At 53.3% G+C, this 62,013-nt stretch overlaps 2 protein-coding genes across 3 annotated transcripts; one reads left to right on the top strand and one right to left on the bottom strand.

Moving 5' to 3' along the window:
- Nucleotides 1-9,839: 9,839 nt before the first annotated feature.
- On the top strand, nucleotides 9,840-30,645 carry LOC149427442 (dysbindin domain-containing protein 1-like). Of its 2 annotated transcripts, none has more exons than XM_089668033.1 (4): nucleotides 9,840-9,977; nucleotides 22,894-23,055; nucleotides 23,574-23,717; nucleotides 29,466-30,645. In XM_089668033.1, the coding sequence occupies exons 1-4, from the start codon at nucleotides 9,863-9,865 to the stop codon at nucleotides 29,621-29,623; spliced, it is 579 nt and encodes a 192-aa protein (XP_089524159.1). In that variant the 5' UTR covers nucleotides 9,840-9,862; the 3' UTR covers nucleotides 29,624-30,645. The 2 variants fall into 2 exon arrangements, with proteins under 2 accessions (XP_089524159.1, XP_089524160.1); XM_089668034.1 differs by lacking the exon at nucleotides 9,840-9,977 and adding an exon at nucleotides 10,473-10,599.
- Nucleotides 30,646-50,297: 19,652 nt separating this feature from the next.
- Nucleotides 50,298-60,687, bottom strand: LOC149427441 (mitochondrial inner membrane m-AAA protease component AFG3L1-like; the record flags this gene model as incomplete). Its single annotated transcript, XM_089668035.1, has 4 exons — nucleotides 50,298-53,183; nucleotides 53,647-53,841; nucleotides 55,534-55,734; nucleotides 60,572-60,687. Coding segments are annotated over 4 exons (716 nt in total), but the record flags the coding sequence as incomplete, so codon positions are not given.
- Between the last annotated feature and the right edge of the window lie 1,326 nt (nucleotides 60,688-62,013).

Genomic DNA, 62,013 nt, shown 5'->3' with positions numbered 1-62,013 from the left:
GGCCTGATGTGAATGTACAATATATATGTACAGCGCGGAGTACATTGATGGCGATATATAAGTACCTGAAATAAATAAATAATGAAAACACAAATAAATAGAAGTACACCTAAAAAACCCCACAATCATAAACAGAAATATAAAAAAAACAAAGATAATAATAAACATGACCCCCCCCCCCCCCCCATACGGCCCCCCCCCCCCCCCCCCGGGTGAGCCTGCAGTCTATCGCTCCCTCTGCAGTCATACAGAGACCAGGTCCAGTTATGGGTGGAATCCGCTCCTGAAACCACCAGCAGGGTTTGGATTACCAGCAAACACAAACGTCTAGACAAACCCCATACAAACACAGCAGACATACAAACTCCATGTTATACATTGTAACCCTTTGGGGAGACTGTTGGAGGTTGGGATGCCAACTCATCCCTGTAAATCCCGAAGAAATATTCATTAGGCTGCTGAGGGTAATCTATTTCAGATACAGCGGGTGGGGGTGGGGGGGTGTCATTAATACGTGTTCAGGGTGAGGGACCCCTGTCATTAATACGTGTTCAGGGTGAGGGACCCGTGTCATTAATACGTGTTCAGGGTGAGGGACCCGTGTCATTAATACGTGTTCAGGGTGAGGGACCCGTGTCATTAATACGTGTTCAGGGTGAGGGACCCCTGTCATTAATACGTGTTCAGGGTGAGGGACCCGTGTCATTAATACGTGTTCAGGGTGAGGGACCCGTGTCATTAATACGTGTTCAGGGTGAGGGACCCGTGTCATTAATACGTGTTCAGGGTGAGGGACCCGTGTCATTATCACCTCCCCCAGCCCCGGGACCCGTGTCATTAATACGTGTTCAGGGTGAGGGACCCGTGTCATTAATACGTGTTCAGGGTGAGGGACCCGTGTCATTAATACGTGTTCAGGGTGAGGGACCCGTGTCATTATCACCTCCCCCAGCCCCGGGACCCGTGTCATTAATACGTGTTCAGGGTGAGGGACCCGTGTCATTAATACGTGTTCAGGGTGAGGGACCCGTGTCATTAATACGTGTTCAGGGTGAGGGACCCGTGTCATTAATACGTGTTCAGGGTGAGGGACCCCTGTCATTAATACGTGTTCAGGGTGAGGGACCCGTGTCATTAATACGTGTTCAGGGTGAGGGACCCGTGTCATTAATACGTGTTCAGGGTGAGGGACCCGTGTCATTAATACGTGTTCAGGGTGAGGGACCCGTGTCATTAATACGTGTTCAGGGTGAGGGACCCGTGTCATTAATACGTGTTCAGGGTGAGGGACTCGTGTCATTAATACGTGTTCAGGGTGAGGTGGATCCTCTGGACATGCCGCCGTTTACTAATTGGGTAAGACGTGGGTTGGTATCCTGATCCGGGTAACAATGTAACACCCCATTCCGGGTGAGCCCGGCCATCATGCACTGTGCAGGCCGGAGGGAGGAGCTCCCGATTCTTTTTTCTTGTAGAATATTTATCATCATAATTTGTAATGTAATTGTATAATAATAATTGTTGTCCATTTCATTCATAAAGATCGATCAGTCATCAATAACGATCGGCGTGTATCAAATATCCGCATAACAATGTAACATTTCTCCTGAACGATTTGTTATTATCGTACATTCGTGGCGTATTATCGTACATTCGTGGCGTATTATCGTACATTCGTGGCGTATTATCGTACATTCGCGGCGTATTATCGTACATTCGCGGCGTATTATCGTACATTCGCGGTGTATTATCGTACATTCGCGGCGTATTATCGTACATTCACTGCGTATTATCGTACATTCACTGCGTATTATCGTACATTCGTGGCGTATTATCGTACATTCGCGGCGTATTATCGTACATTCGCGGCGTATTATCGTACATTCGCTGCGTATTATCGTACATTCGTGGCGTATTATCGTACATTCGCGGCGTATTATCGTACATTCGCTGTGTATTATCGTACATTCGCGGCGTATTATCGTACATTCGTGGAGTATTATCGTACATTCGTGGCGTATTATCGTACATTCGCGGCGTATTATCGTACATTTGCGGCGTATTATCGTACATTTGCGGCGTATTATCGTACATTCGCGGCGTATTATCGTACATTCGTGGCGTATTATCGTACATTCGCGGCGTATTATCGTACATTCGTGGCGTATTATCGTACATTCGCGGAGTATTATTGTACATTCGCGGCGTATTATTGTACATTCGTGGCGTATTATCGTACATTCGCGGCGTATTATCGTACATTCGTGGCGTATTATCGTACATTCGTGGCGTATTATTGTACATTCGTGGCGTATTATCGTACATTCGTGGCGTATTATTGTACATTCGTGGCGTATTATTGTACATTCGCGGCGTACTTCTCACCGGACAGTTCAGAAATAAAAATCATATAAAAATATCACCAGCGATAACGACGTGAACTGCAGGAAAACAAACGACTTCTGACTGCACAGAGAGACTGCGGCACATTTCACATAAAGTTCCTGAACCCCCAACATGACATCCATCTGTAGAGGCAGCAAAGCATGCTGGGTATACTCACTGTGGGACCTAAGGGGTTAATCCTCTACATTGTGTAAAAAGGCTGTTTGATCCTGTCTACTCTGATTCTACCCTTCTTCTACTGTCCCCAATCCATGTGCTGATAGCATTGATCCTTGGGGGCAAGCTGCACATGCTCAGTTTGGTGTGTATTGCTAGAGAAGTTTTTTTTTCTTTGGAAAGGTGCATGTGATCAGCACTGTCCAGACAGAGAGTCAGGGGTCATGTAGCCTCATAGGACAATGAATGAAAACTCCTCCTACAAACTTTAACCAGTGCTCTGCTGGACACTGATAGAAGTCACAAGACTGCTATATACTGCTGATGAGAAAAGGGATTTAGCAGTTTATATTTACTAAAATAATTGCATTTCCATGTTCTGTGTACTGTGGGAGAGCGGATACAGTGAATGCGGGGTCCGGGGAGAGCGGATATAGTGAATGCGGGGTCCGGGGAGAGCGGATATAGTGAATGCGGGGTCCGGGGAGAGCGGATATAGTGAATGCGGGGTCCGGGGAGAGTGGATATAGTGAATGCGGGGTCCGGGGAGAGCGGATATAGTGAATGCGGGGTCCGGGGAGAGAGGATGTAGTGGATGCGGGGTCCGGGGAGAGCGGATGTAGTGGATGCGGGGTCCGGGGAGAGCGGATATAGTGAATGCGGGGTCCGGGGAGAGCGGATATAGTGAATGCGGGGTCCGGGGAGAGAGGATGTAGTGGATGCGGGGTCCGGGGAGAGCGGATGTAGTGGATGCGGGGTCCGGGGAGAGCGGATATAGTGAATGCGGGGTCCGGGGAGAGCGGATATAGTGAATGCGGGGTCCGGGGAGAGCGGATATAGGGAATGCGGGGTCCGGGGAGAGCGCATATAGTGAATGCGGGGTCTGGGGAGAGCGGATATAGTGAATGCGGGGTCCGGGGAGAGCGGATATAGGGAATGCGGGGTCCGGGGAGAGCGGATACAGGGAATGCGGGGTCTGGGGAGAGCGGATACAGTGAATGCGGGGTCCGGGGAGAGGGGACATAGTGAATGCGGGGTCCGGGGAGAGCGGATATAGTGAATGCGGGGTCCGGGGAGAGCGGATATAGTGAATGCGGGGTCCGGGGAGAGCGGATATAGGGAATGCGGGGTCCGGGGAGAGCGGATACAGGGAATGCGGGGTCTGGGGAGAGCGGATACAGTGAATGCGGGGTCCGGGGAGAGCGGATACAGCGAATGCGGGGTCCGGGGAGAGCGGATATAGTGAATGCGGGGTCCGGGGAGAGCGGATACAGTGAATGCGGGGTCCGGGGAGAGCGGGTATAGTGAATGCGGGGTCCGGGGAGAGCGGATATAGTGAATGCGGGGTCCGGGGAGAGCGGATATACTGAATGCGGGGTCCGGGGAGAGCGGATATAGTGAATGCGGGGTCCGGGGAGAGCGGATATAGTGAATGCGGGGTCCGGGGAGAGCGGATATAGTGAATGCGGGGTCCGGGGAGAGCGGATATAGTGAATGCGGGGTCCGGGGAGAGCGGATATAGTGAATGCGGGGTCCGGGGAGAGCGGATATAGTGAATGCGGGGTCCAGGGAGAGCGGATATAGTGAATGCGGGGTCCGGGGAGAGGGGATATAGTGAATGCGGGGTCCGGGGAGAGCGAATATAGTGAATGCGGGGTCCGGGGAGAGCGGATACAGTGAATGCGGGGTCCGGGGAGAGCGGATACAGTGAATGCGGGGTCCGGGGAGAGGGGATACAGTGAATGCGGGGTCCGGGGAGAGCGGATATAGTGAATGCGGGGTCCGGGGAGAGCGGATATAGTGAATGCGGGGTCCGGGGAGAGCGGATACAGTGAATGCGGGGTCCGGGGAGAGCGGATACAGTGAATGCGGGGTCCGGGGAGAGCGGATATAGTGAATGCGGGGTCCGGGGAGAGCGGATATAGTGAATGCGGGGTCCGGGGAGAGCGGATATAGTGAATGCGGGGTCCGGGGAGAGCGGATGTAGTGAATGCGGGGTCCGGGGAGAGAGGATGTAGTGGATGCGGGGTCCGGGGAGAGCAGATATAGTGAATGCGGGGTCCGGGGGGAGCGGATATAGTGAATGCGGGGTCCGGGGGGAGTGGATATAGTGAATGCGGGGTCCGGGGAGAGCGGATATAGTGAATGCGGGGTCCGGGGGGAGCGGATATAGTGAATGCGGGGTCCGGGGAGAGCGGATATAGTGAATGCGGGGTCCGGGGAGAGCGGATATAGGGAATGCGGGGTCCGGGGAGAGCGCATATAGTGAATGCGGGGTCTGGGGAGAGCGGATATAGTGAATGCGGGGTCCGGGGAGAGTGGATATAGGGAATGCGGGGTCCGGGGAGAGCGGATACAGGGAATGCGGGGTCCGGGGAGAGCGGATACAGGGAATGCGGGGTCTGGGGAGAGCGGATACAGTGAATGCGGGGTCCGGGGAGAGCGGATACAGCGAATGCGGGGTCCGGGGAGAGCGGATATAGTGAATGCGGGGTCCGGGGAGAGCGGATACAGTGAATGCGGGGTCCGGGGAGAGCGGGTATAGTGAATGCGGGGTCCGGGGAGAGCGGATATAGTGAATGCGGGGTCCGGGGAGAGCGGATATACTGAATGCGGGGTCCGGGGAGAGCGGATATAGTGAATGCGGGGTCCGGGGAGAGCGGATATAGTGAATGCGGGGTCCGGGGAGAGCGGATATAGGGAATGCGGGGTCCGGGGAGAGCGCATATAGTGAATGCGGGGTCCGGGGAGAGCGGATATAGGGAATGCGGGGTCCGGGGAGAGCGGATACAGGGAATGCGGGGTCCGGGGAGAGCGGATATAGTGAATGCGGGGTCCGGGGAGAGCGGATATAGGGAATGCGGGGTCCGGGGAGAGCGGATACAGGGAATGCGGGGTCCGGGGAGAGCGGATACAGGGAATGCGGGGTCTGGGGAGAGCGGATACAGTGAATGCGGGGTCCGGGGAGAGCGGATACAGCGAATGCGGGGTCCGGGGAGAGCGGATATAGTGAATGCGGGGTCCGGGGAGAGCGGATACAGTGAATGCGGGGTCCGGGGAGAGCGGGTATAGTGAATGCGGGGTCCGGGGAGAGCGGATATAGTGAATGCGGGGTCCGGGGAGAGCGGATATACTGAATGCGGGGTCCGGGGAGAGCGGATATAGTGAATGCGGGGTCCGGGGAGAGCGGATATAGTGAATGCGGGGTCCGGGGAGAGCGGATATAGTGAATGCGGGGTCCGGGGAGAGCGGATATAGTGAATGCGGGGTCCGGGGAGAGCGGATATAGTGAATGCGGGGTCCGGGGAGAGCGGATATAGTGAATGCGGGGTCCGGGGAGAGGGGATATAGTGAATGCGGGGTCCGGGGAGAGCGGATATAGTGAATGCGGGGTCCGGGGAGAGCGGATACAGTGAATGCGGGGTCCGGGGAGAGCGGATACAGTGAATGCGGGGTCCGGGGAGAGGGGATACAGTGAATGCGGGGTCCGGGGAGAGCGGATATAGTGAATGCGGGGTCCGGGGAGAGCGGATATAGTGAATGCGGGGTCCGGGGAGAGCGGATACAGTGAATGCGGGGTCCGGGGAGAGCGGATACAGTGAATGCGCGGTCCGGGGAGAGCGGATGTAGGGAATGCGGGGTCCGGGGAGAGCGGATATAGTGAATGCGGGGTCCGGGGAGAGCGGATATACTGAGTGCGGGGTCCGGGGAGAGCGGATACAGTGAGTGCGGGGTCCGGGGACAGCGGATACAGTGAATGCGGGGTCCGGGGAGAGCGGATACAGTGAGTGCGGGGTCCGGGGACAGCGGATATAGTGAATGCGGGGTCCGGGGAGAGAGGATACAGTGAATGCGGGGTCCGGGGAGAGCGGATACAGTGAATGTGGGGTCCGGGGAGAGCGGATACAGTGAGTGCGGGGTCCGGGGAGAGCGGATACAGTGAATGTGGGGTCCGGGGACAGCGGATACAGTGAGTGCGGGGTCCGGGGAGAGCGGATACAGTGAATGTGGGGTCCGGGGACAGCGGATACAGTGAATGCGGGGTCCGGGGAGAGCTCTGCAGCCCAGTACTCGGGTAACTGATTTGGGGCTGGTTATCTGGGACACGGGTCTGAACTCACCTGAGCTATCCTGCCAGGAAACTGCCACTGTGAACTGCCAATGACAAGCGGCTGAGGCATTCACTTAGGGTTGATGAACAACTAGTCGCATATTAATGACACGGGTTCTGAGGCCAATTTGGTGCAGATAAGTCGCTAGTCCCCGGGTTCCAGTGAAGTCGCCCGATTTCAGAGTCGGATGGGATTCGGACTTGAGGTGCGCAGATGTCGGATATGACCGCTGTAATTGCGGACAATTGGGTGCGACTTACAAATCGCATGTTAAGTCAACCCCGGGGTCTAAATGAGTTTAATTGCCACCTTAATCAGCCCCAGAACCTGTGTAATAATATGTGTTTGGATTTAAAGGGATGGGGTGGCGACTACATTCGCCGCAATTGTACGTTTCGCTGTGGGAGGAGCCATTGCTGTGTATGGTTGTCTGTCTGCAGTGACAACTTCCCACGAGAATGGATCAGGTGGGTTTAGACGCGTATCTGCGCTGATCCCTACTGTGTGTGCGGTGAGAATGCATTCATAAACGCATCCCGCTGCGTCCGCTGGGAATGGCCCCTAGACGCATTTTGCAGGCAGTCGTTGTTTCTGGCGCGCAGTAAAATATTCCGATGGCGAGTCTGTGGCGGATCCGGGGCGGATTGGATGGATTTTGTGGCCAGACTCTCTGAGAAACCACAATTCAGTGTGTAAGCGCGGTCTGGGAGGAGGGGAGGGCGCCGCTTGGCTCCCATCGACGCTACGAACGCCTGTCCGCGGAATGCTGAGCATTTCTTTATAAAACAGCTGAGCGTGGAATCGGTTCATCGAATGTCATTTTGTGCTTTGATACCGCGGCACCGCCGGCTGCCGTCACCGGGAGGGGGGGCGGAAAAGTCCCCAGGCGCTTAGTCTAAGTTTGCAAAGCTCCATATGCCGCGTCTCTAATCCCTGCAGAAAAAGCCTGTTATACACCCGCTGGGATTGGCGAGGGGGGGGTGTTATGGGCGAGCAGTGTGGGGGGGGTGTTATGGGCGAAGAGGGCGGGGGGGCTGTTGCATAATCATAGATGTTAATGAAGACCCTCCTGTTATTTTGTGCCGTCTAATGAGGCTGATCTGCATGACAAGTACATTTAGAGGGGAGGCACACCCAGAACTCATCTATTGTGGGTTTGCTGGACACTGGGGGGTCAAGGATAGGGTGGCGGGTCGAGGACAGGGTGGTGGGCCGAGGATAGGGTGGTGAGGATAGGGTGGTGGGTCGAGGACAGGGTGGTGAGGATAGGGTGGCGGGTCAAGGACAGGGTGGTGAGGATAGGGTGGTGGGTCAAGGATAGGGTGGTGAGGATAGGGTGGTGGGTCGAGGATAGGGTGGTGAGGATAGGGTGGTGAGGATAGGGTGGTGAGGATAGGGTGGTGGGTCGAGGATAGGGTGGTGAGGATAGGGTGGTGAGGATAGGGTGGTGGGTCGAGGATAGGGTGGTGAGGATAGGGTGGTGGGTCGAGGATAGGGTGGTGGGTCAAGGATAGGGTGGTGAGGATAGGGTGGTGGGTCGAGGATAGGGTGGTGAGGATAGGGTGGTGAGGATAGGGTGGTGGGTCGAGGATAGGGTGGTGAGGATAGGGTGGTGGGTCGAGGATAGGGTGGTGGGTCAAGGATAGGGTGGTGAGGATAGGGTGGTGGGTCGAGGATAGGGTGGCGGGCCGAGGATAGGGTGGCGGGTCGAGGATAGGGTGGCGGGCCGAGGATAGGGTGGCGGGTTGAGGATAGGGTGGCGGGCCGAGGATAGGGTGGCGGGCCGAGGATAGGGTGGCGGGTTGAGGATAGGGTGGTGAGGATAGGGTGGCGGGCCGAGGATAGGGTGGCGGGCCGAGGATAGGGTGGCGGGTTGAGGATAGGGTGGCGGGCCGAGGATAGGGTGGTGAGGATAGGGTGGCGGGTCGAGGATAGGGTGGCGGGTTGAGGATAGGGTGGTGAGGATAGGGTGGTGAGGATAGGGTGGCGGGCCGAGGATAGGGTGGCGGGTTGAGGATAGGGTGGTGAGGATAGGGTGGCGGGCCGAGGATAGGGTGGCGGGCCGAGGATAGGGTGGCGGGCCGAGGATAGGGTGGCGGGTCGAGGATAGGGTGGCGGGTCGAGGATAGGGTGGCGGGTTGAGGATAGGGTGGTGAGGATAGGGTGGTGAGGATAGGGTGGCGGGCCGAGGATAGGGTGGCGGGTTGAGGATAGGGTGGTGAGGATAGGGTGGCGGGCCGAGGATAGGGTGGCGGGCCGAGGATAGGGTGGCGGGTTGAGGATAGGGTGGTGAGGATAGGGTGGCGGGCCGAGGATAGGGTGGTGAGGATAGGGTGGCGGGCCGAGCATAGGGTGGTGAGGATAGGGTGGCGGGCCAAGCATAGGGTGGTGAGGATAGGGTGGCGGGCCGAGGATAGGGTGGTGAGGATAGGGTGGCGGGTCGAGGATAGGGTGGTGGGTCGAGGATAGGGTGGCGGGTCGAGGATAGGGTGGCAGGCCGAGGATAGGGTGGCGGGTCGAGGATAGGGTGGCGGGCCGAGGATAGGGTGGTGGTGAGGATAGGGTGGCGGGCCAAGGATAGGCTGGCGGGTCGAGGATAGGGTGGCGGGTCGAGGATAGGGTGGCAGGCTGAGGATAGGGTGGCGGGCCGAGGATAGGGTGGCGGGCCAAGGATAGGGTGGCGGGTCGAGGATAGGGTGGCGGGTCGAGGATAGGGTGGCGGGCCGAGGATAGGGTGGCGGGCCGAGGATAGGGTGGTGGTGAGGATAGGGTGGCGGGCCGAGGATAGGGTGGCGGGTCGAGGATAGGGTGGCAGGCCGAGGATAGGGTGGCGGGTCGAGGATAGGGTGGCGGGCCAAGGATAGGGTGGTGGTGAGGATAGGGTGGCGGGCTGAGGATAGGGTGGCGGGCCGAGGATAGGGTGGTGGTGAGGATAGGGTGGCGGGCCGAGGATAGGGTGGTGGTGAGGATAGGGTGGCGGGCCGAGGATAGGGTGGTGAGGATAGGGTGGCGGGCCGAGGATAGGGTGGTGAGGATAGGGTGGCGGGCCGAGGATAGGGTGGTGAGGATAGGGTGGCGGGTCGAGGATAGGGTGGTGAGGATAGGGTGGTGAGGATAGGGTGGCGGGCCGAGGATAGGGTGGTGAGGATAGGGTGGCGGGCCGAGGATAGGGTGGCGGGTTGTGGACAATGTTTTTTCTTGTTGCAGCTGTTTGCACCATTCTGCAGACACCGCCCTGTGCGCCGTGTGGACCAATCCTGGAGATCCGGCACATTGATGTGAATTCTGTGGTTTCCATCATCGGTAATGTCCTCATTAGCAGCCGGGCTGCAGCTGATGATGGCGGGGTGACAAGGGGGTGATATGGGGTGACACGAGGTGACATGGGGGTGACACAGGGGTGATGTGGGCGTGACACGGGGTGACACGGGGTGATATGGGGTGTCACGGGGGTGACGGGGTGACACGTGGGTGACATGGGGGTGATATGGGGTGTCACGGGGGCAACACAGTGGTGTCACGGGGGTGACACGGGGGTGACTCCCTGGAGGGCCGCATGCTGAGTCGCACGGCGTGGAATCCTAGCGACACGTCCCTCTGGGGAGCTCAGAGATCACAACAACAAGGCGGTGCCAAGGTGGCCCCATCTGGCGGAGGGGCCCCGGGAGGGAGGGGGGGAGCGTTGTGAAGTCGCAGTCTCTATGCAGATATAGATCGTTCAGGATGTGAGATCTGATGGCGGCGATAATATTCGATCTGTAGAGTTCATCGCTTCTTTATCTTTTCTGGTCGTTGTCTGGATTGGGTGTCGCCATGAAGCAGGAGGACAATCATGGCTCTGACATTGGCGCTCAGTCTTTAGGCTTCCGGGGCTCTGAAATCCCAACTCTGGGCAAGTGGACAAACAATTCAAATAGCCCCGAAGGTCGGTACAGAATAGAATGCCGCTTTATACATTGACATGCCTCCTTGGACCCAGTCTGTCCGGACAGTATGTGCACCTGCTGACTCGGCACCATCCACAGGCAGCTTAACTCTTTGAATCCAATAACTGAAGTACAGGCGGGGCTTTTTTCAGCATGAACACGGGGGGACGCAGGGGAACACGGGGGGATGCAGGAGGAAGCAGGGGAACACGGGGGGATGCAGGAGGAAGCAGGGGAGCACGGGGGGACGCAGGGGAACACGGGGGAAGCGGGGGAACACAGGGGGATGCAGAGGAACGCAGGGGAACACGGGGGGATGCAGGGGAACACGGGGGAAGCGGGGGAACGTGGGGGAACACGGGGGGATGCAGGGGAACACAGGGGCATGCAGGGGAACACGGGGGGATGCAGGGGAACGCGGGGGGACACAGGGGAATGGGGAGGAATGCGGGGGGACACGGGGGAACGCGGGGGAAAATGGGGGGAAGTGGGGGGACACAGGGGAACGCGGGGGGATGCAGGGGAACACAGGGGGAAGTAGGGGAACACGGGGAGGATGCAGGGGGACGCAGAGGAACACGGGGGAGCGCAGTTACAGCACCTAATGTATGTAATGGCAAGGGGTGCCGGAGGGTCTATTCATGCTGACTGCTGGGGACCTATTATCACTAGCAGGGATGTTTTTGTGTGAGGGTCTATTGTTGCTGCTGGGGATCTATTGCTGCTAGGGGGTCTTATTTTGTTGTTAGGGATCTGCTGTTGAGGGGGAGGTTGCTGGCTGCCTGAGGGTCTATTGATGCTGGCTGCTAGGAGATCTGTTGTTGCTGCTGGGATGTCTAATGTTGATGGGGTGGATCTTTTGTTTCTGGGGATGGTATTTTGTTGTGGGTGATCCATTGCTGCTGTGTGAGGGACCTATTGTTGCTGGAGAGGGGTCTATTATTGATGGGGTGGGGTCATTGTTGATGGGGTAGTCTATTGTGTGGGGGTCTATTGTTGCTGGGGGGTTCTATTGTTGCTGGGGGGTTAAATTGTTGTGTGGGGAATCTATTGTTGTGTGGGGAATCTATTGTTACTGGAGAGGGTCTATTTTTTCTGGGGTGGGGTCCTTGTTGATGGGGTAGTCTATTGTTGTGTGTGTGGATCTAGTGTTGATGGGGTAGTCTAGTGTGTGGGGGTCTATTGTTGCTGGGGGATCTATTGTTGCTGGGGGATCTATTGTTGATGCGGGGCTCTATTGTTGCTGGGGGGTCTATTGTTGCTGGGGGATCTATTGTTGCTGGGGCTCTATTGTTGCTGGGGGCTCTATTGTTGCTGGGGGATCTATTGTTGCTGGGGGATCTATTGTTGATGCGGGGCTCTATTGTTGCTGGGGGGTCTATTGTTGCTGGGGGATCTATTGTTGCTGGGGCTCTATTGTTGCTGGGGGCTCTATTGTTGCTGGGGGATCTATTGTTGATGGGGGATCTAGTGTTGCTGGCTGCAGGGGATCTATTTTACTGCTTTTCTTGTTAACATTAACAAATTTCATACAAATTATTTAGCACCACAACATGATTCTTGGCTCTGTGGTCTCTAAAAGGGGCGGGACTGGGAGGTGGGTAGGGGGCAGAATTAAGGGACGGTGCTCAGAGGGGGCGGAGACAATGGGGGGCTCAGAAGGGGGGAGTTCCTGCACCTATTCTCTGAGTACAGGAGATGGTTTTCCAGTCTTTTGAAGTGTAAGAAGACGACGAGTTATCTCTGCATAGTACTAACAATGGAAGCGGAGGGGAGGGGAGGGGCTAGCTAGGACTAAACTAGCACTAAACAGGAGGGGAGGACAGAGGAAACTACCAAAACCGCAGTAGTAAACCAGCAGTAGTGGGCCAAAACCGCTACTAGATGTCAGCAAACAACAAAACAAGAACAACCTGAGGCAGTTCAGCACAGAAAAATGAGATGAAAGTCAGGGCAGAACACGGATACTGGAAGGGGCCCCATTAGACCATCTATGGCCTGATGTGCGCCAAGGTGGGCTGGTTATTGCCTAGGCTACCTTCACGCGGTGCGGGGGGGGGGGGGAGGCCAGGGGTGGGCTGCTGGCGAGAATCTAGTGATCCTAAATGGTACTGCACACTGCTAGCATACCCCCAGATCTGTTCTCTGTACAAACATCCACCGTCATGTAACTGCTCCTCTGATTGGTTACATTTAAATGGAGCCTCCATGTGGCCTCCATGTGTCTGGCTGCCGGAACACAGGAACCCGTCCGCCCCGGCCGCCGTGTGCAGATCGTCTTCTTACACTTCCAAAGCCTGAAATTCATCGTCTGTGCGACTAGCTGGACTAAACATGCATCGGATCCAACTCCGGCGTCATACTGAAGAGTGCAGCTGCCTGTGGATGGTGCCGAGTCAGCAAGGGATCATACCGTCCAGACAGACTGGGCCCAAGGAGGCGGCATATGAAGCAGAACAATTAGGAATCAACTGTCCTTTGAAAAAAAAGGATTTACAGGAGGCCACCAATCCTGACCTCTGTGGAAATGCTAGATGCCTGGCCATGATAAGGGGGTATCTCTGGGTCTCCTGTGGGGGACCCGGGCCCTTCCCTGTGACAGGGGCCCCGCCAGCCCACAGCTTGTAATCCATTAGTAATATGACTTTTTATCTCAGCCGGAACCCCGTGTATTGCCACTCATCGCAGTCACTTATTGACACAGAAGTGCGGCTTCAGTATTTTATAAGTGACAGCGATCCCGGAGGCCAACTCAACCCTCCCTTCTCTCCCTGCATATACTACAGAGGAGGGGGCGGGGCAGAGTGAGGAGGGGGTGGGGTGAAACGAGGAGGGGGTGGGACTGGACTGAGAGGGGCACACAGCTGTAGTCTCGCACCCGCAGCATTATCAGACGCACCGACAGCGTGAGCTCCTCCTGTAAGTGACAGTACATTGTTCTCTGGGGCGGAGAGGAGCGCGGCGTACTGACAGGGAGAAGAGGAGGAGAGAGGCACTGGGCAGGGAGGAGAGAACTGTGCACTGAAGGGGGGGGGGGAGAAATTTGGAGGGAGAGCTCGGCGTGTGTGTGTGTGGGGGGGGGATTATACTGCCATGGGAGATATGCACACCTGCACTCTGAACGCAGCACACTCCTGAACCCTGCACTCTGATTGTAACACACTCCTGAACCCTGCACTCTGAACGCAGCACACTCCTGAACCCTGCACTCTGATTGTAACACACTCCTGAACCCTGCACTCTGAACGCAGCACACTCCTGAACCCTGCACTCTGAACGCAGCACACTCCTGAACCCTGCACTCTGAATGTAACCCACTCCTGAACCCTGCACTCTGAACGCAGCACACTCCTGAACCCTGCACTCTGAACGCAGCACACTCCTGAACCCTGCACTCTGAACGCAGCACACTCCTGAACCCTGCACTCTGAACGCAGCACACTCCTGAACCCTGCACTCTGATTGTAACACACTCCTGAACCCTGCACTCTGAATGTAACCCACTCCTGAACCCTGCACTCTGAACGCAGCACACTCCTGAACCCTGCACTCTGATTGTAACACACTCCTGAACCCTGCACTCTGAACGCAGCACACTCCTGAACCCTGCACTCTGAACGCAGCACACTCCTGAACCCTGCACTCTGATTGTAACACACTCCTGAACCCTGCACTCTGAACGCAGCACACTCCTGAACCCTGCAGTCTGAACGCTGCACACTCCTGAACCCTGCACTCTGAATGTAACCCACTCCTGAACCCTGCACTCTGAACGCAGCACACTCCTGAACCCTGCACTCTGAACGCAGCACACTCCTGAACCCTGCACTCTGAACGCAGCACACTCCTGAACCCTGCACTCTGATTGTAACACACTCCTGAACCCTGCACTCTGAACGCAGCACACTCCTGAACCCTGCACTCTGATTGTAACACACTCCTGAACCCTGCACTCTGAATGTAACCCACTCCTGAACCCTGCACTCTGAACACAGCACACTCCTGAACCCTGCACTCTGATTGTAACCCACTCCTGAACCCTGCACTCTGAACACAGCACACTCCTGAACCCTGCACTCTGATTGTAACCCACTCCTGAACCCTGCACTCTGAACACAGCACACTCCTGAACCCTGCACTCTGATTGTAACACACTCCTGAACCCTGCACTCTGAACGCAGCACACTCCTGAACCCTGCACTCTGAACGCAGCACAATCCTGAACCCTGCACTCTGAATGTAACCCACTCCTGAACCCTGCACTCTGAATGTAACCCACTCCTGAACCCTGCACTCTGAACGCAGCACACTCCTGAACCCTGCACTCTGAACACAGCACACTCCTGAACCCTGCACTCCTGAACACAGCGCACTCCTGAACCCTGAACCGTGTATGTAGCACACTCCTGGACTCTGTACACAGCGTTCTCCTGAACCCTGCATTCTGTACACTGCCCACTCTGTACATAGCGCAGTCCTGGACCCTGACCCCTGTATACTGCACACCCTGTATATAGCACAATCCTAAACTCTGCACTGTGTATGCGGCACACTCCTGAACCCTGCACCCTGTACACAGCATTCTCCTGAACCCTGCATTCTGTACACTGCCCACTCTGTACATAGCGCACTCCTGAACCCTGCACTCTGTATGTCGCGCACTCCTGAACCCTGCACTCTGTATGTCGCGCACTCCTGAACCCTGCACTCTGTATGTCGTGCACTCCTGAACCCTGCACTCTGTATGTCGCGCACTCCTGAACCCTGCACTCTGTATGTCGCGCACTCCTGAACCCTGCACTCTGTATGTCGCGCACTCCTGAACCCTGCACTCTGTATGTCGCGCACTCCTGAACCCTGCACTCTGTATGTCGCGCACTCCTGAACCCTGCACTCTGTATGTTGCGCACTCCTGAACCCTGCACTCTGTATGTCGCACACTCCTGAACCCTGCACTCTGTATGTCGCGCACTCCTGAACCCTGCACTCTGTATGTCGCGCACTCCTGAACCCTGCACTCTGTATGTCGCGCACTCCTGAACCCTGCACCCTGTACACAGCATTCTCCTGAACCCTGCATTCTGTACACTGCCCACTCTGTACATAGCGCAGTCCTGAACTCTGCACTCTGTATGTAGCACACTCCTGAACCCTGCATTCTGTACACTGCACACTCCTCAACTCCGCACTCTATTATCAGTGTACTGCTAAAACCCTGCAACTGTAACACGATTCTTAACTCTGCACTCTGTACATAGGGCACCGCTAAACCCTGCACTCTGTATGTCGCGCACTCCTGAACCCTGCACTCTGTATGTCGCGCACTCCTGAACCCTGCACTCTGTATGTCGCGCACTCCTGAACCCTGCACTCTGTATGTCGCGCACTCCTGAACCCTGCACTCTGTATGTCGCGCACTCCTGAACCCTGCACTCTGTATGTCGCGCACTCCTGAACCCTGCACTCTGTATGTCGCGCACTCCTGAACCCTGCACTCTGTATGTCGCGCACTCCTGAACCCTGCACTCTGTATGTCGCGCACTCCTGAACCCTGCACTCTGTATGTCGCGCACTCCTGAACCCTGCACTCTGTATGTCGCGCACTCCTGAACCCTGCACTCTGTATGTCGTGCACTCCTGAACACTGCACTCTGTATGTCGTGCACTCCTGAACCCTGCACTCTGTATGTCGTGCACTCCTGAACCCTGCACTCTGTATGTCGCGCACTCCTGAACCCTGCACTCTGTATGTCGTGCACTCCTGAACCCTGCACTCTGTATGTCGTGCACTCCTGAACCCTGCACTCTGTATGTCGTGCACTCCTGAACCCTGCACTCTGTATGTCGCGCACTCCTGAACCCTGCACTCTGTATGTCGCGCACTCCTGAACACTGCACTCTGTATGTCGTGCACTCCTGAACCCTGCACTCTGTATGTCGTGCACTCCTGAACCCTGCACTCTGTATGTCGTGCACTCCTGAACCCTGCACTCTGTATGTCGTGCACTCCTGAACACTGCACTCTGTATGTCGCGCACTCCTGAACCCTGCACTCTGTATGTCGTGCACTCCTGAACCCTGCACTCTGTATGTCGTGCACTCCTGAACACTGCACTCTGTATGTCGTGCACTCCTGAACCCTGCACTCTGTATGTCGTGCACTCCTGAACCCTGCACTCTCTATGTCGTGCACTCCTGAACCCTGCACTCTGTATGTCGCGCACTCCTGAACCCTGCACTCTGTATATTGTGCACTCCTGAACCCTGCACTCTGTATATTGTGCACTCCTGAACCCTGCACTCTGTATATTGTGCACTCCTGAACCCTGCACTCTGTATGTCGCGCACTCCTGAACCCTGCACTCTGTATGTCGCGCACTCCTGAACCCTGCACTCTGTATGTCGCGTCCTAGGATCGGTGCAAATATGTTACATAAGCTGTTATTCGTGCCGAGAATTTGTTTGTAAGATGCAGAAGAAAGCAGCAGGGAGCCAAATGTACCCTAAGAGGGTTAAACACAGAGGATGGAAGCTGATGGGGGGGTAGAAGATGGGTTCAAGTGCAGAGCTTCAGGGAGCATGTGCAAAGGTGGCTACAGATCCTAGAGGGCACTTCCCCATTCGGTCATCTTCAGCTGGACTGGGGAATGTTTGTAGACCTTTCCACGGTTGTATGTTGGTAGAAAGATCGTTCTGTGTTCAGGTTCCAGCACACACAGCTGACCTTTATCCAATATTTGGAGGCAGCTTGACCCCTCGGGGAAGGGGGGAGGGGTTTCCGTGTTCCGGATGCAAAGTTTTGTTGATGTTTGGACTCTTGGAACCGGATAGGTCATCATAGGTTACAGCACTCTGCATCTAAATACTGGACCTTGACTGGACCTTCTATATTCATCTAAATACTGGACCTCGACTGGACCTTCTATATTCATCTAAATACTGGACCTCGACTGGACCTTCTATATTCATCTAAATACTGGACCCTGACTGGACCTTCTATATTCATATAAATACTGGACCCTGACTGGACCTTCTATATTCATCTAAATACTGGACCTCGACTGGACCTTCTATATTCATATAAATACTGGACCCTGACTGGACCTTCTATATTCATCTAAATACTGGACCTCGACTGGACCTTCTATATTCATCTAAATACTGGACCTTGACTGGACCTTCTATATTCATACAAATACTGGACCTCGACTGGACCTTCTATATTCATATAAATACTGGACCTTGACTGGACCTTCTATATTCATCTAAATACTGGACCTTGACTGGACCTTCTATATTCATATAAATACTGGACCTTCTATATTCATCTAAATACTGGACCTTGACTGGACCTTCTATATTCATCTAAATACTGGACCTTGACTGGACCTTCTATATTCATACAAATACTGGACCTCGACTGGACCTTCTATATTCATCTAAATACTGGACCCTGACTGGACCTTCTATATTCATCTAAATACTGGACCCTGACTGGACCTTCTATATTCATCTAAATACTGGACCCTGACTGGACCTTCTATATTCATACAAATACTGGACCTCGACTGGACCTTCTATATTCATATAAATACTGGACCTCGACTGGACCTTCTATATTCATACAAATACTGGACCTTGACTGGACCTTCTATATTCATATAAATACTGGACCTTGAATGGACCTTCTATATTCATATAAATACTGGACCCTGACTGGACCTTCTATATTCATATAAATACTGGACCCTGACTGGACCTTCTATATTCATACAAATACTGGACCTTGAATGGACCTTCTATATTCATCTAAATACTGGACCTCGACTGGACCTTCTATATTCATCTAAATACTGGACCCTGACTGGACCTTCTATATTCATACAAATACTGGACCCTGACTGGACCTTCTATATTCATCTAAATACTGGACCTTGACTGGACCTTCTATATTCATATAAATACTGGACCTTGACTGGACCTTCTATATTCATATAAATACTGGATTTGAGCTGCGGTCCCCTTAAGGGGGAGGAAAAGAAGCAGAGTTGGGGTGCTGGAGGATTCTCACCCATGCAGGGAAGCTGATTTGCAGCTCTCTCAGGATTTTTTGGGTGGGAGAGAGCCTCCAATGACAGGTCCTGTGGTCCTGAAGGGGTTAACCCACCTGCAAGAGAGGGCTGAAAGGGGCAGGAAGCTCCCAGCAGAAGTCTGTGGGGTATTCTGTGGACCATCATACAGATGTGAGAGGGCTGAGGGCTGTTTGCCGGAGATGCAGGACCCCTGGGGCAGGCGGGGACTCTACACCCTGTTGTGGGACTAGTTTATACTGGCGGTGAGCCCAAGTTTCTGGACTGTTTTGTTTGTTTGTGTTTTTTGCTGAAGCAAACGGTTTGTCTTTAGAAAAATAAAGTTTTGCTTTTATAAATACGGCCGGCGGGCGACCCGAACCTCCCAAATATCACGAAACACCAAAAAGGCGATGAATATAAAAGCCTAATATCTGACCCTCCCCCATAGAGGAGTCCTCTGCAGTGATCTCGGTATGGACTGACCGCTGGAGATACCGCATGTCTGTGTGTGGATAATCTGCGCCGTATTGGACCAATCTGTCCCAACACACACAAGGAGACGTACACAGATTTTACTTGTAGTAGTATCGGGGGGGGGGAGGGGGGTTGGTTGGGTGAGGGGAGGGGGGTTGGTTGGGTGAGGGGAGGGGGGTTGGTTGGGTGAGGGGGGGGCGTATGTCGTTATCATCCATTTCCTTTGGTGGATTTGACGTTTATCACGGGAATACCTTGTCCCGGGAGTTCCGGAGTCGTACGCATTGCTCAGCCGCTGCACCTGAGTGACAGTTTTATGGCCTCATTTATGTTTTATTAACATTCATGAATAAATAAGGAAAGATTACCAGAGCTGAATATAGTTACAGCCGGGGGGGGGGGGGGGGGGGGCCGGTTCAGGCACCCCCAACTCTGATTGTATGTAAGGACAAGGGGTTCTGGGGCGCGCTGGGGGGTATATTGATGCTGGTTGCTGGGGGATCTATTGTTGCTGGAGGGGATATATTTGTGTGTGGTGGTCTATTGTTGCTGGAAGGGATCTACTGCTGGTTGAGGGGTCTATTGTTGCTGATTGCTGGGGGATCTATTGTTGCTGGAGTGGATCTTTTGTTGTGTGGTGGTCTGTTATTGCTGGGGAGAGGGTTATGTTGCTGGAAGGGATCTACTGCTGGTTGAGGGGTGTATTGTTGCTGAATGCTGGTGGATCTATTGTTACTGGGGAAATATATTGTTCTGGGGGATCTATTGTTGCTGGAGTGGATCTATTGTTGTGTGGTGGTCTGTTGTTGCTGGGGAGAGGGTTATGTTACTGGAAGGGATCTACTGCTGATTGAGGGGTCTATTGTTGCTGAATGCTGGTGGATCTATTGTTACTGGGGGAAATCTATTGTTCTGGTGAATCTGTTGTTGCTGAGGGGGTCAATTGTTGCTGAAAGGGATCTACTGTTGAGGAAGGGGTCTATTGTTGCTGTCTGGAGAGTCTGTTGTTGCTGACTGCTGGGAGATCTGATGTTGCTGGGGTGGTATTTTGTGGAAGCCCATTGTTGTCAGGGGATCTATTGTTACTTGGAGGTTTTATTGCTGTTGGATCTGAGGGATCTATTTTACTGCTTTTCCTGTTATTAACAAATTCCTTACATATTATTTAGCGCCACAAAATGATACTTGGCTGTGTATTCTCTAAAAGGGACGGTGCTCGGAGGCGGGTAGGGAGTGGAACCAAGGAACGGTGCTCGGAGGCGGGTAGGGAGTGGAACCAAGGAACGGTGCTCGGAGGCGGGTAGGGGGTGGAACCAAGGAACGGTGCTCGGAGGCGGGTAGGGGGTGGAACCAAGGGACGGTGCTCGGAGGCGGGTAGGGGGTGGAACCAAGGGACGGTGCTCGGAGGCGGGTAGGGAGTGGAACCAAGGAACGGTGCTCGGAGGCGGGTAGGGGGTGGAACCAAGGGACGGTGCTCGGAGGCGGGTAGGGGGTGGAACCAAGGGACGGTGCTCGGAGGCGGGTAGGGGGTGGAACCAAGGGACGGTGCTCGGAGGCGGGTAGGGGGTGGAACCAAGGGACGGTGCTCGGAGGCGGGTAGGGGGTGGAACCAAGGGACGGTGCTCGGAGGCGGGTAGGGAGTGGAACCAAGGGACGGTGCTCGGAGGCGGGTAGGGAGTGGAACCAAGGGACGGTGCTCGGAGGCGGGTAGGGGGTGGAACCAAGGGACGGTGCTCGGAGGCGGGTAGGGAGTGGAACCAAGGGACGGTGCTCAGAGGCGGGTAGGGAGTGGAACTAAGGAACGGTGCTCAGAGGCGGGTAGGGAGTGGAACCAAGGAACGGTGCTCGGAGGTGGGTAGGGAGTGGAACTAAGGAACGGTGCTCAGAGGTGGGTAGGGAGTGGAACCAAGGAACGGTGCTCGGAGGCGGGTAGGGAGTGGAACTAAGGAACGGTGCACGGAGGCGGGTAGGGAGTGGAACCAAGGGACAGTGCTCAGAGGCGGGTAGGGAGTGGAACTAAGGAACGGTGCTCGGAGGCGGGTAGGGAGTGGAGCTAAGGAACGGTGCACGGAGGTGGGTAGGGGGTGGAGCCAAGGGACGGTGCTCAGAGGCGGGTAGGGGGTGGAACCAAGGGACGGTGCTCGGAGGCGGGTAGGGGGTGGAACCAAGGGACGGTGCTCGGAGGCGGGTAGGGGGTGGAACCAAGGGACGGTGCTCGGAGGCGGGTAGGGGGTGGAACCAAGGGACGGTGCTCAGAGGCGGGTAGGGGGTGGAACCAAGGAACGGTGCTCAGAGGTGGGTAGGGGGTGGAAAAGTTTTGAGACTAGTTTCTGAACACACCAACAGATGGCAGCACAAGGCTGCATGCACAGTTACAGGGAGCACCAACCTTCATAAGTCAGTGTGCCAAAAGACATCGTCCTGTGTACATTGGGAGCTGTGCAACTGGCGCTATTCTGCCCACATGTGTTACCACGTCTGATATTTCATCATGGACAGCAACATAGAAGAGAGAGCAATCGTGAAATTCTGTGTGAGACCCATACACCCAAGTTCCATCACCGGTAATGATCCTTGACATGAAGGATGGCTCATCCACGGCACATTGATGGAGTTCTTGGCAGACTTCGGCGTGGTGTTCCTTCCGCTCCTGGGTCAGCAGCCTGGGGGACAAACTTGGCAGCAACACAGTGCATGTTCCAATCACACGTGAGGATTTCCTGGACTGTTTCGTATGACACACCAACAATGGCGGCCATGTTGAGGATCGTTCTCCTACCATCGTCATACACAAGTCCCCGAATGGTTTCCACATTTTTAAGGGTTGAACTCGTTGAAGGTCTTCCTGATCTCTCATCTTCCACTGTTGAAGAGCGCATGCCGCTCAGAACACCTCGAACGACTCATTGCGTCATCGCCATAAACCTGCCGAATCCTGACAGACTTCTCAGAGGAACATTTGTCCGGTTTCACGCAGAATTTCATGTTGGCTCTTTCTTGATGAAATGGCAGATGTGGTAACACACGTGGTCAGAAGAATACCAGTTGCACAGCTCCCCATGTACACAGGACCATGTCTTTCTCCACACTGACTTATAAAGGTCGGTGCTCCCTGTGACTGTGTGCGTGCAGCCTTGTGCTGCCATCTGTTGGTGTGTTACAAAACTAGTCTGGAACCTTTTTGACACCACCTTGTATGTGGTGAAGTCAGGCTAAGGATGACAGCGGTGGAGCCTCTACCTTTCACAATAAGTGAGGATTAGATTTAGACCTCTGCAGGGGTGCAGCGTAGGGGGTTCTTTACTGTCAGAGCGGTAAAGATGTGGAACTCCCTTCTACAGTTGGTGGTGTACGCAGGGAGTGTCAGTAAAGCACTTAGATGGGCATCTTGGTGAATGCAATATACAGGGATATGGGAAAAGTATTGAGACGCAGAGGCTGAGCTGGACGGACTGCTGTCTTCATTCATCCAACGATGTGACTGTAATATTCAAGCTGTCATTTTTCGGGGCTGCTTTTCATCTGATTGGTTGGGCCGGGAAGGACTCCTCTTCTATCCGACTCCTTACCCAAGACGGTTATTTGGCTAAGCTGGAGTTGTCACCTGATTTGGTGTCGGGCTTCTCCCAGACTGGGGGGCTCTCAGGACATCATATCCCACCTCGCTGGTCGGTTTGCCTGTTCTTATCTCTTTGTGGTTTATACTTTGTATCCAATGTTGTATTTTTGTATTTCTCTCCATTGCAGCCTGTGCAGAGCAGAGCAGAGAAGCCGGGAGCCCGGCTGTACCGCCCCCTAGGGCCCCATCAGAGGTGACTGTAGAGGAACCCCAACATTCACCGGTGGTAGAAGAAGAATCCGGGATCCTGGCACCAAATTCCGGCCTCCTGCAGGTCACAGAAAGAAGACGTAAGTGTTGAGTGCCGGAATATTGTGGTTTTCACATCACGGACCCCCCCCCCCAATGTCATGAAGAGGGCCCCTGTATATCCAATCTGCACCCAGCTGAAACTCATCGAACAAAACCATTAGGAGGGCAAAGAAATCGCTCACTGGCTTCTATGGTGTGCAGGGCCGTGGATAAGGGGGTACCACCGGTCCTACTGCCTACCAGCCAGCAGGGGGGGCCAGGCAGCTGGGTGGATTGGATGTGGGCAGGGAGGACGATCAGCACGGCATGGGGGGGAGGGGGGATTACTGGAACCGATCCCCTGTATGGCTCTTCCTGTAGCAGCTGAAATCCGGCTTCTCCTCCTCTCCCTCCCGCTGCTGCATTGGGTGAAAAGAGCTAAATATTGGGATTTGTAAGTTCTGAGTCTCTGGCTCTCCTGGCTGATGTCCACGAATGTTCGATGGGTGTATAAAGGGTCGTTCTTCCTCTGTATGGGTCGGGTGGAGTGACGGGTCTTTTGTTGGCACCTTTGCAGAGCCTCTGAGCAGCGTCTCGTCCCTTGAAGTGCACTTTGATCTCCTGGACCTGACGGAACTCACAGATATGTCAGATCAGGAACTGGCCGAAGTGTTCGCCGACTCGGACGATGAAAACCCGCACAACGAGCCGCCACCACCAGGTATGACGTCCATCCAAACTAGAGACCTGAACTAGGCGGAGGAGAAGGTCCCACAACACGTGGCTTCCTTCCAATGGTACATCTCCTACTAGAACTCAAACTAGAGACCTGAACTAGGCGGAGGAGGAGATCCCACAACACGTGGCTTCCTTCCAATGGTACATCTCCTACTAGAACTCAAACTAGAGACCTGAACTAGGCGGAGGAGGAGGTCCCACAGCACGTGGCTTCCTTCCAATGGTACACCGCCTAGTTCAGGTCTCTAGTTTGAGTTCTAGTAGGAGATGTACCATTGGAAGGAAGCCACGTGCTGTGGGACCTCCTCCTCCGCCTAGTTCACGTCTCTAGTTTGAGTTCTAGTAGGAGATGTACCATTGGAAGGAAGTCACGTGTTGTGGGACCTCCTCCTCCGCCTAGTTCACGTCTCTAGTTTGAGTTCTAGTAGGAGATGTACCATTGGAAGGAAGCCACGTGTTGTGGGACCTCCTCCTCCGCCTAGTTCAGGTCTCTAGTTTGAGTTCTAGTAGGAGGAGGAGGAGGTCCCACAGCACGTGGCTTCCTTCCAATGGTACATCTCCTACTAGAACTCAAACTAGAGACGTGAACTAGGCGGAGGAGGAGGTCCCACAACACGTGGCTTCCTTCCAATGGTACATCTCCTACTAGAACTCAAACTAGAGACGTGAACTAGGCGGAGGAGGAGGTCCCACAACACGTGGCTTCCTTCCAATGGTACATCTCCTACTAGAACTCAAACTAGAGACGTGAACTAGGCGGAGGAGGAGATCCCACAACACGTGGCTTCCTTCCAATGGTACATCTCCTACTAGAACTCAAACTAGAGACGTGAACTAGGCGGAGGAGGAGGTCCCACAACACGTGGCTTCCTTCCAATGGTACATCTCCTACTAGAACTCAAACTAGAGACGTGAACTAGGCGGAGGAGGAGGTCCCACAACACGTGGCTTCCTTCCAATGGTACATCTCCTACTAGAACTCAAACTAGAGACCTGAACTAGGCGGAGGAGGAGGTCCCACAACACGTGGCTTCCTTCCAGTGGTACATCTGCTACTAGAACTCAAACTAGAGACCTGAACTAGGCGGAGGAGGAGGTCCCACAACACGTGGCTTCCTTCCAGTGGTACATCTGCTACTAGAACTCAAACTAGAGACCTGAACTAGGCGGAGGAGGAGGTCCCACAGCACGTGGCTTCCTTCCAATGGTACATCTCCTACTAGAACTCAAACTAGAGACGTGAACTAGGCGGAGGAGGAGGTCCCACAACACGTGGCTTCCTTCCAATGGTACATCTCCTACTAGAACTCAAACTAGAGACGTGAACTAGGCGGAGGAGGAGGTCCCACAACACGTGGCTTCCTTCCAATGGTACATCTCCTGCTAGAACTCAAACTAGAGACCTGAACTAGGCGGAGGAGGAGGTCCCACAACACGTGGCTTCCTTCCAATGGTACATCTCCTGCTAGAACTCAAACTAGAGACGTGAACTAGGCGGAGGAGAAGGTCCCACAACACGTGGCTTCCTTCCAATGGTACATCTCCTACTAGAACTCAAACTAGACACGTGAACTAGGCGGAGGAGGAGGTCCCACAACACGTGGCTTCCTTCCAATGGTACATCTCCTAGTAGAACTCAAACTAGAGACCTGAACTAGGCGGAGGAGGAGGACCCACAACACGTGGCTTCCTTCCAATGGTACATCTCCTACTAGAACTCAAACTAGAGACGTGAACTAGGCGGAGGAGGAGGTCCCACAACACGTGGCTTCCTTCCAATGGTACATCTCCTACTAGAACTCAAACTAGAGACGTGAACTAGGCGGATGAGGAGGTCCCACAACACGTGGCTTCCTTCCAATGGTACATCTCCTACTAGAACTCAAACTAGAGACGTGAACTAAGCGGAGGAGAAGGTCCCACAACACGTGGCTTCCTTCCAATGGTACATCTCCTACTAGAACTCAAACTAGAGACGTGAACTAGGCGGAGGAGGAGGTCCCACAACACGTGGCTTCCTTCCAATGGTACATCTCCTAGTTGAACTCAAACTAGAGACGTGAACTAGACGGAGGAGGAGGTCCCACAACACGTGGCTTCCTTCCAATGGTACATCTCCTGGTGAAATCACAATGTAGATCCCGCCGGGGAGGATTCATAAAGGAGCTGAGAATCTTCAGTCAGTTGTAGCTGTGATCACCTTGTATTCCCAATCGATGGAACAGACCGGAATTTGCTGGTCGTATGATTGGGAGATGGAGGTAAATCTTCGCTTACATTTAACGAATCGAGATTTTTAACTCCTTTAATAATTCATCCCGGATGTCTGCTGAGCTCCGTCCTCCATGTCCAACATTTCCCTTCCTTGAGTCTCACTCCAGGGCTACTGTAATGCAAAATCAATGAATCCAACCCGATCTCCCGATTGTGACAAACGTTTGTAGCCATTTTGTTTTATCATTAGCAATGTGCACAACCTGCGGCCCAACCTGCGGCCCAACCTGCGGCCCAACCTGCGACCCAACCAGCGGCCCAACCTGCGGCCCAACCAGTGGCCCAACCAGCGGCCCAACCTGCAACCCAACCTGCGGCCCAACCAGCGGCCCAACCTGCGACCCAACCTGCGGCCCAACCTGCGGCCCAACCAGCGGCCCAACCTGCGGCCCAACCTGCCCAGGAGGCAAACAGCCCCCCCCAGGCTGTGGTCTCCTCCTATAGGACAAGACACTTCTGGTACAAGTCTCAGAGTATTTATATGCACTCACAGCCTCCACCTGGGTACCTCTCTCCAGGGATTGGCTGGGGATGCATAACTTTTCAGCTGCTGATTTGATTCTCCCAGCCCACTATCTTCCAGAACCCTCCAGAAAGACAAAGGGAAGCAGTCAGCCCTGCAACCAGTGAAACGCAGAACAGACCAGAATAATCGCTCACAGATACATGGATTACAGTGAGCCAACAACTACATTTACCCAACCTTGCACCTATCTAGTGCTCATCACATGCCTGGAAGCAGAGCCTGAAATGAGGAGGAAGGCCCCTCTTACACCCTTGACTCGGGGCCCCCGGGTGAAGTCATCAGGGGTCTTCAGTGGAGCAGGCAGCGGACCACAGGAGATTGGAACTGATGACAGCCGGCAGAGGACATGCTGCCAGTAGCAGGAGCAGCAGGGTGGTAGGTAGGTACCGGTGACAGCAGAGTCAGGCGGGCCGGGTCATACACAGGCAGGACGGACCACCTACAGGCAGGGCCAGGACAAGGGGTGGACAGGAGGGACAGCTGCCCTGGGAGCAGTGGGGATTTGGGGGGCTATGCTAGAAGTCATTTGGAGGGAGGATTTCTGTTAGGAAGAGAGATTTGGGGGGGAAGGAGTAGTGATAGTAGGAGAGGGGATTTGGGGGAATTGTGCTGGGAGAGGGGGGATTTGGAGGGGGATGGAGGATTTATGCTCAGAGGGGATTTGGAGGATTTATGCTAAGAGGGGATATTTGAGAGGTAGAGGATTTATGCTGGGTGGGGGGGATTTGGGGAGGGAGAGGATTTCAGCTGGGTGGGGGGGATTTGGGCTGGGAGGGGGGATTTGGGGAGGGAGAGGATTTGGACTGGGAGGGTGGATTTGGGAAGGGAGAAGATTTGAGCTGGGTGGGGGGGATTTGGGGAGGGAGAGGATTTGAGCTGGGTGGGGGGGATTTGGGGAGGGAGAGGATTTGGGCTGGGAGGGGGGATTTGGGAAGGGAGAAGATTTGAGCTGGGAGGGGGGATTTGGGGAGGGAGAGGATTTGAGCTGGGAGGGGGGATTTGGGGAGGTAGAGGATTTATGCTGGGTGGGGGGGATTTGGGGAGGGAGAGGATTTCAGCTGGGTGGGGGGGATTTGGGGAGGGAGAGGATTTGGGCTGGGATGGGGGATTTGGGGAGGGAGAGGATTTGGACTGGGAGGGTGGATTTGGGAAGGGAGAAGATTTGAGCTGGGTGGGGGGGATTTGGGGAGGGAGAGGATTTGGGCTGGGAGGGGGGATTTGGGAAGGGAGAAGATTTGAGCTGGGAGGGGGGATTTGGGGAGAGAGAGGATTTGAGCTGGGAGGGGGGATTTGGGGAGGGAGAGGATTTAGGCTGGGAGGGGGGATTTGGGGAGGGAGAGGATTTGGGCTGGGAGGGGGGATTTGGGAAGGGAGAAGATTTGAGCTGGGAGGGGGGATTTGGGGAGAGAGAGGATTTGAGCTGGGAGGGGGGATTTGGGGAGAGAGAGGATTTGAGCTGGGAGGGGGGATTTGGGGAGGGAGAGGATTTAGGCTGGGAGGGGGGATTTGGGGAGGGAGAGGATTTGGGCTGGGGATGGGGGATTTGTACTGGAAGAGGGGGAATTTTTTGGGGGGGAGAATTTTAGCTTGCAAAGGGAATTTATGCTTAGGGGGTAAGTGTGAAGATTAGTGGGAGGAAGATTAGAGCGCAAACATTTTTTTGGGGGGAGGAGGAGGGTTGCTGACACATAACGTCCACACATTTGGGGGGGGGGTGCCATCTGCCATCTTTGCACTGGGTGCTAGGTGACTTTGTCCCAATACTGGGTATGGGGTACAGGCAGAGACAAGGTCAGGGTGCAAGCCGGGTCTGGAACCGATCAGTGAAGCAGAAGCCAATTGAACAGACAGGAGCGGAGGTCAGAGGACAAGCCCGAGGTCAGTGCAGGCAGAGTTCAGGGGGAAGTCAGGCCTAGCCGGGTCAGCAACTGGAATCAGGATATGGGATCACAGGAACACGGGATCCACTGGAGGCTGAAGACAAAGCAGCTCTGACCCGGAGCACTGGCAGTTTAAGTAGCCTGTCTGGCGCCAACATCACGAGTGCACAAGATCATACCAACGCACACGTGTATGCGCACCATTGTGCGCACTCCCATTTCCTTTGTGCACGAGAAGGAACATGTATTAGCCTGTGAATGTGCCCAGAAGACCATCCAGAGGAGCCATCTTGTTTACTGGCATGCCCTTCCTGACTGTTACATTAGATACAATAGAAAACAATAGGCTGTTGGTACATAACTGAATATATACCGTATACAGCGGACTACTCGGGATGACTACCTCACCGGGCACCAGAATCCAGTCCACCAGATCGATTTGATGGGTGGATGGAAGGAGCCGGGCGATGAGATGCAGCAAATAGGGCGTTCAATGGCTACTTTACTTCTATTTTAATGACGGGGATTAGCCTCCTGTCCTGATGGTGGAGAGGAGGAAGACCTGGAGACAACCCTGAACGGTTACACAACATGACCTAATCAGACAGAAGGGCGGCTTGGAGATATGTCCTTCTAAAGCTTTAGTGTGATGGTATAAATAAATTCCGAATAGCCAAGGCCCCCCCCCCCCCCCCTCCGTGACCTTGGAAAATGATCTGCCATCCAAAATGTAGTTAGCCAGGATAATCCATATATTGTGTTGCGATGGAGTAGGAAGCCGAAGGTAAAAAACGACCCAACTCTGCAGGTGACTCAGCATCTATCCCAAGGCTAATGAACCTTTCATAAAACAATTCCAGTGTGGAGGGAGATCGTGCTCTGAATACGCGAACGACCAGCTCAGCTCTCCATCTCTTCCCATGACCTTGTTAGGCAGGAAAGGACGGCACTAAGTTCTAGGCCTCCCAGATACATTTCTCTGTTTAAATTTACACCTTAGGATTTTGTGTCTAGGGGAACCCCCTCTCTGATACCATCTCTTCATTTCCAGGTCTACAGTTGCCTCCTCTGCCACGTGCCGGGTATCTACGCTCTCCATCCTGGACCCGATCGCGAGCAGAGAGGGAGAAGAAGCATCTCAGTGATTCAGAACTGCAAGGAGGCCTGCTGGACACGTTCCTTGCTGTAGAGAGATCCAAAGAGAATTAGAAAAAAGCCAATTCAATGGTCCCTGCTGCCCTCTTATCATCCATATCAGGGAATGGACCACAGAAAGTGCCAAGACCATAGCTCTCAAAACTGCTTTAGTCATCTTGATGTTGCCCTCATGGTAGAACCTTGCTGGCCCCAGAGAAGAGAACTGGGGTCCAGAGTCCAACTCCTAATAGTAGAGGAGCTGCAAGTGACAGTGAAATACGGGAGAAGTGAAGGATCAGTAACTGTAATAGTGTAGTTGACCTTGTAATATGACCAGCATTGTAATACGTTCAATATCAGAGAACCCAGTACAACACAACCAATGGACTGCCCTTCACCACCATTCCCTGCCCTCTGATACGTCTGGCGCTCACAGATGAATTCATAGTCAAAGGAGATGGAACAAGAAGCTGAGGCTTAGTACTCCAAATGCTTTGATTGGGTCTACACCAGCACAGTGCTGATTGGTGAGAAGGTAAGGAACCCACCACACCCGTGATGGAACTTCTATGAGGCCTACCACAAACCCATCCCTCTCCCTGGAGGCACAAAGAGAGGAGCACACGTCAAGATGGTAGTTTGCAGCTTTTGGGACAAATTCCAGATGACATAACGTCTTTCATAAGCACAGAGTTCCCCCCGCAGCCTTAAGTACACCTCATCAACCACACATATACCTTCATTGGGCCCTACGTTGGGTCAAAGACTTGCCACCAAACGTTTGTGGATCGTGTTGGTGTTCGGATGCACATGGTCACAAGCAATTTGTCAGATAGTCCTCACGTCATGTTGAAGAAGCCGCGTCCTGATGTGTATTCCAAAGTTCAGGTGACCACTTTTGTTTCGTTACTTTGGTGACACTTTTGCACTTTAAAATCACATGAAGTGGCTGCACCCCACAGCAAAGGGATTTCCCCTTGAAGGCCCCCTAGGAGGGGGAAGGTTCATGGCACTTAAGGGGTTTGTTGTTGATGGTTTCAGATGGTTCTGTTGCTTGCAACATGTTGCATTAAATTCTTTCTGAACTACATAAATATGCACATCTGTTTGTGATTCCTGTAATATTCTAGAAGGGCGTCTCCTAAATCTTCATCATTTAGAAGGTACACTTTGGTGGTCTTTGCCAGTGACTCCAACCCTTGGAACACCCTTCCTTCCACTGACACCAGCAATGGGGCACTACTCCTTCCATTGACGCCAAGGTTGAGGGACTATTCATCCCAATGACACCAATGATGGAGCACTATTCCACCAATACCAATGATGAGGCAATATTCATCCCAATGACACCATCGATGGGGCACTATTCCACCCAATGGCACCAATGATGGGGTAATATTCCACCCAATGACGGGGCACTATTCCACCCAATGACACCAATGATAGGGTACTATTCCACCCAATGAGGAGGCACTATTCCTTCAATGCCAATGATGGGGCACTATTCCTTCCAATGACACCATCGATGGGGCACTATTCCACCCAATGACACCAATGATGGGGCACTATTCCTCCCACCAATACCAATGATGGGGCACTATTCCTCCCACCGACACCAATGATGGGGCACTATTCCTCCCACCGACACCAATGACGGGGCACTATTCCTTCCAATGACACCATTGATGGGGCACTATTCCTTCCAATGACACCATTGATGGGGCACTATTCCACCCAATGAAACCAATGATGGGGCACTATTCCTCCAATACTAATGATGAGGCACTGTTTATACTCTTTTTGACCAAGGGCACTATGTGTTTTTTTTTTCTTACTGGCACTGACCACCAAGTTAGAGGCATGGTTTACACCCACTGATGCTGGGGCATTTTCTATTCCCAGGGGGCCAGAGTCCTGGGTTTATGTGACATGCAATACCAGGAGGCAAAGGGCACATAGTGCACATCATTCGCCTAGGCCAGTGGTCTCCAAACTGTGGCCCTTTGCTTGCCTTTATCTGGCCATTGAGGCACTTTTCCTCCCACTGACACCAACAATGGGGCTCACTGACACCAACAATGGGGCCCTATTTCTCCCACTGACACCAGCAACAGGGCACTATTCCCCCCACTGACACCAACGATGAGGCACTCAAACTGACACCAACAATATGGCACTATTCCTCCCACTGACGAGGCACTCAAACTGGCACCAACAATGGGGCATGGTTCCTGCTAATTACATCAGCAATGGGGCCCTATTTCTCCCACTGACACCAGCAACAGGGTACTATTCCTCCCGCTGACACCAATGATGAGGCACTCAAACTGACACCAACCGTAGGGCACTACTCCTCCCACTGACACCAATGATGAGGCGCTCAAACTGGCACCAACAATGGGGCATAGTTCCTGCTAATGACATCAGCAATGGGGCCCACTACCACGGTGAACCGCGCAGGAAGGTGGGCATTGCCATGGGAGCCGGTGCCGTAGCCAAAAATTAAAGCCAAAAATTCTCCGCGGACGGGGTTCCGGTCATGGAGCCTCGAGGGCGACACGGAACATAGAGAAATCCTTCAAATCGCAGTTCTGAGGGATTCCTAAAGCTGTATGCTGTGTTTCGGAACCAGCGTGGACTTTAAGGGACATTCTTGGTTTCGGTGTTGATTTTCTGCATGTTTTTGGCTGAAGAATTACGGACGGCGGCAGAATCCCGATCGACTTTTATCTGAGATCTGTTGAAAACGATTTTTTTGGGGTGGTTTGCCTGGCAGAAGTCGTAGCCTCAAAATACGACAAAAACATGCTGACGGTGCTGATGCTACTTATTCTTCCTCTTCCACTAATCAGAACTTCAGGAACTGCCGATGAATGGATCCAGCAGAATTGTTGGAGCCACCACAAGCAGAGGATTCTGGGAAGGGTGCAGCTATGTGCCGCCCTCCTATTGGTCTCTCTATAATTATCAATCCACTTGGACCCTCCCAATATCTACATCCCTCCAGCCCCTTCCAACTGCCTGGAGAAGAATGGTCTGAGAGCTCCATTGCCCTCCAGGGAAGGGAAGTGTTAGGTTTGGGGTTATAGGGAAGGTCAGTGTTAGGTTTCGGGTTATAGGGAAGGTCAGTGTTAGGTTTGGGGTTCCAGGGGAGGTCAGTGTTAGTGTTGGGGTTACAGGGGAGGTTAATGTGAGGTTTGGGGTTACAAGGGAGGGTAATGTTAAGTTTGTGGAGGTGAGTGTTAGGTTTGGGGTTACAGGGGAGGTGAGTGTTAGGTTTGTGGAGGTGTTAGGTTTGGGGTTACAGGGGAGGCGAGTGTTAGGTTTGTGGAGGTGAGTGTTAGGTTTGGGGATACAGGGGAGGTCAGTGTTAGGTTTGGGGTTACAGGGGACGTCAGTGTTAGGTTTGGGGTTACAGGGGAGGTGAGTGATAGGTTTGGGGTTACAGGGGAGGTGTTAGGTTTGGGGTTACAGGGGAGGTGAGTGTTAGGTTTGGGGTTACAGAAAGGTCAGTGTTAGTGTTGGGGTTACAGAAAGGTCAGTGTTAGTGTTGGGGTTACAGGGAAGAGTAATGTGAGGTTTGGGGTTACAAGGGAGGGTAATGTTAGGTTTGTGGAGGTGAGTGTTAGGTTTGGGGTTTACTGGGAAGGTGTTAGGTTTGGGGTTACAGGGGAGGTCAGTGTTAGGTTTGGGGTTACAGGGGAGGTGAGTGTTAGGTTTGCGGAGGTGAGTGTTAGGTTTGTGGAGGTGACTGTTAGGTTTGGGGTTACAGGGGACGTCAGTGTTAGGTTTGGGGTTACAGGGGAGGTTAGTGTTAGGTTTGGGGTCACAGGGGAGGTGTTAGGTTTGCGGAGGTCAGTGTTAGGTTTGGGGTTACAGGGGAGGTGAGTGTTAGGTTTGCGGAGGTGAGTGTTAGGTTTGCGGAGGTGAGTGTTAGGTTTGGGGTTACTACCAGGCTTACAGGAAGAGTTGGCACAGATGGGTAATGTGAGGATCTCCTCTGCACTGGGGGGTTCGGCACCAACAACTACCAGCACCAATATTTGGGTCCATCTCAGGCCACATCATGTGACTTCCTGGACACAACTGACATAAAAAAGAGAAAGAAAAGTTCTTTCTGTATTTCCTGTCCGGCTGCAGATTCCGGGGAACCATCAGGAGACGTTCCGTGTCAGAGCCCGGCTCTCCATGCCGTGTTGTAGACTCTCGTTGTCCGGCTCCTGAAATCCTTCCACATTCTGTCCCAGGACTGGAGTACCATGCCATACAGGTGAGCTCCTCCTGCGGACAGCACTCCTCCTGCAGACAGCACTCCTCCTGCGGGCAGCACTCCTCCTGCGGGCAGTACTCCTCCTGCGGGCAGCACTCCTCCTGCGGGCAGCACTCCTCCTGCGGGCAGCACTCCTCCTGCGGGCAGTACTCCTCCTGCGGGCAGCACTCCTCCTGGGCGCTGACAATGGCACACCGGGGCCAAACAGGACCAATAAGAGACACTCCAGGATACAAAGTCTTCCACAAGAGAGATCGTGCTTCTACAGGAGGCTGGGGCCCCCAGAGTCCCCTCCATGGAATGAAGCTCGCGGTCCCTGGGAGGAGACCCCTCCCCTCTTCATTAGCACTTTCCTCCACTTTCACAGCTTCTTAAGTAGCTCGTCGCTTTCCGATCCAAATTTAGCCGCCTTCTGCTGCTGCGATGAAAATATCCAGGTCGTCTGCGCACGCCGAGAACATTGTGTCTTCAATATCAGAGATGTTCGGGGCTGTGATGGAGTCGGTCTGTTCTGGGGGGTGAGGCCCAGGCAGCTGCACAGGGCACCATTCCCAGGGGGCTCCCACAGCCACATTGTCACTTAGAGTGGTTGTAATGTGAACATGTTCTACTTCCCTCCTCTGTGAGAGTATTGCAGGGAGAAGCCCCGATCCTCCTCTTCTGGGGTCCTATGCTGGCACTCCTGGCCCTTCCTTTCCTGCAAGCTTCTTCCTATGGGGGCAAACCTGCAGGCTTGCTCCCGAGCATTGCTGTGTGTGTCCATAGATACACACAGAACAGCTCACCACCGCCCACCCCCACTGCCTCCTCACTGGATTTGATTGACAGCAGCAGGAGCCAATGGCTGAGGAGAGGAAGAATGATCAGCTGCAGACAGGCACGGCGCTGGATCCAGAGAGGTAAGTATGAGAGGGGGGAGGGGACAACCAATGGGACAAGTTTACCTGAATGCAGAGAATATCTCCGGATATTCCAACCACTAGAACAAAACCCAATTGGGAGTCTAGATTTGCACCTTCCCATATGGTAGTGAGTAACAGATTGCAGACTTCTATGGAGACAGCAGGACCAGCCAGCAAAGTGTACACTGACATTATGACTACCCACCTGAGAGGTAGGTACCTTTTACTGACCCATCTCACCATGGACTCCACTATCCCTCTGAAGGTACACTGTGGTATCAGCACCAAGCCGTCAGTAGAAGATCCTTTGAGTCCTGTAAGTTGGGAGGAGGGGCCTTCGTGGACTGGATTTGTTTTTCCATCACCTCCATCAATGAGCCTTCCCTCCCCACCTCTCACCTCCATAAAAGAGCCTTCCCGCCCCACCTCCATTAATGAACCTCCCTTCCCCACCTCCATTAATGAACCTCCCTTCCCCACCTCCATAAATGAGCCTTCCCTCCCCCCACCTCCATCAATGAGCCTTCCCTCCCCACCTCCATCAATGAGCCTTCCCTCCCCACCTCCATCAATGAGCCGCCCCCCCACCTCCATCAATGAGCCTTCCCTCCCTCCACCTCCATCAATGAGCCTTCCCTCCCCACCTCTATCAATGAGCCTTCCTTCCCCCACCTCCATCAATGAGCCTTCCCTCCCTCCACCTCCATCAATGAGCCCCGCCCATCAATGAGTCTGTCCTCCCCCCACCTCCATCAATGAGCCTTCCCTCCACACCTCCATCAATGAGCCGCCCCCCCACCTCCATCAATGAGCCTTCCCTCCCTCCACCTCCATCAATGAGCCGCCCCCCCACCTCCATCAATGAGCCTTCCCTCCCTCCACCTCCATCAATGAGCCTTCCCTCCCCACCTCCATCAATGAGCCTTCCTTCCCCCACCTCCATCAATGAGCCTTTCCTCCACACCTCCATCAATGAGCCGCCCCCCCACCTCCATCAATGAGCCTTCCCTCCCTCCACCTCCATCAATGAGCCTTCCCTCCCCACCTCCATCAATGAGCCTTCCTTCCCCCACCTCCATCAATGAGCCTTTCCTCCCCCCACCTCCATCAATGAGCCTTCACTCTGCACCTTCATCAATGAGCCCCCCCCCCCACCTCCATCAATGAGCTGCCCCCCCTCCCACCTCCATCAATGAGCTTATCCTCCCCCCACATCCAGTAATGAGCTGCCCCCCCTCCCTCCTCCACCAATGAGCCTTCCCTCCCCCCACCTCCATCAATGAGCCTTCCCTCCCCCCACCTCCATCAATGAGCCTTCACTCTGCACCTTCATCAATGAGCCCCCCCCTCCCACCTCCATCAATGAGCTTATCCTCCCCCCACATCCAGTAATGAGCTGCCCCCCCTCCCTCCTCCATCAATGAGCTTATCCTCCCCCCACATCCATCAATGAGCCTTCGCTCTGTACCTCCATCAATGAGCCCCCCCACCTCCATCAATGAGCTGCCCCCCCTCCCAACTCCATCAATGAGCTTATCCTCCCCCCACATCCATCAATGAGCCTTCGCTCTGTACCTCCATCAATGAGCCCCCCCCACCTCCATCAATAAGCTGCCCCCCCTCCCACCTCCATCAATGAGCTTATCCTCCCCCCACATCCATCAATGAGCCTTCGCTCTGTACCTCCATCAATGAGCCACCCCCACCAATGAGCCTATCCTCCCCCCACATCCATCAATGAGCTTTCCCTCCCCCCACCTCCATCAATGAGCTTTCCCTCCCCCCACCTCCATCAATGAGCCTTCCCTTCCCACCTCCATCAATGAGCCTTCCCTCCCCACCTCCTTCAAAGAGCTTTTGACCCCCTTGGTCATCCATGACCCTGTCTCTGGTTCTCCAGTTTTCCTTCCTTGGACCACTTTTGGTTGGTCCTGACCACTGCAGACTGGGAACATCCCACAAGAGCTGCAGTTTTGGAGTTGCTCTGACCCCGTCATGTAGACATTACCATTTGGTTCTTGTCAAAGTGCCCCCATTCTGGAGGAAGGAGCACAGGGGGCACCACTGAACAGGAGCATGTCAGTCTGGGAGTGTTAGATGGACTAGCAGATTTAGATACACTAAACACATTGAAGCCGAACTCCAGATCACACTTTACCATCCGTTACAGCAACAGTTTTGTTCCTTTTGGGATGAAAGTTTTCCATCAATAGATAAAATCTGATCATTGTAAGCACCCCTGTCAGTGGGAAATGGTTTGTCTCATCCCTCTAACTGATACACATGCAGGACAGATTGTTCTTTTGAAAAACAACAGACTTACTATCAGGATCACCAGGTAAAATAAAGAAAAGAAAGAAAGCCTAAAAAACAAAATCACATCTGAGAATTGGTAAGCTGCAATATAAAGGACACAGAGAGAAATTATATAGACTTAGGCCCCCTTAAGACGGGTGGGGGGGGGGACTCCATCAAGGGGGTCTGCCTGCTCAGTGGGGGGATCTCTCCGCTGGTTCCCACTGAGCAGGCGGATGACAGGTCGATGCAGACACACCCGCTGACCTCTATGGGGCGATCGGATGGAGACGGGCCTCCTTTCTGCTTCCACCCGACTGTCATCTGAAGCGCCGGACGGCTGGGGAACGGATCTCCAACTGTCTGTTTTTAGTGGACAGGATCGGATCGGATGTCGGCGGGTGTCAGTGGACACGTCCGCTGACACCCTCCCCTCTATACAGAACTATGGATGGTATGATAGGGTCCGCCTGAAAAACTGACCCAATCGGACCGTCAGCTACAGACTGATTGCACTGTTGGGGGTTCAGGAACACATTAATAACGTGCAGCAACAGCCCTGAAGAAGGGGAGTCTTTACTCCTGAAACGCGTTGGCTCCATGTACTTGTTATTCTCAATAAATGCCTCCCAATCCTCCCTCAAAAGTACGTTCGTCCGGACATCGGGCGCTCCTTGTTTTCTACTATACCAAGTCTGCGTGATATTCGGCACAGAGGAGCAGGAGGCAGACGACCCGCAGGAAGAACAGACACAGGAGCGGGAGGCAGACGATCCGCAGGAAGGGCAGACGACCCGCAGGAAGAACAGACACAGGAGCGGGAGGCAGATGAGCCGCAGGAAGAACAGACACAGGAGCGGGAGGCAGACGAGCCGCAGGAAGAACAGACACAGGAGCGGGAGGCAGACGACCCGCAGACCCGCAGGAAGAACAGACACAGGAGCGGGAGGCAGAGGACCCACAGACCTGCAGGAAGCACAGACACAGGAGTGGGAGGCAGACGACCCGCAGGAAGAACAGACACAGGAGCGGGAGGCAGACGACCCGCAGGAAGAACAGACACAGGAGCGGGAGGCAGACGACCCGCAGACCTGCAGGCAGCACAGACACAGGAGCGGGAGGCAGACAACCCGCAGACCTGCAGGAAGCACAGACACAGAAGCGGGAGGCAGACGACCCGCAGGAAGCACAGACACAGGAGCGGGAGGCAGACGACCCATAGACCTGCAGGAAGCACAGACACAGGAGCGGGAGGCAGACGACCCATAGACCTGCAGGAAGCACAGACACAGGAGCGGGAGGCAGACGACCCGCAGGAAGAACAGACACAGGAGCGGGAGGCAGACGACCCGCAGACCTGCAGGAAGCACAGACACAGGAGCGGGAGGCAGACGACCCGCAGACCTGCAGGAAGCACAGACACAGGAGCGGGAGGCAGACGATCCGCAGGAAGAACAGACACAGGAGCGGGAGGCAGACGACCCGCAGACCTGCAGGAAGCACAGACACAGGAGCGGGAGGCAGACGACCCGCAGACCTGCAGGCAGCACAGACACAGGAGCGGGAGGCAGACAACCCGCAGACCTGCAGGAAGCACAGACACAGAAGCGGGAGGCAGACGACCCGCAGGAAGCACAGACACAGGAGCGGGAGGCAGACGACCCGCAGACCTGCAGGAAGCACAGACACAGGAGTGGAGGCAGACAACCCGCAGACCTGCAGGAAGCACAGACACAGGAGTGGGAGGCAGACGACCCGCAGACCTGCAGGAAGCACAGACACAGAAGCGGGAGGCAGACGACCCGCAGGAAGCACAGACACAGGAGCGGGAGGCAGACGACCCGCAGGAAGCACAGACACAGGAGCGGGAGGCAGACGACCCGCAGACCTGCAGGAAGCACAGACACAGGAGCGGGAGGCAGACGACCCGCAGGAAGCACAGACACAGGAGCGGGAGGCAGACGACCCGCAGACCTGCAGGAAGCACAGACACAGAAGCGGGAGGCAGACGACCCGCAGGAAGCACAGACACAGGAGCGGGAGGCAGACGACCCGCAGGAAGCACAGACACAGGAGCGGGAGGCAGACGACCCGCAGACCTGCAGGAAGCACAGACACAGGAGCGGGAGGCAGACGACCCGCAGGAAGCACAGACACAGGAGCGGGAGGCAGACGACCCGCAGACCTGCAGGAAGCACAGACACAGAAGCGGGAGGCAGACGACCCGCAGGAAGCACAGACACAGGAGCGGGAGGCAGACGACCCGCAGGAAGCACAGACACAGGAGCGGGAGGCAGACGACCCGCAGACCTGCAGGAAGCACAGACACAGGAGCGGGAGGCAGACGACCCGCAGGAAGCACAGACACAGGAGCGGGAGGCAGACGACCCGCAGACCTGCAGGAAGCACAGACACAGGAGCGGGAGGCAGACGACCCGCAGGAAGCACAGACACAGGAGCGGGAGGCAGACGACCCGCAGGAAGCACAGACACAGGAGCGGGAGGCAGACGACCCGCAGACCTGCAGGAAGCACAGACACAGGAGCGGGAGGCAGACGACCCGCAGACCTGCAGGAAGCACAGACACAGGAGCGGGAGGCAGACGACCTGCAGGAAGCACAGACACAGGAGCGGGAGGCAGACGACCCGCAGGAAGCACAGACACAGGAGCGGGAGGCAGACGACCCGCAGACCTGCAGGAAGCACAGACACAGGAGCGGGAGGCAGAGGACACATAGACCTGCAGGAAACACAGACACAATGTAGCTGAGGATGCAGGAAATAATCTGCCGTCTGTCTCCGTTCACATCTCTGCGTTTCCCCCCGCTGCATTTTTTTGGAAAGGGTCGGGGACTTTTTTTAAATGCAAAACATTGCGTATTTGGTTCAATAGACTTCAATGGAGACTCTGCAGAAATGCTTGTAGTGTGTTTTTGATGCATTTTTTATGTGTTTTTGACACGTTTTGTGTTTGAATCTGCTCAGCAAGTTGAAAAAATAAAATGCAAAATGCTTAAAAAACGTGGCAAAACCGCACCGCAGAAACGGATCAAACGCAAACTCTAGGTGTGACGCTAGCCTTACACAGTTCCTGCTCCATCCTAAACTGAAGAAAATGTTCCATCTGGAGAGGAAGAAGAATCTGTATGAACAATCGGAGTTCCGTTGAAGGACCGTTCATCTTCCACAGCCGCTGGATGAAACGTCTCTTTGGCTCCTCGGCAATTGTTACCAACGCATGTCCTTCTCCTCTTCCGACTCGGAGACTCTTGACGCGGCCTCCCTGGACGCTCGCAGCCAAAGGCGGCGCATTATTTCCGGGCGCGTTGAGGCTCTGTGCGCACAGGGACGTCACCGATGCATTAGCAGCCCTCCTGGCAGTGATGTGCTGAACTGTGGCATCTCCGCAGGGAACCATCACTTGCGTCAGCTCCATCTTCCCTCCGCCTGCAGCTGAAATGACGGTGAGAGCGGCAAAACGCGGAGGCTGACGAATATTCCACTAATCGCCGGGATTTACATGCTTATTAAAATCTGCCAACTTAACCTCGAAGCCGCAGACATCTATAGGAAGCAGATTGAGGGGGGGGGGGGAGGGGCGCTCATCGCTGATCTGATTCACGTTGCATGAGCCGTCCCCAGCAAAGCGGTTCATGAAATGTCCAATCGATGTGACAGACGCCTGAATCAGCAGTTTGATCCGCGAAAGGACTTTCCCAGCAAGCAAAGGCCAAAAGCTCATCAAAGTGACTCACGGTGTCACCAAGGATGGGAAAAGCCGATTTCTGGGGTCAGGGGGGAGCGGGGGCTCCTGCTGCGGCCATCGACTTCTTGTATCTCCGGAGAGGTCCTTCAATTAGACGGAATGTCAGGACAGAAGAGCGGGAGTGATAGGAGTCACCAGTATGATCCCACACCCACTTCTTAGGCCCCTTTCCCCCAGGTGTTCCGTATGTCCGTTTATATCTGTCCGTTTACGGATGAAAACCAGACCCCCACGTATTTCTATGGACTTGCAGATGTAAACGGATGATCGTCTTTTTACATCTGTTAATGTCCACATCTGTTGACATCCGTTTTTTGAATGGAAGAAAACCCTATTTTTCTTCCGCAAAAAAACCCGGAATGGACAAAAAACTGATATCATCGGATGTAAACGGACCAAAAACGGATGTAGATGGATGAAAATGGATCTAAACGGATGTAAACCAATGTAAACGGATGACAAAACAGATGTGTATTCATACGTTTTTTTTTTCTTTGAAACTTTCTTTTGAGACTGAAGAAGAAAAACGGAGCGCCCGTGTGAACAGACCCTTAGTGTGCATTGTGTTGAGCATAAAGCCACGGAGCCACGGAAACAGGACAGCAGCCCTTTAAATATGATGACATCCATTAAAAGAAAAGAGCAGGAATATAAACAAACATCACCTATGCGGACGAATCGTTGATCCAACGCTGCAGCTGTACACCAGGAACTGAGCGATCAGAGAACACAGACTGCTCAGGTCTTGGGTCCACTCTGAGCACAGAGCTGGGACTGTCAGCCACCGGCTCTCTACTCCTCCAGTGCTCACTGGAGCGCAGATCTGTGATGGGGGTGGCTGGCTCAGGCTCTCAGCAGCACAGAGCCAGCTGCCGTTCAGGAATCTGGGTGGATCCTGACACTATTGTCAAGATCCTTGCAGAGTCTGGACCGTCTTTGTGACATCAGCCAACAGCAGACTTTAGCCCGCTGTGAGCTGAATCTTGGTCAGAGGAGTGCAGAACAAAATGCAATCTTGTGACCCACAGATGTATGGCCAAGAGAGCTTTGCCCAAACTTCTCCTTTAAACTGGTGCCATGGCCGCTGCCCCAGGTTTCCTGTCTCAGGGTGGCTCCTGTTTCTGGCAGCATCCTATGAAGCCACCTTTGTATGCAGGGACTACATTGGTGTCTCCCTGCACTGTGTGCATCAATAGAAACACAGCCCATAGCCTAGGATAGCATAGCAATCCCAACCCTTCTCCAAGCAGACAGATGGGCTTCAGCTCGCACTGTGCACTGTTAGCTCTTTCCTGTGAAAACTGGAAGTTCAGGGAAGCAGCAGTGAAGGCCCTTTTCACATGGGGCTGATCTGTCAGCATGATCTGCCTGCTCAGTGGGGGGGGGGGGGATCTCTCTCCACTGATCCCCACTGAGCAGGCAGATTCCAGGTCTCTGTCCACTCTGCCTGCTGATTTCAATGGGACCGACTGTCCGTCTCCACCTGGTTGTCATCCGATCCGATCTGCTGGACAGATGAACAGATCTCCATCCGTCTGGATTGGATGGGATGCTGGTGGGTGTCAGTAGACTACTGTCCGCTGGCACCCGCCGGTCCATAGAAGTCTATGGATGGACTGATCGCGGTCCGCCTGAAAAGCGGACAGGCGGACCCCTTCGCTCCGCTTGTGTGGAAGGGGCTGAAAAGCTGCAATTGCGGGGTAAGAATTCTAACACATCGTTTACTGCAGAATGTTTATTGCGCCCGGTGTGCAAGGCTCTGTTCCCACGAGTGCAACTCCAAAGTTGGGCAATTTCGAGTGCAACTTTGGAGCCACTTTGACGTAACTTTACACTCTCTGCCACTCAAGTCGCATCAAAGTAGTGCAGGAAGCTTTCCAAAGACACTGCGACTTTAAGTCGCATAGATTGGAACGGGTGTCATTGAGATCAATGGCCTGTGACTTGTGATAGGATGTTGTGTCCGAAGTCGCATGAAAAGTCGCATTAGTGGGAACGGAGCCTTCAGCTAAAAACACTGACGGCTGAAAATAAAATGTTAATAAAGAAATAATCGCATTGATTGGTGTTTTCTTGTCTGGAGGTTTCTCTAGGAATTGGAACATCCCCACAACACAAATCGGAAGCCATCCAATGCCAACTGGCCTGCCATACAAAGCATCTGCAATCCCGGACTTGGCACCTCTCCGCGGCCAGCTTGGAAGGGACTTCTCTCTGTGAATATTAAGAGCTCACAAATCATTTGATTTCCAGCAGGGTCGGCCAGTAACAGTCGCAGCTTGGTATTGATACAATGCTTGTCTTGTGGAAGCTTCAGAGCGCCATTCCCTTCCTCTCCGAACCGCCACCGTGTTGCTGTGAACGACCGGGATAGCGGCTTTTGTTCGCGCTCAGCCACACAGAAGCAATACGAGGCAAAAAAAAGAGCTTTTGGGTCTTATAAATAATTACTGGCAATGTTGTGAGGACAGGAGCAGTTCTTGGATCCGGAGGGAGGGGGGGGGAACATGACTTATTAATGGATGACTCAACAGGAGAGGAAGGTTGTGTAAGGCCCAGGCTGGGGGCTCAGATTCGAGTGACACCACCATAAAGGAAGCGCTCTCCTCTTACAAAGTGGAGATGAAGAGTTATCAGAGGAACTCATCTCAACGCTGGGAACTCTTCTATGTATAATTCACAAGATCCTACAGGCTCACGCATGATAAAGGCCAAGCTTCGGGGACCTGTTCTGTATGAGCGGCTCGTTCCTTCCATGGAGGGGGACTTGTTCAATCCTCTCAAACTCAGATTGCCTGGTTATGAAAATAATCCACTGCGCCGGGATTTATGGGGTGATGGGGAGTAATGATGACATTCCAGAGAGAGCTTAAAAGGCTTTTGGTTTGCGACGGCAAATTAATCATGGATGACTCTGTCGGAAGTGGAGTGGGATTAGGTGAGGGGTGATGGGATGCAGAGCTGAACGATGGGGGCTTCTTATTGTGCTGGTTGGACAGCTGTGTGTCTAAAGAAGAAGCGAACTTATACATTCAAAATCATTCTGCTCTCTTCCCCGGCTCTGTGCTCTACTAAAACACAGCCTGGGCCACGATGACCCAGAGATGTGAACACGCTCCTGATTTCTGAAGTATACTGGTGACGCAACAATGTAGCATAGAAGAACCTTCAGAAAGGTATTCACCATAACATACAAAGATATCTGAGATAACTGGGAGCTTCCCGTCTTGTGGAAAGTTTGGTGAAGACCCTTTTCTGTCCCCTGTACAAAGCCAGCTCCATAAAGACATGGTCTGAGAGTTTGGTGTGGAGAAAGTAGAGTGGCCTGCACAGAGCCCTGACCTCACCCCACTGAACACCATTGGGGTGTATTGGAAAGCCAATGATGATCCAGGCCTTCTCATTCAACATCATTACCTGACCTCACAAATATTCTTTTGGCTAATTGGACACGATTTCCTACAGACAGACTCCAAAATTTTGTAGGAAGTCTTCAAGAGTTAAATCAGCTCCATAAAGACATGGTTTGACCAATTTGGTGGGGAGGAGCTTGAGTGTCCTGCACATTTCCTACAGACTCCAAAATTTTGTAGGAAGTCTTCTCATAAGAGTTGAGTCAGCTCCATAAAGACATGGTTTGACCAATTTGGTGGGGAGGAGCTTGAGTGTCCTGCACATTTCCTACAGACTACAAAATTTTGTAGGAAGACTTCTCATAAGAGTTGAGTCAGCTCCATAAAGACATGGTTTGACCAGTTTGGTGGGGAGGAGCTTGAGTGTCCTGCACATTTCCTACAGACTCCAAAATTTTGTAAGAAGTCTTCTCATAAGAGTTGAGTCAGTTCCATAAAGACATGGTTTGACCAGTTTGGTGGGGAGGAGATTGAGTGTCCTGCACAGAGCCCTGACCTCAATCCTACTGAGCACCATTGGGATGAACTGGAACACCAACTGCAAGTCAGGCCTTCTGCATACAAAGCCAGCTCCATAAAGGCAGGTGGAAATGGATGCTGTTCAGACCGACCAACATGGATTCAATGAGGAATGTCCATGTTGGCCTCAGCCCTCTATCCGGCCATGCCCTCTGACACATTTCACCCTTCCCATCGGGGCTTGGTCAGAGTGAGGGCTGAGGCTAACATGGACATTGCTCATTGAATCCATGTTGGTCGGTCTGAGAGGCATCCATTTCCCTGTCTTCACACTCCTGGATTAGTATCAGGATGCCCCCTCCTATCTTCAGAGTACCATTGGGGTTATCCCACACTGCCCAACTGTGAGCGGTGCCACAAGCGTGTCACATCTCCATCACATCTCCATATAGACATGGTTTGACCAGATTGTTGTAGAGAAACAGAAGTGTCTTATACAGGCCTTGATCTCAACCCCACTGAACACCTTTGGGATGGATTGGAAAGCCAATGATGATCCAGGTCTTCTCATCCAACATCAATACCTGACCTCCCAAATATTATTTTGGCTCACTGGACACAAATGCCTACAAATGGACTCCAAAATGTCGTACAAGTCTTCCCGGATACGTCAAGCCAGCTCCATAACAACGTGGTTTGGTGTAGAGGGAGTGTCCTGGACAGGACCCTGAACTCAACCCTACTGAACACCGTTGGGATGGATTGGAAAGTCGATGATCATGTTTTTTATTTTTATTATTACAGGTACTTATATAGTGCCGTCACTTTACATGTATGTACACACGGCACAAAAATGAAAGGAAGACTTGGAAAACCCATCAGATCTCAATGGGGAAAAATCTCCTGCTGGATCTCTGAACTGACATGGACAGGGGATGGGTGAGGAACGTAAGGATGCCCCATTGTTTGATGGAAATGAAAACTATCAACCTACACCTGCCTGGAGTTTGCATGTTCTCCCTGTGCCTGAGTGGGTTTCCTCCAAGTACTCTGGTTTCCTCCCACACTCCAAAGACATGCTGGGAGGTGAATTGGCTCCTGTCTAAATGGTCCCTAGTATGTGTATGTATGAATGTGAGTTAGGGACCGAAGATTGTACGTCCCTGGAGGGTTAGGGACCGTAGATTGTACGCCCCTCGAGGGTTAGGGACCGTAGATTGTACGCCCCTCGAGGGTTAGGGACCGTAGATTGTACGCCCCTCGAGGGTTAGGGACCGTAGATTGTACGCCCCTCGAGGGTTAGGGACCGTAGATTGTACGCCCCTCGAGGGTTAGGGACCGTAGATTGTACGCCCCTCGAGGGTTAGGGACCGTAGATTGTACGCTCCTCGAGGGTTAGGGACCGTAGATTGTACACCCCTCGAGGGTTAGGGACTGATGTGAATGTACAATATATATGTAAAGTGCTGCGTCAATTGATGGCGCTATATAAGTACCTGAAATAATAATAATAAATCCTATGAGAGCCTGCAGCCCATCCCCGGGATCTGTCGCCTTTCCCCTATGAGAGCCGGCAGCCCATCCCCGGGATCTGTCGCCTTTCCCCTATGAGCATCTGCAGCCCATCCCCGGGATCTGTCGCCTTTCCCCTACGAGCGCCTGCAGCCCATCCCCGGGATCTGTCGCCTTTCCCCTACGAGAGCCTGCAGCCCATCCCCGGGATCTGTCGCCTCTCCCCTACGAGCGCCTGCAGCCCATCCCCGGGATCTGTCGCCTTTCCCCTACGAGCGCCTGCAGCCCATCCCCGGGATCTGTCGCCTTTCCCCTACGAGCGCCTGCAGCCCATCCCCGGGATCTGTCGCCTTTCCCCTACGAGCGCCTGCAGCCCATCCCCGGGATCTGTCGCCTTTCCCCTATGAGAGCCTGCAGCCAATCCCCGGGATCTGTCGCCTTTCCCCTATGAGAGCCTGCAGCCCATCCCCGGGATCTGTCGCCTCTCCCCTATGTGTGCCTGCAGCCCATCCCCGGGATCTGTCGCCTCTCCCCTATGTGTGCCTGCAGCCCATCCCCGGGATCTGTCGCCTCTCCCCTATGAGCGCCTGCAGCCCATCCCCGGGATCTGTCGCCTTTCCCCTATGAGCGCCTGCAGCCCATCCCCGGGATCTGTCGCCTCTCCCCTATGAGCGCCTGCAGCCCATCCCCGGGATCTGTCGCCTTTCCCCTATGTGTGCCTGCAGCCCATCCCCGGGATCTGTCGCCTCTCCCCTATGAGCGCCTGCAGCCCATCCCCGGGATCTGTCGCCTTTCCCCTATGTGTGCCTGCAGCCCATCCCCGGGATCTGTCGCCTTTCCCCTATGAGCGCCTGCAGCCCATCCCTGGGATCTGTCGCCTCTCCCCTATGAGCGCCTGCAGCCCATCCCCGGGATCTGTCGCCTCTCCCCTATGAGAGCCTGCAGCCCATCCCCGGGATCTGTCGCCTCTCCCCTATGAGAGCCTGCAGCCCATCCCCGGGATCTGTCGCCTTTCCCCTATGAGCGCCTGCAGCCCATCCCTGGGATCTGTCGCCTCTCCCCTATGTGTGCCTGCAGCCCATCCCCGGGATCTGTCGCCTCTCCCCTTTGTGTGCCTGCAGCCCATCCCCGGGATCTGTCGCCTCTCCCCTTTGTGTGCCTGCAGCCCCATCCCCGGGATCTGTCGCCTCTCCCCTTTGTGTGCCTGCAGCCATCCCCGGGATCTGTCGCCTCTCCCCTATGGGTGCCTGCAGCCCATCCCCGGGATCTGTCGCCTCTCCCCTATGTGTGCCTGCAGCCCATCCCCGGGATCTGTCGCCTTTCCCCTACGAGAGCCTGCAGCCCATCCCTGGGATCTGTCGCCTCTCCCCCTACGAGAGCCTGCAGCCATCCCTGGGATCTGTCGCCTCTCCCCTATGTGTGCCTGCAGCCCATCCCCGGATCTGTCGCCTCTCCCCTATGTGCCGGGAATCACTGAGGTAATATGGAGAGGAGAGCTTCCAATATGAGGAACCAAGCTGAGCGCTCATCTTTTTTAACACCAAAGGGGTCAGCGGGGAGCAGAGCGCCTTCACTAGCCGCCTGCTGGAGTGGAATCACGCCGAGCATAATTAATAAGTAAACACCAACCATTAAATGGAGCAGCTTCTCGCCGAACGCCTGCGGGGTGTCTAATGATGGGCTGGACGACCTTCAAAGAGCAACTTCAAGCAACCAATAAATCATTTAATAAATTGCCAATTGATAAACATGTGAGCGGTGCTGCCGGGTTTCAAGTTCCGAAGTTGGAGAATCCACTGAATATATATTAACCCCTTCAAGTCCGGACACTCCCCCCCCCTTCCAGTCCGGACGCTTCCCCCCCCCCCCTTCCAGTCCGGACGCTTTCACTCCCCTCCCCCTTCCAGTCCGGACGCTTTCACTCCCCCCCTTCCAGCCCGGACGTTTCCCCCCCCCCCCCTTCCAGCCCGGACACTTTCCCCCCCCTCCCCCTTCCAGCCCGGACACTTCCAGCCCGGACACTTTCCCCCCCCCCCCTCCCCTTCCAGCCCGGGACACTTTCTCCCCCCCTTTCCCAGTCCGGACACTTTCTCCCCCCCTTTCCAGTCCGGACACTTTCTCCCCCCCTTTCCAGTCCGGACACTTTTCTCCCCCCCCTTCCAGTCCGGACACTTTCTCCCCCCCCCTTCCAGTCCGGACACTTTTCCCCCCCCCCCCCTTCCAGTCCGGACACTTCCCCCCCCCCCCCCTTCCAGTCCGGACACTTTCCCCCCCCCCCCCTTCCAGTCCGGACACTTTCCCCCCCCCCCCCCTTCCAGTCCGGACACTTTCCCCCCCCCCCCTCCAGTCCGGACACTTTCCCCCCCCCCCCCCTTCCAGTCCGGACACTTTCCCCCCCCCCCCCTTCCAGTCCGGACACTTTCCCCCCCCCCTTCCAGTCCGGACACTTTCCCCCCCCCCCTTCCAGTCCGGACACTTTCCCCCCCCCCTTCCAGTCCGGACAACTTTCCCCCCCCCTTCCAGTCCGGACACTCCCCCCCCCCCCCCCCTTCCAGTCCGGACACTTTCCCCCCCCCCTTCCAGCTCGGGCCCAATATTCAGCTTTCAAGCACTATCACACTTTGAATGACAATTGCGCAGTCATGGCAACATTGGAACCAAAGGAAAATGTATAACTTTTCCCGCACAAAATAGAGATTTCTTTTGGTGCTATTTGATCACCACGGGGTTTTTTATTATTTTTTGTGATATAAAACAAAAATGAAAAAACAAAAACTTTTTACTTTTTGATGCAAAACATATCCAATCAAAAATTTTAAATAATCAAATTTCTTCATAAATTTTGTCCAAAAATGTATTCTGCTCCGTGTCTTTGGTTAAAAAAAAAAAAAATCCCGAGAAGTATATATTGATTGGTTTACATGAAAGTTACAGCGTCCACAAACTATGGGGTATATACTGGGATTCTGCTTTATATATATATGCTACTAATGGTGGTGATCGCTGACTTATAATGGGGCTGCAATAGTGTGGCGGGCAATCTGGCACAAAGTGACGCTGGGGGGGAACAGGCTAACTGCCACTGACATCACCAGTCCTGTACACGGTCACTGTACTGATCACACTGGCTGGAAAGGGGTTAACATCTAGAGGCAATCAAAGGGTCAACTGTGCACCTAACTACGTATAATGTGCGTATTTTGTGCAGCTTTTACTATCTCATCTCTTTGTTTCTTATTGCTGCTTTGCAGGGATGAGAAACAGAGAGATCATTCCCTTTGTACAGAGCCCTGTGTTGACTGACAGCACAGAGCTCTGGGCTGTGATTGGACACCGCCAATCAGCAGGTCCCACCCATGAATTGTTGTCTGGGACTTGCCTAAAGTTTGCTGTCAGTTGATGTTATTCCGCCAGTCCAGCCTCTGAATGCATCCCGACTTTAAATGTCAGGATCCACCCAGATTGGCAGCAGGCTCAACCTCAAGTGTGCTGCTGAGAGCCCTGAGCCAGCCACTCCTGCCCCCTGCACAGCCCGGAGCTTCAGTGAGCGCTGGAGGGGAGAGCAGAGAGACAGAGACTGACACGGCTCTCTGCTCACTGAAGACCGGGAGCTGAGCGATCAGCAGTCATGTGATCAGCAGTCTTCCATCACTCATTTCTCGGTCTTAGAGGCAGCGGGGGACAGATTCCACAGCCACCTAGATGAGTAAAAGTCCGGGTTCACATACATGCGGTGCGGTATATCGCGTGTGATTTGCAGAGGAACCGCACCGCATTCCCCGCAGATCACGTGTGTGCGGTGCGATCGGAGGCGTACATTTTCTATGGCTCTATTTGCACCAAAAACATGCGGGGCCCTTTTCTGGGTCCGCACTAGAATCGGATCACACGGGTATTCACACCTCTGGGATCCGATTCTGCACATGGCACCGCGTTCTGCGGACCGATTTCGGGGTGTTAACATTCACACCCGCAGCGTTTCGCAGGAACGGGGTGCGATTCTGATGCGGTGCGGAAGTCGCACAGAAAACGCTGAGAATTCCGCCCCTCATCAGTGTGAACCCGGGGGTCAGTGTTTTTCCCATCCCCCAATACTTCTCTTCTCAGCGTTCACTTTGAACAGAAACACTTTTCAGATAAATAATGATTTTAATAGGAAGTGAACCCCGGCCCCTCCCCCAACAACATCATTACATAGAAGGTCACAAGAAACGTCTGCGGCGCCGTCCGATTCACACGCCATTTCGTGGTCACACAATTTTCATCCAGCATTGGGGACACCCGTGATATCAGGACAATCCCGGCACACATTTCCATGATGGGGACCTGGAAAGGCATTTGGTAAATAAATCCGTCCTGACGCCAAGCTGAGCTCCAGGCGAATACAAAGACGCAATTATTCCAGATCTGCGTTCAGATTGTTTTTAGATGCCACAAGTTTTACATTCCTGAATTTGATCTGATATCGGCCTCCTGCAGCCCCCCCCCCCCCCCCGTACAGCAGAGCTCAGACGGGGAAAGGGGGAGCTGAACCCGGAGCTACATGCCGACAAGGACCATGCTGATAGGAGGTGAGAGCAGAAACAGGAGTCTGCAGCTGCTCCTTCACTGTCCAATCAGAAGCCGATCACCAATGTGTACGGTCATCGTATGCCGTGTCACCCACCCAGCTGTGATGTGTAAATCTCAGGACTGGATGGACAGAAACAGAAATTCTTTGTCAGTTAAAGCGGAACTAAACCCTCCTATCCTTTACAGCCAAGCAGGCCGCTGTCTCAGCCTCTGTTCCATCCGCAGTGGCCGTCGTGCTGCACATGTGATCAGTGAGGACACTGGCCATTTGGTGGATTGACATTTCAGTTGAGAGCACAAGCAACTGTGACAGTTCTCATTCACAGCATGCCTGGAAGGAAACAGTAAATCGGGGGGTTTAGTTCCTCTTTAGAGCAGCCGCTTCATTAGCATTTTGTTGGTGTATTTATCCGCTTGCCTGGAGTTCAGCTTTAAGCATTTATCAGAAATATCCGCCATTCGCCAGTTTCAATCACATGATTAGCGAGGAGGCGGGACCACTGCAGAGACACTCCTCCAGCTGCCTGCCTGTGTGAACCGGTCTTGGAGCTGCACAGACATCCTGGGTTGTGCTGAAATCTGCAATATATGTGAAGCACAAACACCTCATTTATCAAAGTCTGGATCTACAGCAACCAGAGTCCCCGCCCCCCCGAGAGATGGCAGATGGAATCTGATTGGTTACCACGGGCAATGCCACCCACCAGAGAGATGGCAGATGGAATCTGATTGGTTACCACGGGCAATGCCACCCCCCCCGAGAGATGGCAGATGGAATCTGATTGGTTACCACGGGCAATGCCACCCCCCCGAGAGATGGCAGATGGAATCTGATTGGTTACCACGGGCAATGCCACCCCCCCGAGAGATGGCAGATGGAATCTGATTGGTTACCACGGGCAATGCCACCCCCCCGAGAGATGACAGATGGAATCCGATTGGTTACCACGGGCAATGCCGCCCCCCCCGAGAGATGACAGATGGAATCTGATTGGTTACCAAGGGCAATGCCGCCCCCCCCGAGAGATGGCAGATGGAATCTGATTGGTTACCACGGGCAATGCCACCCCCCCCGAGAGATGGCAGATGGAATCTGATTGGTTACCACGGGCAATGCCACCCCCCCCCGAGAGATGACAGATGGAATCTGATTGGTTACCAAGGGCAATGCCGCCCCCAGAGAGATGACAGATGGAATCCGATTGGTTACCACGGGCAATGCCGCCCCCCACAGAGATGACAGATGGAATCTGATTGGTTACCAAGGGCAATGCCGCCCCCCAGAGAGATGACAGATGGAATCTGATTGGTTACCAAGGGCAATGCCGCCCCCCCAAGAAATGACAGATGGAATCCATTTGGTTACCACGGGCAATGCAGTTCTTCCATGTTGGATGTGTTCTCAAAGTATCTAATTGATGGATATCAATGGGAGGAGCGGCAAGGCCTCCATGTTGGATTTGATCTAGAAGTATCTAATTGATGGATATCAATGGGAGGAGCGGCAAGGCCTCCATGTTGGATGTGGTCTAGAAGTATCTAATTGGTGGATATCAATGGGAGGAGCGGCAAGGCCTCCATGTTGGATGTGTTCTTGAAGTATCTAATTGGTGGATATCAATGGGAGGAGTGGCAGGGCCTCCATGTTGGATGTGGTCTAGAAGTATCTAATTGGTGGATATCAATGGGAGGAGCAGCAAGACCTTCATGTTGGATGTGGTCTAGAAGTATCTAATTGGTGGATATCAATGGGAGGAGCGGCAAGGCCTCCATGTTGGATGTGGTCTAGAAGTATCTAATTGGTGGATATCAATGGGAGGAGCGGCAAGGCCTCCATGTTGGATGTGTTCTTGAAGTATCTAATTGGTGGATATCAATGGGAGGAGTGGCAGGGCCTCCATGTTGGATGTGGTCTAGAAGTATCTAATTGGTGGATATCAATGGGAGGAGCAGCAAGACCTTCATGTTGGATGTGGTCTAGAAGTATCTAATTGGTGGATATCAATGGGAGAAGCGGCAAGGCCTCCATGTTGGATGTGACACCAGACTGAAGTCCTCACCCCATGATTGGTCTAGTATGGAGAAGCCCCTTTTCCCGGCCCTAGCTCAGGCACTCTTGGTAAGGTTCATCACAGACACAATGGAAGAAATTTGGTCCACGGTTGTCTGTCCTCCCTGAGACTCTGCCTCCATACATGAGCAGATCATACCCAAAGATCCATGTCTGAAAAGCTCCCTCCTATGGCGTCTTCTCTGCATCTCCGTCTGTCTTTTCCTGATTCCAGTCTTTAAGACCCTCAGGTAAGGTGATGTCCTCCTCAAAACTGCCCGTCCCTTCTACAAACTCTTCATAGGTGGACTTCTCAGGGAAAGGTCGGGGGCCCAGCAGCTCGATCATGTCCGATTTCTCCAGGACTTCCTTCTCCAGCAACAGCTTCCCAACCTGTTCGTGACAAACGCCAGAGTTATAGGATGATCACCTGAATGTATTCTCTGCATTAATGTAAGGAAACCTTCTGCGTACAACTACCCCCCCCTCCCCCCAGCTCCCCTATACCTACCTGAGCCCAATCTCCATTCAGCGCTCTGCACGATGGCAGTAGCTCTCCTGGCTCTCTCCTTTCTCATTTGCTCAGAGACAGCAGTGGAAGCTCTCTCTTCTAACTTGCTGCCCGTGATGAAATATCAGACGTGGTAATACAAGTGGTCAGAATAGCACCAGTTGCACAGCTCCCGATGTACACAGGACGATGTCTTTTGGCACACTGACTTATGAAGGTCAGTTCTCCCTGTGACTGTGCGTGCAGCCTTGTACTGCCATCAGTTAGCCTGTGACAGAACTGGAATCTATTTGATACCTCGTATAGGAAATCAAAGAAGTAGAATAGATGTAAGGAGAGCGTTACCTTCTCCACCTGATCCTTGCAGCGTGTCAGCAGCTCCAGGGTTCGGTCATAGGCGGCACTGATCAGGTCTCTGGCTTCCTGGTCAATCAGCTCTGCTGTAGCTTCACTGTAAGGTTTATCGGCAAGTATGTCCCCTTGGCGGCCAAGATCGAAGGACACCTGACCCAGCTTCTTGCTCATTCCAAACGTGACAACCTGAAGGAGGAAAAGTGTTGGTGACAACCAGTGACTAACATACAAGTGCTGCTTACTAGTCCTCCGATGTGGCGGCTGCATGCATTTCCTGAGATTTGCCTTTTATCTTCCGCTAGTGATCCTGCCAGGGACACCTTGCCTGGAGTGACAACACTCGCTCAATGTACTATATCAGAGGAGGAGTGTTGTCACCGTAGGGCAGGACTACATAACACCCCTTCTCTGCTCTACAACATAACGGGAGGTGTTTTGTAGTCTCCAGAGGTAGCTGGGAACATAACTGATATTAATACAGTAGAGGCAGACAGCACAGGAAGTACTCAGCTCACATCATTTCTGGCGGGATCAACTGTTATCTTTTTGCACTTATGGAACAGATATTACAGACACTTTCAATGACAGTTCATTGCCGGAGTTTATATACATTGTAGAAAAGTGTTTCTCAACCTTTCTTTGGTCCAGGTGCCCTTTAAAATGGACAGTCCCGAGGCCCCCTTTAAAATGATGGGCAGTCCCGAGGCCCCCTTAAAAATGATCGGCAGTCCCGAGGCCCCCTTAAAAATGATGGGCCGTCCCGAGGCCCCCTTTAAAATGATGGGCCGTCCCGAGGCCCCCTTTAAAATGATGGGCCGTCCCGAGGCCCCCTTTAAAATGATGGGCAGTCCCGAGGCCCCCTTTAAAATTATGGATAGTCCTGAGGCCCCCTTTAAAATGATGGGCAGTCCTGGGGCTCCCTTTAAAATGATGGGCAGTCCCGAGGCCCCCTTTAAAATGATGGATAGTCCCGAGACCCCCTTAAAAATGATCGGCAGTCCCGAGGCCCCCTTTAAAATGATCGGCAGTCCTGAGGCCCCCTTTAAAATTATGGATAGTCCCGAGGCCCCCTTTAAAATGATGGGCAGTCCTGGGGCCCCCTTTAAAATGATGGGCAGTCCTGGGGCCCCCTTTAAAATGATGGGCAGTCCTGAGGCCCCCTTTAAAATGATCGGCAGTCCTGAGGCCCCCTTTAAAATGATGGGCAGTCCCGAGGTCCCCCCATTCTAAAATATGAGAAACTATTCTAATAGTTGTATATAACGCAGCGACACCCCCACATGGAGGACCCCCAACACTGGAGGGATCTATTCTTCCCTACCAAATACACTTCTGCACACTGGCACTGACTAGTATCCCGATGACAGAATCCAATCAGAAGAGTGAGCAGCTATACATACGTCGTGTTGTGAGCCAGAAGTGCCCTGTACTGCGACCTACAATAAATACTCCTGTAACCCCTCCCCCTCCAGAGGATCCCCCCCTCCCCCTCCAGAGGATTCCCCCCCCCCTCCCCCTCCAGAGGATCCCCCCTTCCCCCTCCAGAGGATTTTCAAATACAAATCCCGGATACACACATGACTTTGTGCAGCCTTGCCCCCCTGTAGCAGTATTTCTGATTTAGGGCGGGGGGCTTCTGATTAATTAGTGAGCGTCACCATGTAACACCCAGTGGGGGAGATTTACTAAAACTGGAGAAGGCAAAATCTGGGGCAGCTCTGCATAGGAACCAATCAGCCTCCAGGTTTTATTGTCAACGCTTCATTGAGCAAGCTGAAGCTAGAAGCCGATTGGCTGCAGCAGATTTTAGTAAATCAACCCCCAAGTGCCTTGGTTGGAGTAACACCAACACAGTATGAATCCTTCCTGCCTCCTCACCTGTGCATACGCGGTATGTGTGACCTTCTTCAGGTCATCCTGTGCTCCGGTTGTGATGCGCCCAAAGAAGATCTGTTCTGCCACACGGCCGCCCAGCATCATGCACATTCGGTCAAATAACTGCTCTTTGGTATACAGGTATTGCTCCTTGGGGAGGTACTGGGCGTAGCCGAGGCCCTTACCGCGAGGAATGATGGACACCTAGACAAAAAGCAGACATGAGTATCACACCCAAAAAGAGAAAAACTGTCCGTTACTTCCTCCTCTCCCTGAAAAGACGGGGAGAGAAGACCAGAGAATAATGAAAGTCTACAATGACCAATCATGAGCTCTGGCCCAGCACACAAATCACTTCTGACTGACAAACTTGTTTATTATTCTTCCTTATAGTACCAACATGTGGCCCTCTATACTGTACATAATATCCGGGATTACTGGTGTCCGGAGAATGAGGGAAAAGCGGAGAGTGCGGGAAAAGCGGAGAGTGCGGACAAAGCGGAGAGTGCGGGAAAAGCGGAGAGTGCGGGAAAAGCGGAGAGTGCGGGAAAAGCGGAGAGTGCGGGAAAAGCGGAGAGTGCGGGAAAAGCGGAGAGTGCGGGGAAAGCGGAGAGTGCGGGGAAAGCGGAGAGTGCGGGGAAAGCGGAGAGTGCGGGGAAAACGAAGAGTGCGGGGAAAACGAAGAGTGCGGGGAAAACGAAGAGTGCGGGGAAAACGAAGAGTGCGGGAAAACGAAGAGTGCGGGGAAAACGAAGAGTGCGGGGAAAACGAAGAGTGCGGGGAAAACGAAGAGTGCGGGGAAAACGAAGAGTGCGGGGAAAACGAAGAGTGCGGGGAAAACGAAGAGTGCGGGGAAACGAAGAGTGCGGGGAAAACGAAGAGTGCGGGGAAAACGAAGAGTGCGGGGAAAACGAAGAGTGCGGGGAAAACGAAGAGTGCGGGGAAAACGAAGAGTGCGGGGAAAGCGAAGAGTGCGGGGAAAGCGAAGAGTGCGGGGAAAGCGAAGAGTGCGGGGAAAACGAAGAGTGCGGGGAAAACGAAGAGTGCGGGGAAAACGAAGAGTGCGGGGAAAACGAAGAGTGCGGGGAAAACGAAGAGTGCGGGGAAAACGAAGAGTGCGGGGAAAACGAAGAGTGCGGGGAAAACGAAGAGTGCGGGGAAAACGAAGAGTGCGGGGAAAGCGAAGAGTGCGGGGAAAGCGAAGAGTGCGGGGAATGCGGAGAGTGCGGGGAAAGCGAAGAGTGCGGGGAATGCGGAGAGTGCGGGGAAAACGAAGAGTGCGGGGAAAACGAAGAGTGCGGGGAAAACGAAGAGTGCGGGGAAAACGAAGAGTGCGGGGAAAACGAAGAGTGCGGGGAAAACGAAGAGTGCGGGGAAAACGAAGAGTGCGGGGAAAACGAAGAGTGCGGGGAAAACGAAGAGTGCGGGGAAAACGAAGAGTGCGGGGAAAACGAAGAGTGCGGGGAAAACGAAGAGTGCGGGGAAAACGAAGAGTGCGGGGAAAACGAAGAGTGCGGGGAAAACGAAGAGTGCGGGGAAAACGAAGAGTGCGGGGAAAACGAAGAGTGCGGGAAGTCATGGGTGACAAAAACCAGCAAGCTTGGAGGGAAGCTGAAGTACATTATTACTGACAGGCAGCATCATGGAGTCATCATATGGTATAGGGCAGCGCGGCAATAGAAATCCACTCAGAATTTGGTATGCCTGACATCTGCAGCCCAATGTGGTGTCACCTGGGACAAACATTGCTCCACCACTCATATACCGCCTTAAAGCAGAACTTTAGGCTCCCTACCCTACACCCCCCCCCCTTTTTTTGTTTACCCCCACTTACCTGGTTGCAGGTCCTGCTCATTAGTACAGAGGTGATCCTCCCTACCCCAAGTGACCCCAAAAACAAAGTGTCCGCATGCACTATGTTCCAGATATGGGACTGTCATATTTATATATCTTTTTTGGGACGGATTTACTTTTTGATTTTTCTGGATTGAGTCACTTATCCATCATTTTTTGACTGATCATTTGGGAGTCACTTTTTTATACATCAGCAATATGGATTCATTCACTTGTGTCACCAACACTTTATAGCTGTTTGTTTGCGGCTGTTACTGTCACTTGGCATTGTTTGCACTTATTTATATGTTTCTATACGGTATGTTGACACTTGGATGAGGACATATTTACATGGAGTTCATGTCATGTATGTTTCATGCACCAAGCAGCGCAGCACCCTTTCACGCCTTTATTGTCCTGTTGGGATCCGGCGTGGTCCTGTCGGGATCCGGCGTGGTCCTGTCGGGATCCGGCGTGGTCCTGTCGGGATCCGGCGTGGTCCTGTCGGGATCCGGCGTGGTCCTGTCGGGATCCGGCGTGGTCCTGTCGCGATCCGGCGTGGTCCTGTCGCGATCCGGCGTGGTCCTGTCGGGATCCGGCGTGGTCCTGTCGCGATCCGGCGTGGTCCTGTCGCGATCCGGCGTGGTCCTGTCGCGATCCGGCGTGGTCCTGTCGCGATCCGGCGTGGTCCTGTCGGGATCCGGCGTGGTCCTGTCGGGCTCCGGCGTGGTCCTGTCGGGCTCCGGCGTGGTCCTGTTGGGGTCCGCTTCTTCTCTGCACCCCTCTCGGTCCTGCACTGCCATCTTCTGTGACATCATTGGTAAGCTGCCTGCCTTTCCGGGTTGGGCCGACGGCTACACTGATGGGGTGCTGGCCAGCCACGCCCTCTCACCTTTTCCCAGTGAAGGACTATGCCTCCTGGGATGGACAGGAGGCAACATATCCCAGGAGGCGATGCGGGCAAAGTGCACATCAGTCACCTAGAAAAAGGCCTTTTTTTTTCTACCAAAAAAAATTTAAAATAAATACTTTAGCTTGACATATGTTGATGTGCTCGGCACCCGGTGAGCTTCCCAATCTCCGTAATAATTGCTCCAATAAGTTGTGTTGAAGGACAAGCAGTGACAATGAGCACCGTTTTGTGCAGGTTCCCTTTTGTTTGGGGCTGAAGTCCCATATACCTATATATTCGGCCCCTGATGACGTTACCTGTGACAAAACACGTAGGGTGGAGCCCTATGGCGGCCATAATGATGCTTGCTTACATCTACCCTAATTAACCTCCCTGGCGGTATGATTATTTCAGATTTTTGGTGCTGAAAGCGGTACCATTTTTTTGCATGGAAATATGTATTTTTTTTATTGTAGGCTGTAATTTTTAGGAAAAACTCACTGAAATCTGTCCGAACAAGAGTCTAGACAACATCCCGGGGAGGATAAAATTTGAAACACAAAATCATAAATTATAATTTAATAAATAATCATAAAAATAATATAAAAATAATAAAAAATTTAATTCAATAATATAATCAAACCAAAAACACTGAAATGTGAAATAGAGCGCCAAGTTGGCACATTGCTGAGCTCAGTCGCAAAATCGTTTTCAGTGTCTGATGACGAATTTCCCCCACCAATCATTATCACTCAATTCTGCAAGTGGTTCTGATTTACTATCGCTGTTCTCTAGCTGATCTAAACCGCTTTTGACCTAAAGGGACACTTTTTGGACTTTTCTCAGTTTCCAGGCAGAAAGAACAGACAAAATGCAGGCAGGGCGCAGGACAAAGCACTCGGGACAAAATGTATGTGAAATAGGTTGAAACAGCAATGTTTTACTATGTAAAATGAAAAAAAAAAATGACATTTTTTAAAATTTTTAAATTTCCCGCCGGCGGCGGCGGCGCCCGTACGTCCCGACGTCACAGGGACAGGACACAGAAGCCGGATGCCGGCATCGGCTGGAGGAGATGGCCGGGGACGCTGCAGGGGACACATCGTGGGAGCGCAGGGTAAGGTAAGTGAAGAACACATGCCGGAGCAGCGCCACATGGTATTCCCGAGTGTAGCTCGGGGGGGTTACTGCTCTTGGTACTGAAATGTTACCCCGAGCTACACTCGGGAATACCGCCAAGGAGGTTAAGGCCCATTGTTTGGAAGATCCTTACCTGCTGTTTTGGTGATCTGGAGGCGGATTCGAGTGACAGGCTTTCTGGATTGTTTAATAAAGTGTGACTGACCGCTCCTAACAGGGGGGGGGGGGGGGGGGGGTCACGCCTTTCTGGTAAGCCTTCTGTAGTGGTTGGTGACACGACAACTTGGTTTGATTTTGTTTCCACACAGCTTCTGGGACTTTTCTTTTATTTTTGGATGGACTATTTTTGTGACACGTTTTCCACTGTTTTCTTCTGATTATTTGTAACTTTTCTGTATTTATTGCTGATTGCCTAATATCAGGTGTTTGTGTTCAGCTGCTATATGTGTTACACCTCATGTTTGATTATTGATTATCTATTGCAGTGGTTCTTAACCTTGTTGGAGGTACTGAACCCCACCAGTTTCATATGCGCATTCACCGAACCCTTCTTAATTGGAAAAATAAAATATGATTTTTAAAATTCAAAACATAGGTATATATTTATACATAGGTGCGCAAAATGAACAAAACCGTTAAGAACAAAGAACAAAACCATTAAACATGATTTTCACACAAAAACATAATAATGAATATTTACTGCACGAATCATATGAGTCGGGTGTGTGGTCTTCACCTCCGCCGAACCCGCGAGACCGACTCACCGAACCCCTGGGGTTCCATCGAACCCAGGTTAAGAACCACTGATCTATTGTGTTCTTATTAGCGCAGGTTTTTTATATATATATGTATTCTTAGTCCCATATACCTACCAGGTCTCTATTCACACTCCAGCAAGAAACTCTCAATGGGTACGGGGTTGCTATCCAGACAGGGATTGGCTGGAGCCAGTTGGGCAGACAGAGTACTTCTCAGACGTGGCCTGATATCTGGATGCTGTGTGCAGACACGTGGCATTGGATACGAAGGATACGATTGGTGACACGGACAGAACAAAGCGATTTGGGGAAGATCATTCTCTGATCTGGATTTTATGATTTTATAATTATTTCTATTCTGGGTGGAAACCGGAACAAAGACGCAGAAGACAGATGGGGGAAGGTTTCTGCACATTACCTTTAGTAAAGGATCTGCATGTTCCAAAAACCAACCAACCACAGCATGGCCGGCTTCATGATAAGCCACTGTGCGCTTCTCTTCAGGCTGGAGGACCTGAGTCTTCTTCTCCAATCCTGGGAACAGAGGGTCAGTATAAGTGAATGTGATGATAAAAAGGATCATTTTAAAAAAACATTATTTTTTTTTTTTGAAACACCAAATCTGTTATACTGTACTTACCTTGTTTTTAATGGTGGGCCAGATCCTCCTCCTGTGGGGTCCCCTGCTGGTGGTCCTGGTGCCTCACCCTGCCAAGTGCTCCCATAACAAGCCACTTGCTATGGGGGCACTCATGCGGGCTGGACCCCAAGACGTGCTCTGTGTCCATAGACACACAGAGCGCAGCTTAGCCCCGCCCCCCCCCGCCTCACTAGCTGTGAATAGTAGCAGAAGGAGTTGATGTGTCCCAATGCTGCCTCCCTGTCCAGTGATGAGAGAGAGCCAAGAGAGAGCTACTGCTCTTGTACACAGCGCTGGATTGAGAGCAGACTCAGGTAAGTAGAGCGGGGGCTGGGGGGGGGGCTGGGGAGGGGGGGGCTGGGGAGAGGGCTGGGGGGGGGGGGCTGGGGGGGAGGGGGAGGGGAGCTGCATGCAGGTATTTTTCCTTAATGCACAGAACTGCTTTTACCTTTAGAGCCACTTTAGCCAAATACCTTTCACTTTGCTGTTAGCGGAGTTTCAAAAAAGCTATTTAGTGTGAAGAGTCTGGACTATGGCTGTGTGAAGCGCAGATATGGAGAGGTAATACATAGTGCAGGGTTGCTCGTGTACCCCCCCCCCCCCCCCCATGACAGGGTAACAAGGTAGGTGACATTCTGCAGCAGAGCCACCACTCCTCTGAATCAGGAGCAAGTCTGGACTTCTTACATAGATATCCCTGGGGGTCTCCTGCTGGAACCAGGAACATCCCGCAGGGAAGGGGCCCCACAAGAGAATGGACCCCCCCCCCCCCCCCATGACAGGGTAACAAGGTAGGTGACATTCTGCAGCAGAGCCACCACTCCTCTGAATCAGGAGCAAGTCTGGACTTCTTACATAGATGTCCCTGGGGGTCTCCTGCTGGAACCAGGAACATCCCGCAGGGAAGGGGCCCCACAGGAGAATGGACCCCCCCCCCCCCCCCCGATTGTGCTTTCTTCATGTCTTCAAACAAGTGGCACACAAGAACACATATGGGAAGCTTTACATAGTAATATCCGGATGTTTCACCAAATTCTCACCTCAATTACACGTTCAATGGCTTGCTCAAAATTCTTCTCCCGAACAAACTCATTCAGGTGCCTGGCTGCGATGAGGGCGGCCTCGTTACATGCGTTGGCGATATCGGCCCCTGCAACACGGACCAGAGTCACGGCTCAGAACAACACGGACCAGAGTCACGGCTCAGAACAACACGGACC

Source organism: Staurois parvus, unplaced genomic scaffold (genome assembly GCF_062004578.1).
Source record: "Staurois parvus isolate SC_StPar_1 unplaced genomic scaffold, SC_StPar_1.0 ptg003758l, whole genome shotgun sequence".
NCBI classification, from domain to species: Eukaryota; Metazoa; Chordata; class Amphibia; order Anura; family Ranidae; genus Staurois; species Staurois parvus.
Note: the sequence above shows the minus strand (reverse complement) of the source record. Positions and strands in the feature narration are given on the sequence as shown.

What these genes read in the sequence shown, in the direction of transcription:
- LOC149427442 (XM_089668033.1), top strand. Translation starts at nt 9,863, where the DNA reads ATGTTTTTTCTTGTTGCAGCTGTTTGCACCATTCTGCAGACACCGCCC. An exon ending in GCAGGTCACAGAAAGAAGAC is followed by an intron (nt 23,056 to 23,573) that starts GTAAGTGTTGAG and finishes GCACCTTTGCAG; the next exon opens with AGCCTCTGAGCAGCGTCTCG. An exon ending in CAACGAGCCGCCACCACCAG is followed by an intron (nt 23,718 to 29,465) that starts GTATGACGTCCA and finishes CTTCATTTCCAG; the next exon opens with GTCTACAGTTGCCTCCTCTG.